The sequence below is a fragment of the Phoenix dactylifera genome, chromosome 16 (genome assembly GCF_051530095.1).
Source record: "Phoenix dactylifera cultivar Ajwa chromosome 16, Ajwa_hap1_PhDact_Kaust_v1.1, whole genome shotgun sequence".
NCBI lineage: Eukaryota > Viridiplantae > Streptophyta > Magnoliopsida > Arecales > Arecaceae > Phoenix > Phoenix dactylifera.
Window position 1 is genome coordinate 22781015 of NC_143205.1, and position 71017 is coordinate 22852031.

At 39.3% G+C, this 71017-nt stretch overlaps 6 protein-coding genes, 1 long non-coding RNA gene and 1 pseudogene across 9 annotated transcripts; 5 read left to right on the forward strand and 3 right to left on the reverse strand.

Moving 5' to 3' along the window:
• Positions 1 to 1447: 1447 nt before the first annotated feature.
• Positions 1448 to 8482, reverse strand: LOC149751175 (mediator of RNA polymerase II transcription subunit 15a-like). The gene is made up of 4 exons (XM_089927741.1): positions 8213 to 8482; positions 7441 to 7552; positions 5747 to 5858; positions 1448 to 1708 (listed from the first exon to the last, which is right to left on the reverse strand). Exons 1-4 carry the CDS (start codon positions 8470 to 8472, stop codon positions 1671 to 1673), a joined length of 522 nt encoding a protein of 173 aa, XP_089783867.1. The 5' UTR covers positions 8473 to 8482; the 3' UTR covers positions 1448 to 1670.
• A 1816-nt stretch (positions 8483 to 10298) lies between these two features.
• On the reverse strand, positions 10299 to 20557 carry LOC108511889 (mediator of RNA polymerase II transcription subunit 15a-like; annotated as a pseudogene). The gene is made up of 8 exons (XR_016398649.1): positions 20236 to 20557; positions 19454 to 19565; positions 17749 to 17860; positions 17667 to 17686; positions 14108 to 14864; positions 13094 to 13164; positions 11416 to 11490; positions 10299 to 11265 (listed from the first exon to the last, which is right to left on the reverse strand). The product of XR_016398649.1 is annotated as a mediator of RNA polymerase II transcription subunit 15a-like (transcript).
• A 7308-nt stretch (positions 20558 to 27865) lies between these two features.
• Positions 27866 to 42107, forward strand: LOC103723567 (beta-adaptin-like protein C). Its single transcript, XM_008814521.6, has 15 exons — positions 27866 to 28110; positions 29632 to 29829; positions 30923 to 31036; positions 31136 to 31386; positions 33283 to 33418; positions 36607 to 36786; positions 36881 to 36973; positions 38049 to 38260; positions 38378 to 38441; positions 38538 to 38717; positions 39261 to 39353; positions 39435 to 39838; positions 39963 to 40152; positions 40243 to 40446; positions 41608 to 42107. The coding sequence occupies exons 1-15, from the start codon at positions 28024 to 28026 to the stop codon at positions 41902 to 41904; spliced, it is 2703 nt and encodes a 900-aa protein (XP_008812743.3). The 5' UTR covers positions 27866 to 28023; the 3' UTR covers positions 41905 to 42107.
• Positions 42108 to 44247: 2140 nt separating this feature from the next.
• On the forward strand, positions 44248 to 44833 carry LOC149751176 (uncharacterized). Its single transcript, XR_016398606.1, has 3 exons — positions 44248 to 44502; positions 44601 to 44682; positions 44781 to 44833. It is a non-coding gene; the product is annotated as an uncharacterized LOC149751176 (long non-coding RNA).
• On the forward strand, positions 44830 to 46574 carry LOC120104320 (uncharacterized). The gene is made up of 3 exons (XM_088713067.2): positions 44830 to 45189; positions 45313 to 45481; positions 45590 to 46574. The coding sequence occupies exons 1-3, from the start codon at positions 44977 to 44979 to the stop codon at positions 45607 to 45609; spliced, it is 402 nt and encodes a 133-aa protein (XP_088569193.2). The 5' UTR covers positions 44830 to 44976; the 3' UTR covers positions 45610 to 46574.
• Positions 46575 to 49187: 2613 nt separating this feature from the next.
• LOC103723568 (Galactose oxidase/kelch repeat superfamily protein) lies at positions 49188 to 50731 on the forward strand. Its single transcript, XM_008814522.6, has one exon. It carries the CDS (start codon positions 49298 to 49300, stop codon positions 50492 to 50494), a length of 1197 nt encoding a protein of 398 aa, XP_008812744.1. The 5' UTR covers positions 49188 to 49297; the 3' UTR covers positions 50495 to 50731.
• A 5196-nt stretch (positions 50732 to 55927) lies between these two features.
• Positions 55928 to 58619, forward strand: LOC103723569 (chalcone synthase-like). The gene is made up of 2 exons (XM_008814523.6): positions 55928 to 56680; positions 57401 to 58619. The coding sequence occupies exons 1-2, from the start codon at positions 56503 to 56505 to the stop codon at positions 58390 to 58392; spliced, it is 1170 nt and encodes a 389-aa protein (XP_008812745.1). The 5' UTR covers positions 55928 to 56502; the 3' UTR covers positions 58393 to 58619.
• On the reverse strand, positions 57293 to 67305 carry LOC103723570 (hydroxyethylthiazole kinase family protein). Of its 2 annotated transcripts, XM_089927665.1 has the most exons (3): positions 66733 to 67304; positions 63280 to 63686; positions 61750 to 61999 (listed from the first exon to the last, which is right to left on the reverse strand). In XM_089927665.1, the coding sequence occupies exons 1-2, from the start codon at positions 67222 to 67224 to the stop codon at positions 63294 to 63296; spliced, it is 885 nt and encodes a 294-aa protein (XP_089783791.1). In that variant the 5' UTR covers positions 67225 to 67304; the 3' UTR covers positions 61750 to 61999; positions 63280 to 63293. The 2 variants fall into 2 exon arrangements, with proteins under 2 accessions (XP_008812746.3, XP_089783791.1); XM_008814524.5 differs by having other exon boundaries at positions 57293 to 63686; positions 66733 to 67305.
• Between the last annotated feature and the right edge of the window lie 3712 nt (positions 67306 to 71017).

Genomic DNA, 71017 nt, shown 5'->3' on the forward strand with positions numbered 1-71017 from the left:
CTGAAGATGGCAGTTTCGAATTTCTCAAACCAAGCTCGAGGAGCTGATCTCAATCCATACAGAGATTTACGAAGCCAACAAACAAGATCTGAACAAGGTAATTGATAACCAGGTGGAGGCTCCATATATATAGTTTCCTTGAGATCCCCATAAAGAAAAGTATTCTTAACATGCATTTGGTGTGATAGCCAAGGATGGTGAAAAGCAAGTATCAAAACCACACGTACAGTAGCCAATTTTGCAACTAGAGCCAAAGTTTCTTCGTAATCAATCCCACATTCATGCTTATACCCCTCTGCAACGAGCTTTGCTTTGTTCCTGTCAAGTGTCCCATCAGCCATTAGCTTAATTGAATACATCCCAATAATTTGTCCATTTAGGAACGGTGAACAAAGATCCCAAGTATGATTTTCGTCAATTGCTTGCAGCTCCTCATCCATAACCTTCCTCCAAGACTCTTTTTCTGCTGCTTGTTTATAGGAGGATGGAACAGATATATCATGCAAAGTAGCAAATAACACTGATGAATTGTCATATCTTTTAGGTGTGTAACATATCGTACTGGTGGCACAGAATGAAAAGTAGAGCATTGAAGGGAAAGTGTAGATTCAAGAGACTCAAGAGGTAGTAAGTTCAACTTCCATGATCTATGAGGGGGAAGGTGTAGATATAAATCCTCACTGTGCTCATTACTTTGATCAAATAATGATGAAACATTTGATACCAGGGAGTCTGAAAAATATGGTACGTATGACGCAGAAGTTGAAAATGATAGGATTGAATTCACTAATGAAGATAAGTAATAATAAGTGTTTTAAATGAACGAACATGCCTAGAGATACGAATCCTTCGTTTCTGTGGATCATAATAGATAAACCCTTTTCGGTTATTTGCATATCTTAGAAATGCCACACTTTATGAGGTGGGAGGAGAACAAAGTACAGCCAAAAACATGAAGGTGTAAATAATCAGGAGAATTGTGGTTGACTATTGATTAAGTATGCGATGGTTTTGACGGCTTCTACCAAAAAAAAATTAGGTGTCTTTGACTCAATAAGTAAAGCACGTGCTAGTTCTAAAATAGTTCAACAAGCCCAATTTGCTCCAGTATAGTATATATGTTGGGACATCGTAAATTTTTTTTAATAAACTTGACTCACAATATTCTCCCCCTAAATCTGAATGAAAGAGTTTAATGCGAACACCATATTGTTCTTTATCATGTTAATGAAGGATTTTACAATAGATGACATTTTGGAATTAGAATGAATAAAATATATTTTATATGTATCGGGTGAAGTGATCAATAAAGAAAATGAAATATTTATACCTCATATGAGATACCACAGGTGATGGACCCAAACATCACTATGTACTAAATTAAAAGGGGCAACATAAACTGTGCGACTCATAGGAAAATAAAAGTTTATGGGTTTTGGAGAGAGCATAACTTTAACAATTTGTATGAATTGATGAAATAGAAATCTTGCTCAGTGGCATAATAAACTTCACTATCAACTGCAGCTTATGAGTATGTGGGTGGCCAAGATGGCGATGTCAAAAGTCCCAGATTTTATTGGAGATAGAGACATCATTAACTGAAGAAGAAAGTAAGCTACAAGAAAATGGCATGCCATCATCAAATGTCAAGCACAATGAGTCGTCCATGTCTAAAACCCTTCCCGATCATTTGCCCAATGCGCCAATCCTGAACCAAACAACCAACATGAGAAAAATGGACTAAGCAATTATTTTCAACAAGTTGACCAAGAGAAATAAAGTTTGCAATTAATTTTGGCACATAGAAAACATTGGATAACGGGAATGAATTTTCAGAGGTACATGGAATAGTTCCAATATCTAAAATTGGTAATTTTTCTCCATTGCAGTTGTAATAGGTGCACTAGAAGAGTCATATTGAATAGAGAAAAGTTTTTAATACCAACCAGTCATATGCTTAGAAGCACCTTAATCTATAAACCATTGAGATCAGGGATATTTTATATCTGATATAATAGCAGCAGAAAGAGAATTGCAGATAGCACCTGGAAGAGCAGAAGCTACAGATTCTCGAATCATTTTCTGAATCGTTTCAGAAGTAGGAGAGGCTAAAGTACCGGGATCAATATTGGTTGGGTTGGCAGTCGATGTATGATAGGCTTTTTGCCCTTATCTTTGTTCGCTCAAAAGGCGACATTTAGAAATGATGCGACCCTTTTCCGACAACAATTACAGAAATTCCGCTTCTTGCAATGTGAGAATATGAGACCATATTCTTTACATTGATGGCACTGAATGCGGTTGAGATCTTTTTGCTTTAGCTTTGGCTTATCCTGATATCTTGATGAAAATAAAGCACCATCAAAATTTGTTGTTGCATGATCAATGATGGCCTGTGCATGAAGCGGAGTTTCTTTTCGAAGGAGATTTGAAACAACATCATCTAAGTTTGATATTATCTAATGATAAATAATATTCACACAAACTGATTCAAATTCTAAATGTAGTTTCATCAAGAGTTGCATCACTCTACTCTTTCTGTGTTCTTTCATGACATGTTCAAAGGTTGAACCTTTAATAGATCCTACTATAATTAAATATTGTTCAGACCAAAAAGCCATGAAGATAGAGTAATAGGTCTGAATATCCTTATTGCCTTGACCATATTACAGATGTCAAATTCTAGTAGAAACTCTAGCGTCTGCTTTGACTGAAAATAAATTTTCTTCAAATGCTTCTACATCTCTGAAGCTTTTTCATAAGCCTGCAAGCTCATTGCTTAAGAAGCTAAGTTATAATGCGAGCATTCTTGGTCTTCCATCTTGCCTTTTATTATGCATCCTCAGGTTCTGAACTTGTGTCATCCAAAATCCCTAATAAATTTTTGCCTTCGACAAATACATGAAATGGAAATTCCTAGAAAGGATAGTTTTTACCATCAAACTTGACAGAGATGACATCGGAATGATCCATAGGAACAAAGATAGCACTGCTGATTATGGCTTAAGTTGATCCTTGATTGCTGAGATTATAGTTGACTTTTGATTGCCGAGATCATGGCTTGATTCTATCCTTGATTCCTAGATTCCATTGACAATCAGCCCATTGCTTCTTATGGAGCTTAAATACAATAGGCGTCATGAAAGAGTTTTTATTTGAATGCACATCTATCATTTTAGATTTCATCATTTATTGTTTTATTTTTTTTTTTTAAATAAAAACTAGGATGTGAGGAAGCCCAGCCAAAATAGGGAGAGTCATGGAAGTTGATTTTTGATGGCTAAAAGACTAATGAAGCTACAAAAGCAGGGATCCTTATTGTGTCCCCAACCAAGAAAAGAATGCAGCTTTCTTTTCAACTAGGCTTTCCCTACTCCAACAACTAGGCTGAATATGAAGCCTTAATAATCGGCCTTGAAATACTGAAGGACATGGAAATCTCAACGGTCCAAATAATCATGGATCCCCAAATTATATTAAAACAGTTAAGTGGCAAATATAAATACTATAGTGAAGCATTAATAAAATATAAAATGAGACCCATCGAATTAATATGAGGCTTTGCTCGGGTAACACTAGCATTTATTCCACGATTAGAGAACTAAATTGCCAATGAACAGGCTCGATAGCATCGAGATTGAGAATACCAGAAGATGTTCTAGAGAGAATTGTTAGAGTAGAGAGAAGGATATTTCCTTTTGTGTTAGACAAATAGGATGCAATACGATTCGAAGTATGTGCATTGGAGCTAAGTCCGAGCTATTGACACTAATGACTAACCAATCGTTCAATATCTTAAAGATCCAACGGAGAAGACTGATAAGAAAGTAAAACTTTGGGCCATGAATTATGTTATAATTGGAGACGAATTATACAAAAGGCGGCCAGACGAACTCAACTAAGATACATAAGAGAAGAAGAGTCTACGCTAGATATGGGAGAGGTCCATGAAAGAATATGTAGTGCATACCAATCCGGGCCAAAGATGCATTGGTTAATAATTAGATACGGTATTTTTGGCTGAAAATGTAAGAAGATTGCATCAGATATGCCAAAGGAGGTCAAGCATGTCGGAAGCATAGGCCTATTCAGTGTTCCAGCAGCTGAAATGAGCTATATTATAAAACCATGTCAATTTAGAGGATGGACTATAGATTTAATTGACCAGATAAAGCCAGCATCCTTGGCGGGTCATGAGTTTGTAAATATAACCATTGATTACTTCAACGAATGAGTTGAAGCAGGTATGTAGAGTGATTGCTATGACCGAAAAAGAGAAGCAGCTTGTAAGGGTTTCGTTTGACCCCTCTTTGGTGGGGAAGGAGGTAAGTACGGTCAAGATGGACCTCGAAAAGCTGCATCCGACGAGGCCTTCCATGTTGGTGCCGCCAATAACACCAGATCCTAAGAAAAAGTAGGCAAATTGCTTGCGTCAAAGGAGTTTCATGAACCGACCTAGGGCCAGGATGACAAAAGGTGGAAGGTCCTGGTCCCAGGTGGTCCAGGGTGCCTGACGCTTCCACTGGGAGACATCTCGAGCAATGGTTGCGGACGTTGCTGTCTTCGAGGAGAAATTTGTGCAAGTAATGACATTCTCTGATGAAGAACTTGATCGGGGTTGCAAGCAAAGGAGATCAGCCTGCTAGGTAAGTTCCTTAGCCTCGGTCTCCCCCTTGTCTTCGCACAAAAAGAGATGAAGGCTCGATGGAGCGTGGATGAAGAGTTCCATGTTTCGCCGCTCTCCAAGGGTGTCACCCTCTTTGTTTTGCCGTCCGAGGAGATCAAAAAACGTATTTTGGCTAAGAGAGCTTGGTCTTTGGCCAAGCGATTGCATGCGTTAGAAAATTGGAGGCCGAACTTCAAACCTAGCTAGGACATAGTCTGACAGGCTAGGGTATGGATCCGACTGTTGGATCTTCCTTTCGAACTATGGGAAAAAGAGAAAATCCTAAAGATTATAGCTATTTCTAGATGAACGGACCGAATCATCCACGTGCGTGGGATTTGTGCATCTTTGTGTTTAGATTGACACCTCTAAGAGCATTTATTCCAGCGCTAAAGTTCGATTGAAGGACAACCTAATATGGCAAGAGTTTATATACGAAGAACTACCCCATATATGCTACAATTGTGGCTCTGCTGAGGGATAGGGCATTCCAACCAAGCCGTTGTTTGGACCTTGGATCCAAGCGGCAAGGGTTCCTATCAATCCACTGTTGACTCCCCCAACCTCATATGTAGGACCAAATACGAGACCTTAGGCACAGCTAAGAAAAGTTTCCAAAAAATCACCTTCAAAGACCTCTGCAAGGGCGGAGCTTGTATCCTTTGTGGGGTCAAGTTAAAATATGGTTCAAGGATTATTGTCCTACTTTGACCCATACGAGCTATTAAATGACATGCACAAAACAAGAACTAAAAAGGCCGAGAAAAATATATTAAGAAACAACAATAATGCCTATTATACAGAAGAAAGGGACCAAATAAAACTGTACCAAAAGTCAGGGAAAGAATGTACATGGTGCAACATCAAATGATATTTCACTTGTAGAAAAGGCTTAGAGCATTTATCTGCTTCACATTGACTATAAATCAAAATAAAAAGTGAAAATAAACAAAGAGCAGTATCTGCGAGTTTCTTTTAGAGGCCAGGCATACAACAATTTCTCCAATAACCAGAATGTCTAATTTAAATCTTTTATGACATTGCATTAATACGAAGCAATATATTCTATCACATCAATACCTGGGTATGTACGATTTTGGTTCAGAACGGTGGTGTTCGGCATTGGAGGAGTATGCTGAGTCTTGCACTCCATTGAAAGCATTTTCAGAGAAATTTTCCTCAGATAATCAGACTGCAATATCAGAAAGTCAGAAAAATTACTTCCCATGACAGCTGACAATTCAAATTAATGAGAATTAAAGGAAACACAGATTCGCCTTTTTTTTTTTAAGAGAATGAATAATGTACAACAAGGAGACTGATCTGTCCACATTGTGGATGAATATATTCGCTTCACCTACAGTTTGACTGGCCAGACTAGCTATCCAAATACTGACCATGGTACACCACAGTTTACATCAAGTCTTTATAACTAGCGAATTCGATTATCTAATCCTGCTATTCCTGGCCGAACAACACAACAGTGAAAGAAAATCGAAAGCATGATTTGCAATATGGAAGATCAGCAAACTGCAGACAGCTGCCAACATCAAGTAAATCAAATAGCCATGCTGAAGTCAAGGAAATATCTGCAAGGTCTGCAAGACCTGCAGGACATTGGTTTTTTTCCTTCTTTTTCTCCGCTAGTTGAGGTAACTGCTGACAAGTGACAAAGTAACAATAGTTCCTATAACCAGCCGCTCAGAATGCTAAATCGTGATAGCCAACCAACTCATTAATTTACAGGAAATCTAGCTTCCCCATATGTTTTTATTAAGATTTGACTACAATCCTAAAAATGCACCGTATAAGCATAGACCATGCATCTTCATATTTCCTGATCAATTGAATACCTTCAATCTCTTACCAACCCCTCTCCCATGTTCCCAAAGACATGCAGGAAGCCATGGAAAAGAGAAGACAAATCAACCTTTCCCCTCAGCTCTTTCCACTTACAAATAACATATAGCAACAGATTTTTTAAAATAAAGGGGGAGAATCATTTTTTTGCTATTGCACCACATCATTAGTATCAATTCACACTACTTCTCAGCTCCAAATGGCCAAATTCCACAACTCCACCATCCCAGCGATTTTGACATGACATATCTTGATGAGAATTGTACACAAACAAACATATCGATCTTTGTACAATAGTATGTCATTAGTAGTAATTCACACTACTAAATTACGAATGGCCAACAATTCGTTGTGAGGGTTCTTGCTGCTAAACATCTTCAATTCCACAAATCTCAAACATTTTAATATGAGAATTGTATTGATCTTTGTACTACACTACATCTTTAGTGTTAATTCCCACTATTTAATTCCAAATGACAAACAAATTCAATGTGAGGGTTTGCTGCTAAAAATCTTCAATTCCACCAATCTCAGCAATTCAAATATGATGGTTATCTCGATACAAATTGTAAATAAACGAACATATTCAGATAAGGGTAACTTGATTAGCTTCCTCATCAGCTAAATATGAATTCAGATGGAGCACCTTAATTCACAAATCTGCATATGCATGGACACTAAAATCATTTGATGACAAAACGGTAGCCAGTTTCAGCCGTCCATTGTGTCCCCCAGGCTGAACACAAAAGATATTTTCCAGAACGTACACTAGAGCAAGGCTGCAGTAGTAACTTTAAATTTGTAGGAACAGTCCCTAAGAAAGAATGATGGTTCATTGCTTATAGCACGAATAATCCATCTTACATCATAAAATAATCATGAGAGAAGTTTAAGATTCAAGTAAATGAATGTACCTGGCTTGTAGCTGCAGCATATATCTTCTCTTCAAATCGAACAGCAATGTTCTGAAGTTCATTTAAGCCTTCCGGCACAGAAATACGCAAGTGTCTCTTTAAAGTGTCCATTCTGCAAAAAATACAATAAATGCCATTGATAATGGAGTTGAATTTCATGAAGAAACAATTAAATAGGAAAACTTTGTGCCTGCATAGACATTGTTGATGAGGACTGGTTCATGTATAAGGAAGGTTACTCTAAGAACAAGCCCAAATCCACGAATTCTTCAAACTTATCGAGTTAAAAACATAAAGAAACGCAATTTTTTCAAAAAGCGCAGACAAATATTCCTCCCCTTCTATTTCTTACAATCTTATCACCTTTTTTTAATATAGTGACAGCGTTACCCAAGACCTCATCGATTCCCTCCCAAGCAGCTAGGTGCCCAATCCACAGTCCAAAACTCGATCATCTCCATCCATTAAGAAAACTTGGGAAGCAATTATTCGGGTTTGGTTTCTCTCCTTCCAAAATTAATCACGCATATCGAAAACATGAACCATGAAATCAAAAAGAAAAAAGAAAACAAACTATCGATTCAAAATTTCTCACTGTAACCACCAGTACATCCCATGCCCTCAAAATTTAACCAAGAAAACATCAAGATATCGAGATTTAAGAACCCATCGGTCGAATTAATGATCCATCCCTTGCGCATGTATCGGATTCATCTAAAAACCTAAAAACCTAAAAAGCAAGAGGCAAGAAAAGGGTCCGAGATCCATTCACATCTTATTGACGATCCTCTGCCGCGCATCGTACGGCAGCTGGCACCGCCAGTCGCCGGCCATGGTGTCAGCAGCGGAGGGCTCCCCCTGGGCGGGCCTCTGGCTATTCCCCTCCATCGGCGGCGATCGAAAAGCACAAAGCGCAAAAAGAAAATAAACAACCGGAGTCCTCAGCGGCGGCCATGGAGAGAGAGGATGAGACAACCCATCAACGGCTGATATCGAACACAAACCATACGGGCGAACCACGGCAGGCACCATAGAATACCGCATCGGTGTGGATTTTATTTTAACATACGTACCCTCTAAAATATATAAAATTATTATTTATATGTATATGCTCATTAAATATTTATTTTGTATGCATAATTCTTTTTAGTTTCTTTTTTATATATGCACTCATACTACTAATATTTTTAAAAAATAAATAATTTAAAATTAAAATGACTGAAATATCTTTACGGATAGATATGTAAAAAGAAAACTTTATATGAAAATACATGCAAATAACAACTTTACGAGGATATTTATGTAATTACGCATATTTAGGAGGGTATACATTTAAAAAAAATTAATAAAAAATGATCAAAATCCGGTAAAAAAATTATTAATAAAAAATAACAAAAAAAATTAAATCATATTAATATCAATTCTTATAGAATAAATCATGTTGCTTTAATAAAATTTTCGCCTCAAAAACAAATAATAACTCAACATTTATAAATCATTAAAAAATATTTTACTAATCTAAGCATCTATAATTAATTTAAATTCAATATGCCTTAATTTTTTAAAAATAATAAAAAATATATAGATGTTATAAATTCAATAATGATGATTATATCAAAAACAAATGGAGAATGACATTACCAAAATGATCATCTAATATTCCAATTTGCCCGAGTCAAGATCTTAAAAAAAAATTGACAATGTGACTCGATCTTTTTTGACTTGTCGATCCAAGTGGATTCATAAAAGATTTAGCAAATTTTATCCGAGTTTTATTTTTTTATTAAATTTTTTGAATGTATATCCTTCTAAATATGAGAAATTACATGAATACCCTCGTAAAGTTGCTATTTGCGTGAATACCCTTAATACTTTTTTTCTTTCATATCTATCCATAAGGGCATTTCAGTCATTCCAATTCTCAGTCATATATTTTTTAACGATGTTAAATAGTGTGGGTACATATGCAAAAAATAAAAAAAAATGATATACGTGTAAATAGCAATTTTACTAGAGTATTCATGCAATTTCGTATATTTAGGAGGATATATATGAAAAAAACTCTTTTTATTTTATCATATTTTTTCTAGCTTCCATCTCTAAGAGAAAATTCAAAAGTCAAATAAGAAGAAGACTCCTATTAACAGAGTCCATCAATCTCGTAACTTTAAAAAAATAAAAAAAAATTACATGTGCCAAGAAAAGAAATTACATGTGCCAAGAGAGATTGTCTATGGAGAAAGATTGTCTGCACCTTTTTTCTTCATCGTCCAGCCTCTTCGTCTATCTTCTTCCTTACAAGTTGTCTATTCCCATACGTGAGGTCTTCCTTCTCCTTCTGCTCTTTCTCCTCCTACAAATTTCTCTCTTTTTTTAAGGATCTTAGCACCTAAGAGTTCATAGAATCTAAGAAATGATATGTGTATAATTTTGGATTTTTTATATAAATACCCTCCTAAATATCAGATTTTGCATGAATACCCTTCCAAAATTGATATTTGCATGCATATCCTCGCAAAACACTTATTTTGCCATTCTATCCTTTTTTTTATTTTTGTTTTTACATATGTACCCATGCTATCTAACGACGTTAAAAAATTAACGGTTTTAAATTAAAATAACTAAAATACCCTTAATGGGTAGACATGCAATAGATCATGATCCCCATAGAGAAATAAACCACAAGCAAATCCTTCAATATTAATGCTTGTCCAATGTAAGTACAATATGCAACACATATCAAACGTACTTGAGCAAAATAATACGACACGTTGGAGAAAATCATATAAATATTGCATAGAAATAATACAAAAATAGGAGCCTTTTGTGACTACCCATTTGTACATAAAACAAGAAATGGGGGATTAAAGCCTTTGTCTCGATAGAAAGTATTTCAGACAAATTTTCCTCAGATAATCAGCCTGCAATATCATAAAGTCAGAAAACTTACTTCCATGAAAGCCGGCAACTCAAAATAATGAGAATGAAGAGGAAACAAACAGATACAAAAGCCTTTTTTAATTGCTGCAACTGCAGTAATTGCTGCTTTTGCTGTTGCTGAAGCATTTGTTGCACATGTCGCTGTTGTAATTGCTGCTTCATTTGCTGACTTTGCATCAATTGCTGTTGTTGATCCTGCTGTTGCTGCTTCAAATAGTGCTGCTGTACTGTGTTAGAACTTGGTTGCACAAGACTAGCATTAGGTTGTAATGTATTCATAGAGCTGTTTGATAGGGTATTGGCATTGGTCTGTTGAGGTGCATTGATGGTATTTGGTACAGATCCCACACCACCTTGTGGCATGGAGCCCATAGCACCCTGCTGCAATGAATTAAACGAACTGCCCTGAACTGAATCCAGATTAGCATCAGGCTGTAATGCATTTGTGAAATTCTGCTGTGTTGTTGGAACCCCAAAGTTTATTGTTGAAGGCATGGATACATGTTGCATGCCGGTCACAGCAGATGGCTGCATTGAAGTTGCTGAACCTTGCAAATTCATTTGTTGCACCTGGTTTGGGTGATTGTCATGCTGCTGCAGCTGAGAAACTAGGGATGGTTGTTGCTGCGGCATAGAGTGAGTAAGTCCACCAGGATGCTGGAATTGTTGTTATCCCTGAGATTGTGAAGGTACAACTTTCTTCTTATTTGAAGTTAGAATATTAACAATTTGTTTCTCATACAGAGGAATTCTTTCCTTCAAACCAGGTTGAATATTATTCTTTGAGATCTGTAGAAACGCTAAAGTATGCTCTAACATCATCTTAAAGTTTTTAATTTTTTCATACTGTTCTGATGGCTTTGCAGGTGGTATGAAAGCATCATGCTGCAGACATTAAAATACCAAGAGAGATACATCAGTTATCAACGATTCGAAAGGTTAGCAGAAGTTAGTTTTCAATACAAGACTTCTTCTATTAATCTTTTAAAGAAAAATCTAAACTCTGTGCAACAAATTCACAAGAGATATTAGAACCTGCTGGAACTTGAAAGCAATCCTTCGGTAAAGCTCATTGATGTTTGCAAAGTACATATCCCTCATGGATTTTATCTGTCATCAATAAAATATAATCAAAATATTAATGCTAAAGCTTCACAGGAACATTTATAGATGTAACTTGTATTCTAATTGTAGAAGCTATAGCACTATTGTACCCAATGGTTTGTCACCAGCACATAAAATTCATTAGCAAAAGAACACATGATAAGATGTATCAATTTATATCGACATTGAGAAATGCGATTTCCTTCAATGCATGTTATCAATGAAGATACAATAATGTGTGTACTGGGTCTAAGAACATGTGATGCCACTATTTTGTTATCAGAAAACAAAATCTGAACTAACAGAAAATATTAAATATGCATACAACTTTTCTGCTCATAATTTTTTTCGACCTCAGGGCTTATAGATTTCCCTCCCAACTTTTCTCCCAAACAATTATTATCTTATCATTCTCATCCTAATTTTTTCTTGCAAGTCTTTTGACTCAAAATCCTCGACAAAACCCATGCATGGCCCACCATCAACTTTTCCTTCGAGCCATCCTGTAAATTATAGTAATATGATGCATGTGCCATGCACGTGTTTGGACGAACAGGAATCCTGAAAAGAGAGTTTCGATTTTGATCCTGGCTTTGAGGTGTGACAGGCACAGAGACATGCAGCACCTTCGAGTACCAGCACTAGAATAATTTCTCATGCGACGTCCTAGTGCTTGAAATCTCGAAAGAAACAACATAAAGGACATTTTAGAAAATAAGAAATGGAGCTATATGAACTGGAGCTTCATAGACGGAGTACTCTGGAGTTTCAATTTAACGGTAGAATAGATGAGAGTACAGGAAAGTGCTACTGATGTTATGAGCTGACAAAAGAATTTCAATTTTCAAGTAATTATTCTCCAAGCATAGGGTAGAAGCTAGACTAACATTACATGAAAGAAACGAATGTCAGTGATAATAACATTCCAAGCAGGGCTACAATAATTAAAGGGCTATAAAAAGTAGTTGTTCAACAAAGCCAGGTTCTTCATGAGTTCCAATATTATAGCATACATCACAGAGCAAGGTAGTCAGAATCTTAAAAACTTCATTTCCAGAGATAAGGGCCAATATGAGAAGTTTAAGGGAATTTGTTTGGTTTACTTACTATAATTTGATATGGAGATCTCAGGTGCTTATTCAAAATCAGTATAGCTTTATGCTAGTAAAGTAATTAAACACGTAAATATTAGCCTCTCTTTCTAGCCTCTATATGAGCTGACAACATATATTACCACTTAAGAAAAAAAATAGTCTATTCAAACTGTGGATGGTTGGTGCTGATTTGGCCCTCAAATTGGAGAAATTATATCCTACACCACGTGCACCACATGGCGGCGCACCACGCCAATCACCTCATCTCGTTCCTGTGGCCCCACTCATCATGTGCTCGTCTCAGATTGCTGCCCCCCCACCTCGTCTCAGATTGTTCCTGTGGTGCACCGCCGGCGTGGTGCATGTGGTGTAGGGTATAATATCTCCTCAATTTGAGCCACTTGAATGACCGCAAAGGTATTGATCAAACTTTCAGCTACAGAATTTGGGAAAAATGTAGGTTATGTCAAAAATTACATAAAAGAGTGTGAAGACTTAAGTTGTTTTGATGTTACCTTTTGATAGATCTCCTCCTGCAAATCAGCAACACCCGCATGTCCTGTCTGAGCTGTTGAATCCACTGAATCTGCAAAAGAAAAGAGAATTCCTAAATCAAGAGGGATTAAACTGAAAATGGAAATTTGGCCTATAACTCAATCATTTGGCAAGAACATTTTCAATTTTCAAGTGGTGGGATTGAATCAGCATAGACAAATGAAGAAATTATTTACATGAACCAAAATTTCCTAAAGCTTTTCAAATTAGAATGATATTTTGTCATGTATAAGGAACAATGGAGGAACTATAAGCATTACTATACAATTACTTACAAATGAAGAACACATAACCTTCAGTCCTTGTGAAATACTTAAAGTAAGCCTGTCACTTTATCAGATCATGGATATGCTAGCCTTTTCAGATCATTACACAATTTTGTGGACAGTTTGTTCAGCATGGCATAAGTGTTGTCAGAGATTCTTTAAAATCATGAATTATTTTTAGAGAAAATGTATCTCATCAAGGAACAAGACATGATTGAAGAACAAGAGATTGAAAGAAAATGACACACATAAAATGCGCAATCCTGCATAATTGAATAGAACTGGCAGGCATGTGTCAGGAAATATGATTTCTGCAGTGCAATTAATAACCAGACATGCATCATTCCCAATCCTCGAGGATCATCGATTATGTTGGCTGGCAATTATAGGCAGTGTCGTAAATTGCAGATGAAAAAGAAATAAGAAATAATTCATCAATGAGGCCCCTAATTTTATGACTTTTTGCAGCATGAATGAAGAGCAACTAACCATACAGCATAGTTGTTGGCACTAACAAACTTAAAACCTAAGGGAGAAAGACAGTAATGATACAAATGCAGTTACAGTCAGGAGCAAACCAAACACCAGACAGCAACAAGGTTAAAGAGGCTAAAAGTCAAACAGTGGACCCACGACAAACAGACAAACAGATGGAGTAGGTAAAAAATACAAGGTAGTGAAAAAGGAGAGGAAGGGAAGACAAGCTACCAGCTCGATGAGGCTTCAGGAAAATATGGAAGTCCCGAGTTAGCTGCTGCTGAAGCGAAGGTGTTTGTTGATGAATAGAAGGCCGTACATGTTGTTGTTGTCTTGCAACTGATTGTGGATGTTGCTGAAGCAAAGATGGTACTGATTGCTGGATTGAATTCAGTTGATTCTGTTGAAGGCCAGGTTGCGCAGCTGACTGCATCGTTGTAGGCTGTGGCTGCTGAATAGTGGACTGACCTGACTGAAGACCTGATGACATTTGCATCAGAGACTGTTGAGAAGATTGCAGTTGGGTTGGCTGCAACAGAGATTGTTGCGGCTGCTGCTGTTGCAAATGCGGTTGCAAGAGTGAAGGATGCTGCAACTTCCGTTTTAGTAACCGTTGTTGAAACTGCTGGTGGTAAATAAGCTGAATCTGAAATTGCTGCTTCTGTTGAGAAATCATTTGTTGCTGGTGTTGCCTTCCCGGCATTTGTCTTTGCGCATTGGCATAAATATCTGGTGCTGCACCTTGCCCTACAGAATTACTTACAGAGTTCTGTGATATTCCAGGCATGTTCTGCAGGTTGGATGTCTGGCCGACACTGGATATGTTGGACTGACTGAGAACTGTGATAGATGATATAGCAGGAGGTAGGTTTGCAGAATTTTGTACAGAAGTTGACGTGTTATTTTGAAGGTTTTGTGGTAAAAGTGGTTGCCTCGCTGCAGGCGGATTAACCACAGGAATTGCTAATGGTTGCCCTTGATTGCCAATGTTACAAAGATACCAGGATGGTTGGTAGTTGACAGAATTTTTGAAAGCAATGAAGAATAAAAGTTTATCATGTGAGCAATTATCCTACCTTAGCAAACTTTAATTAACAAAGCTTTATGCCACACATCAGGAGTTGGATCTAGTATTAAAGTATTACTTAGCAAAGTGAGAAAGCATTTTACAACTGGCTCTCCACTTATCATCAACCTCATCGATCAATGTTATACCCTTACTCAGACCCTTCGTTTTAGCCTATGTAACCGCACCAACAGTTTAAAAAAAGGATATTGGTATGACACGCAGACATGGGTCCATAAGAAGAAATTCCTAGATACTAAAATGATCTAGTGTGTAGGCATGCACCAGCACCCCGGAGCATATGTAATACAGGATGTACCTAGTTTACGCATCTTTAGAGAAGGAAGAGACTTATCATAAAACTTAAAGAGGTTGATACTTGGTAGTTAGAAAACCTATCCTCTTGGTTGCACAACAAGCTTCAAGACATGGGCGCAAAACCACTCCCAGATCTACATTAGCATCAAGGTTCGCCGTCTCGGTATTAGACTCCGTACCGGTGCACCGCTAGCAAAATGTCGGTACGGTACGGTATAAAATTTTTTTAGCGTATCGAGTATCAGTACGCCACCCATACCGAATACCGGTACCGAACTGGTACGGTACGGTATGCCTCGTACCATCCGGTATGGGCCGATATGGCATACAATGATTAGCATGTATCCTACCTATATTGAATTCCTTGATCTGAGGAAGAATTGTCCGTGCAACGAAATAAGAATTGATTTGTCCATGTTTTGGAACTTTTGTGGTGTCATGAAAATACAAAAAGTGGATATAGTTTGCTAGGAAAAGAAATATGCACCTTCTACAACAATTCCATGCAATTTTGCATGAAAATTAACAATATTGGTGTGTTTTTGTGGAAAATGATTTTATATCAAAAAAGTAATAAATCTCAAAATATGCTAATGAAAACTCCACATCCATTTGTTTCAATATCAGATATTGTGGCAGGTAAAATTTCACATGCCCAAGCCAGTTGCTTTTTAAAACTATTAATTTAAATCAGATTTCATAAAGAAAAAATAATTTATAGCGCAATAAGAGCTGTTTTTAGTTAATTTATTAGTAATTTGGTAACAATGCTGAGTTTGTACGCATAGTTTATAACTTACTATCCTTGTTCCCTTTTGTTTATTCACTCATCATACCATTCATTCAAGTAAATCGCACTTATTATTCTTAGAAGCAATGGTAAAGTTTCTTACGATAGATGCTTTAGAAGTTGAGATTCTTTCTTTGTGACTGTTTACTTAATCTAGCATAACGCTGATTCATGTTAATTTTTATGCTAGATTTCTTTAGATAGCGTACTAATGCATGTACTCGACATGTTAATCAGTTATTTATCATGCATCCTTGGCATGGCATAGGATGCTAAGGAGATTGGTCAAAGAAAAACAAAAGCAAAGTCCAAGCATGTATATTTCCAAGAAAGAAGCATTTAAAACAATTAAAAAAGGGTAGCGGATTATAGGATATCAAAGCATGTCAATTGCAAAACTTCAAGTGTCTAACAATATTTTCAATATTAATGCTTGACATATATCATACATGCCCCCGACCAACTTAAGCAAAATAAGTAATATGTTAAACTTGTTTTGGCAAGTCCATTGAACTCCTTTGGTTGTAAGCTATCGGCAAGTCAATCCATTTATGCAGTTTAACAATACAGGAGACTCTATTTTTATTCATCTATTTTGTCATTAAGTCCGAATGAATAGTGGAAGCAAGCACCTAAATGCATAAACTCATGATATCTAACCAATAAGGTAGGCTTTTATACCTATAAAATGGGCGGCAAAAATTGACTGAAAACCAAAAGTCTACCTGACCTGCACCTGTTTAGGTAATATTTAGGACAAGGACTTTAGTTTGGGCTATGTAATAGGTCAAATTTTTTGACCCAGACTTTAAACATGTCAGATACGGATCAAAGTTTTGACTGTACTCACACAATGAGAATAAAGTTTTACTTAGATCGGGTTGAGTCTTGAACTAGGTGAAAAGATTTTGAGAACAATCGACGCTTTTTTAATATTAGTTGTAATATTCACCTCCATTTGATGCGTCAAAAGTTGCAAGTAAGGTACGCCGTCTCGATACCGGGCCCCGTACTAGTGTCATGCTATCACTGTATCGGTATGGTACGATACGAGATCGATTCGACGTATCGAGTGTCGGTATACCCTCCACACCATGTACCAGTACGGTACAGTATACTATGTACTGCCCGATTCGGTATGGTACGACATACCATGGCTGCAAGGAGTGGTCAAAAAAGTCTTAGTTAGTTTGGGTATGCATCATGTTGCATGGGTTTGGCCGGTCAAGGCGGTTAACATGTCAGTGGGTACATGGACCAAAGAATCCCCATATGATGCTGGGTCAGGTTCAATATGGTCAAGGTTTCCATAATATTGTCCTACTTTGACCCATTCGAGCTATTAAATGACATGCATAGGACAAGTACTAAAAAGGACAAGAAAAACATACTAAGAAACAACAATAGACGCCAATTATACAGAAAAAAGGGACCAAATAAAACTATACGAAAGGTAGGGAGAGAATGTACATGGTGCAACACCAAATGATATTTTACTTGTAGAAAAAGCTCAGAGCATTTATCTGCTTCACATAGTCTATAAACCAAAATAAAAAGTGAAAATAAACAAAGAGCAGTATCTGTGAGTTTCTTTTAGATGCCAAGCATACAACAATTTCTCCAATACCCAGAATGTCTAATTTAAATCTTTTACGACATTGCATTAAGACAAAGCAATGTGTCCTATCATGTCAATACCTGGGTCTGTAGGATTTTGGTTCGGAATGGTGGTGTTCGGCATTGGAGGAGTATGCTGAGTCTTTGTCTCCATCGAAAGCAATTTCACAGAAATTTTCCTCACATAATCAGACTGCAATATCAGAAAGTCAGAAAAATTACTTCCCATGAGAACTGACAATTCAAATTAATGAGAATTAGAGGAAACACAGATTAAGCTTTTTTTTTAAGGAAGAGAATGAATATGTACAACAAAAGGAGGCTGATCTGTCCACCTCGTGGATGAATATATTCGCTTCACCTACAGTTTGACTGGCCCAGACTAGCTATCCAAATACTTACCATGATACATCCACAGTTTAAATCAAGTCTTTATAACTAGCAGAATTTGATTATCTAAACCTGCTATTCCTGGCCGAACAAATACATAACAGTCAAAGAAAATCAAAAGCATGATTTGCAATATGGAAGATTTACAAACAGCAGACAGCTGCCAACATCAAGTAGATCAAATAAGCATGCTCAAGTCACAGAAATACGTGCAAGTTCAGCAAGACCTGCAGGACGTAAGTTCTTTCCTTCTTTTTCTCCACTAGTTGAGGTAACTACGGACAAGTGACAAAGTAACAATAGTTCCTATAACTGGCCGCTCAGCATGCTAAATTGTGATAGCCAACCAACTCATTAATTTACAGAAAATCTAGCTCCCCACATACATTTTTATTGAGATTTAACTACGATCCTAACAAATGCATCTTATAAGCATAGACCATGCTTTTTCATATTTCTTTGATCAATTGAACTCCTTCGATCTCTTACCAACCCCTCTCCCATGCTCCCAAAGACATGTAGGAAGCCATGTAAAAAGGAAGACAAATCAACCTTTTCCCTCAGCTCTTTCCACTTACAAATAACATATAGCGACAGATTTTTTAAAATAAAGGGGAGAATCATTTTTTGGCTATTGCACCACATCATTAGTATTAACTCACACTACTTCTCAGCTCCAAATGGCCAAATTCCGCAACGTCACCATCTCGGTGATTTTGACATGACATATCTTGATGAGAATTGTACACAAACAAACATATTATTCTTTGTACGATAGTACATCATTAGTAGTAATTCACACTACTGAATTACAAATGGCCAACAATTCATTGTGAGGGTTCTTGCTGCTAAACATCTTCAATTCCACAAATCTCAAACATTTTAATATGAGAATTTTATTGATCTTTGTACTACACTGCATCATTAGTGTTAATTCCCACTATTTAATTCCAAATGGCAAACAAATTCATTGTGAGGGTTTGCTCCTAAAAATCTTCAATTACACCAATCTCACCAATTCAAATATGACTGTTGTCTCGTTATGAATTTGTAAATAAACGAACATATTCAGATAAGGGTAACTTGATTCACTTCCTCATCAGCTAAATATGAATTCCAATGGAGCACCTTAATTCACAAATCTGCATGCGCATGGATACAAAATACATTTGATGACAAAACAGTAGCCAGTTTCAGCCGTCAATTGTGTCCCCCAGGCCGAACACAAAAGACATTTTCCAGAACGTACACTAGAGCAAGGCTGCAGTTGTAACTTTAAATTTGTAGGAACAGTCGCTAAGAAAGAATGATGGTTCATTGCTTATAGCATGAATAATCCATCTTACATCATAAAATAATCATGAGAGAAGTTTAAGATTCAAGTCAATGAATGTACCTGGCTTGTAGCTGCAGTATATATCTTCTCTTCAATTCGAACAGCAAGTTTCTGAAGTTGATTTAAGCCTTCCGGCACAGAAATAGGCCTGAGTGTCTTTAAAGTGTCCATTCTGCCAGAAATACAATAAATGCCATTGATAATGGAGTTGAATTTCATGAAGAAACAATTCATAGGAAAACTTTGTGCCTGCATAGACATTCTTGATGAAGACTGGTCCATGTATAAGGTTACTCTAAGAACAAGCTCAAACCCACGAATTCCTTCAAACCTATCAAGTTAAAAATATAAAGAAACGTAAATTTTGATATCTTTCTTAACAAGGGCGGAAAAATATTCCTCCCCCTCTATTTCTTACAATCTTATCCCCTTCTTTTAGTGACAGTGTTAAACCTAAGACCTCATCGATTGCCTCCCAAGCGGCTTGGTACCCAAGCCACAGTCCAAAACTCGACCACCTCCATCTATTACGGAAACTTCGCAAGCAACTAATGGGGTCTGGGTTCTTCTATTTCCGGAAATTAATCACGCATACCGAAAACAAGAACCACAAAATCAAAAAGAAAAAAGGGAAAGAAAACAAAGCATCGCAATGGATTCAAAATTTTCTCACTGGAACCAGCAAATCATCCCATACCCACAAAATTTGACCAAGAAAACACCAAGATATCAAGATTTAAGAACCTACCGGTCAAATTAAGGATCCATCGCTCGCGCATGTATCGGATTCATCTAAAAACCTAAAAAGCAAGAGGCAAGAAAAGGGTCCGAGATCCACCCACATCTTATTGACGATCCTCTGCCGCGCATCGTGCTGCAGCTGGCACCGCCAGTCGCCTGCCGTGGCGTCAGCGGCGGAGGGCTCCCCCTGGCCAGGCCTCCAGCTGTTCCCCTCCATCGGCGGCGATCGAAAAGCTAAAAGGGCCAACAGAAAATAAACAGCCGGAGATCCCAGCGGCGGCGGCGGAGAGAGAGGATGAGACAACCCATCGGCGGATCGACCAAAGAGGGTGCAAGAAAGAGGGGGAGAGGGTAGAGCGTTCAAATATGGGAAGATTCCCTTCGCTGGAATAAAAACAGCCTCCTCCCGGGTTTCCAACGACGCGGTCCATCTTGATGGATATAATAATAATATATAATATCGTGCTCGGTCGTGGCCCCTCCCGCCCAGACCGAGAAAATATGGGGGCGCCCGTTATAGGCGAACACATATTATATCTAATTTTATCTAATTTAAACTAACCTAATACGTCTGTTAAATTAATAAATAAATTAATAATATTATAAATAATTATATTTGTTTAATGTATGTTGATATTAATACAAAATACTTTTCTTTAATCATTAGGAAAAAATAACTATATAAAGATATTTATCCGCCATGTGTACAACCCTAGTCATATTTATTTAGGCCCTATTTGGAGAAGCTTATGGAGAGCCAAAAAGCACTTTTTGGCCGTCCAAAAGCACTTTTAGATAAAAAATGGTGTTTGGTAAAAATTTCGAAAAGCTATTTTAGCTTTTTCAAAAAATTAAAAATAATTTTTTGGCAAAAACTTCATTTTGGAGCTTTCTGAAAAAGCTGTTTTGAGCTTTATCGAAATATTGTTTTTTTTATCAAAATACCCCTATTTAAAAAATATTTTTTCCTCCCAAAACACTCCATCTCACCGCCTCTTCCTCTCCCACCCACCCTCCTCTCTCTCCCCCGCTGCCGCGCTCCATGCCTTTGCCCCCATGGTGGGGAAGTACCAAAGAAGAGGAAGAAGGGTCGGTCTCCCCCTTCCCGCGGCCGCCGCCGGCAACGATGCCCCCGTCACGAATGGGGAGGTGCCGAAAAAGAAGGAGGTCGGTCGCCATGGATGTCCTCGCCCCCACGGTGGGGAGGTGTCGAAGAAGAGGAAGAAGAAGGGGGCGCCCTATCGCTTCCTGCGGCCGCCGCCGGCCACGACCCGCCCCCCTCCCATGTCCACCACGGCTCGGCCCCTTTCCGGCGCCGTCGGCCTTGCGGAAGAAGAACACTTCGCAGGGGGCTAGTCGCGACCACCGAAATTGCCACCGGCTACGGCCCGGCCTCCTCCTAGGGCCGCCGCGGCCCGGCCCTCTTCCGGTGCCGCCGGCCACGCGGGAGGAGAAGAAAGGAGAAGGGAGGAGAGGAAGGAAGGAGAAGAAGAGAAAAAAAAAAGAAAAAGAAAAGAAAAAAAGAAGAAGAAAAGGACAGAAAAAGAAGAAAAGGAAAGAAAAAAAAGAGAAGAGAAGAAAAAAAAGAAAAAAAACGAATAAATAAATAAATAAATGCATAAATAAATATGTATATAAATGAATGAATGAATAAATAAATAAATAAGATAATAAATAAATATATTGCAATGAATAAAATAATAAATAAATAAATGCATAAATAAATATATATACAAATGAATGAATAAATAAATAAATAAATGAAAAGAAAAATGATGAGTGAGTGGCAAATAATCTGATCTTTATAATATTGATAAGTACTGTGAATTTGTCACCATTACAATTAGTTAAGTAAAGAGATAATTTCTTAAAGAGATAAATGATCATCAGAAGGGTAAAAAATTAATTTACACTAATAATTATAATATTTTATACATTTATTGTTGTATTATACTATAAAAATAATATTATATTATATTATATTATATCATAATACATTGATATGCTATGTTAAATAATTTAATATTATATTAAATTATTATTTTATAGTATACATTATTATAGTACTATATTATAATAATATTATATTACATTACAGTAATATTATACTATATCATATATTTTATATATTAATAAATGCTATATTTTAGTATCCTCTGTTGTATAATACTCTGCAATATCTTTTATGGTAATTTTGTCATACAAAAGTACTTTCTCAGTTTGTTTACCAAACACATGTTAAAATACCACAGCACTTTAGAAATATAGTTACCAAACAGCAAATAACTTTTTATAAAAACTCTACTTCAGAAAACTCTACTTTCAACAGCTCTACTTTCAAAAGCTCTACTACCAACAGCTCCCCCAAACAGGGCTTTAGCTGCGAATCTCATCACATGCACAAGATTCCAAGGCAACTAAAAGCAAAACCCATAAGTCCCTCTAAAATAAAGTAAAGACAGATATGGCTCCTAGATTGGTTGAGGGTGGATCGACGGATAAAATCCCTATTTACCTTGGTAGGTTCATTGATAGATGGGGTCTATATTTTCTATGAAATAGTTTGGTTCGCGGATGGAGGAGAAAAAAAAATCAACCAAAAAATAAAAAATATTTTATATTTAGTTGAAATTTTTTTTAAAAAATAAAAAACTAGTTTTTTTATAGAAATGAAATTTTCATATTTTATAAAAAAGAAAAAAATTCAATAGAAATACCAATCCAAGCGGCAAGGTTTCTATCAATCCACTGTTGACTCCCCCAACCTCATCTAGGACCGGACCGAACCATTTATACCCCTATAATGTTTGCAGTCTATTTCTGACGTCCAAGAGAGGAGTCCGATTTTTCATAGCCGTGCCAGGCCAAAAAGGGAAAATAGAGCCTCTTGAGATCTCGATTAAGGGTGCGAATTTATATTTGTGAATTCATTGGTAGGATCGAATTTTACCGGAGACATTAGAAGGATTTGGAAGTGAGTCTTCGTTAGCTGTATAGCTTATCACCTAAAAAAATAAAAGAAAGAACTAGGCGGTAGGAATGAGAAGACGGGACAGCCAGAGAACGTTCGCGGAAAGAGACCGCCGATGAGCGGTGGAGATTGGCAATATCATAAAGTCAGAAAACTTACTTCCATGAAAGCCAGCAACTCAAATTAATGAGAATGAAGAGAAAACAAACAGATACAAGTGCCCTTTTTCGGAAGAGAATGAATATGTACAACAAGGAGACTGATCTAGCCACCTTGTGGACGAATATATTTGCTTCACCTCCAGTTTGACTGGCCTAAACTAGCTATCCGAATATACTTACCATGATCCGTCCACAGCTTAAAACAAGTCTTTACAATTAGCTGAATTCGATTATCTATAGCTGCTATTGCTGGCAGAACAACACATGACAGTCAAAAGAAAATTAAAAGCCAGATTTGCAATGTGGAAGATTAGCCAACAGCACAGAGCTGCCAACATCAACTGGATCAAGTAGCCACGCTCAAAACAAGGAAATATGTGGAAGTTCAAAAAGATCTACAAGACATTTGTTTTCCCCTTTCTTTTTCTCCACTAGTTGGGGCAACTATTGACAAGTGATAAAGTAACAACCATGGTCGGCGGAATCGCCCCGAACCGCCCGATTCATGGCTTTCCCAGCTATACCGACAGTGAATCGGGACGGTTTCGGCAAAAAAAAAACGAGACATCGTTGCTACTAGAGGGGAAAAGGAGAAGGAAAAAAAGAAAGAGAAAAAGAGCGGGGGAGAGAGGGAGAGGGAGAGGAAGAAAGAAAGGCCAGCCGGCGGAGGCTGAGAAGCCTCTGCACAGAGAAGGCGGAGGCCGAGAAGACGTGGAGGCGGGCTCCACTCCGGTCCCCTGTGTCGAACGAAACAGGGGCCCGGAGCGGCCCTTTTTATTTTTGCGGATTTTAAGTTGAAGTCAGCATTGCCGATTGCACTTTTTTTTTTAAAATAAAAAAAAATAAAAGGAGCCCCCTTCGGGCTCCTGAAAAATAAGGGACCGGAGCGAAGCCCCGCCCTAGCATCTCTCCGGCCTCCGCCTCCTCCGCGCCCCGACCTTCACTAGTCGGCCGGGACCGGCTTCTCTCTTCCTTCCTCTCCCTCTCCCTCCCTCCTCCGCGCTCTTTCTCTTTTCTTCTCTCTCGTTCCCCCTCCCCCCGCCTCTACTATGTCGTAACTGGGTCGGCACGGCCCGGGGCCGTACCGACCCGTGCCGCTGGGCAACCGGCACAGGGCCCAGTACCGGTATATTAGACATTGGTAACAACAGTTCCTATAAGCAAAAGCTAAGCATGCTAAATAAAGATAGCCAACAAACTCATTAATTCAAAGAAAACTGAGTTTTCCCACATGTTTTTATTGAGATTTGACTAAATTCCTAACAAAGTGCACCTTACAATTGTAGACCATGCATTTCCATATTTCATTGATCAATTGAACTCCTTCAATCTCACCCCTCTCCGATGCCCCCCAGATGTGCAGGAAGCCATGGAACAGGAAGGAAGACATAACAACCTTTCCTATCAGCACTTTCCACTTAGAATTACCATATGATGACAGAAAAATAAAAGGGAAAACCATTTTCTTGCTATTATGCCACATCATTAGTATCAATTCACACTATTCATCTCCAAACAGCTAAATTCCACAACTCCATAATCTCGGTGACTTTGACATGACTTATCTTGATGAGAATCGTATACAAACAAACATATTGGCCTTTGTACCATATTCCATTATTAGTATTAGTTCACACTATTCAATTCCAAATGGCCAATAAGTCCATTGTGAGAGTTCTTGCCGCTAAACATCTTCAACCACACCAATCTCAAAAATATTGATTGGTACTACACTACATCAATAGCATTAATTCACGCTACTCAATTCCAAGTGGCAAACAAATTCATTGTGAGGGTTCTTGATGCTAAATATCTTCAATTCCACCAATCTCAATGATTCCAATATGACTGTTATCTCGATAAGAATTGTAAATGAACAAATACATGCAGACAAGGGTAACTTGATTAGCTTCCTAATCAGCTAAACATACATTGCACTTGAGCACCTTAATTCAGAACTCTGCATGTCCATGATCACTAAAATCGTTTGATGACAAAACGATAGCCAGTTTCGCCAGTCTGTTGTGTCCGCTGGTCCCAGGTTATAGAACAAACAAAAAAGATGTTTTCCAGAACACACACTTTAGCAAGCCTTCAGTTGTAATTCTAAATTTATAGGAACAGTCACTAAGAAGGAATGATGGTTAATTGCTTATAGCAGGAAGAATCCATCTTACATTATAAAAGAATCATAAGGGAAGTTAGAAATTCAGGTATGTACCGGGCTTGTAGCTGCAGTATAAATCTTTTCTTCAAATCATACAGCATCTTTTTGAAGTTCGTTTAAGCCTTGGGCCTACGGGACTCTTTCCCTACGGGATGCAGCTTATCTTGTTGAGGCGAGCCCGGTTGCTTCGTAAGTGAAATAGGGGTGAGTTTCGCTGATGAATTGGTGTTTTGAGTTGTCGTTTTGAGTGGTGGTATAAATGGGGCTCTGTAGGCCCCATTGCCTTGTTCATCATCCTGTGCTTGGTTCATGGGAACTGCAACTTTGACAATCAAAGGTTGGGATATCTCATTTGATCTAAGCAAGCCGCTTCACAGCGGCTTCTCTAAAAGCTAATCCTTTAGTTAGGGAGCTAGACCTATCCGGGTACTTCCATATACCAAGGATGTGTATCCAGTTCTTTTTTGTGAGCCTTATTCCTCTGGGCCAATCACAAGCAGAGGTACCAAAACTCAATTTGTATCCATTTTTCATGATATTATGCATGGATCAGATATATCATGGCCAATTCCTCATAAGATTCTTTCACAATGGACTCTGATAGGCAAGCGTCTCTTCAAAGCATCCCTTCTGCAAAGAATAAAATAAATGCAAATGATAATGGAGTAGAATATCATGAAGAGATTACAAATACAAAAAAGTATATACCTGCATAGATATTGTAGATGAGGACTTATTCATATATAAGGAAGGCTTCCCTTAGAACAAGCTCAAACCCATCTATTTCATAATGGAATCAGGAATTCCTTCAAATCTATCGACTTACAAACATAAAGAAATGCAATTTTTGGATATATTTCTTAACAAGCTCGGACAAGTGTTCCTCCCCTTCTTTTTCTTACAATCTTATTCCCCTTCTGTATAGTATATAGCGACAGAGTTAAACCGGAAGCCCTCATGGATTGCCTCCCAAGCAAAAGAAAGAGGCAGTTTGTTGCCCAACCCACCGCCCAAAATATCGACCATGTCCATCCATTGAGTCAAGAAAATTTGAGAAGATATGATCGGGGTTTGGGTTCTTCTATTTCCGAAATTAATCATACATGCAGAAAACAAAAACCTATACCCAAAAAATTTAAGAAAGAAAGAAAGAAAGAAAGAAAGAAAACCATTCAATAGATTCAAAATTTCTTGTTGTAACCAGCAGATCATACCATACCCAAAAAATTGCACCAAGAAAACACCACGATATCAAGATTCAAGAGCACATCGGTCGAACTAATGACCCATTTCTCCCGGGCATTCTTGCCGATATATTATTCTCAATATCTGAAGCCCGTGATACCGAGGTCACAAATCAAGCACTTTACTGTTGCGCAGGGCTCACCATCCTCCGATTCATCTTAAAAACCTAAAAATCAAGAAGCGAGAAGGGGATTCGAGATCAACTCACATCTTGTCGACGACCCATTGCCGCAAATTGTGGTGCAGCTGGCTCCGTCAGTTGCCGGCCGCGGAGATTGGAACGCCTCTGGCAAAGGCACAAGGAAAATAAACCGCAGGAGATCTCGGCCGCGGCGGCGGCGGCGGCGGAGGAGAGGGAGAGGAGAGGACACAACTAACCGGCGGCTAATATCGGCGGAACACCAAACCGAAGGCAGACTACCCTCTCCCCGGGTTCTAACGAAGCGGTCGATGCTGACGCCTTCATATATGTTAACGCCTATCATTCTCCATGGGTTCTAACATGATTTAGTTTTCTCCCTATTTATATGATAATTACTAATGACGAGAATTCTCGTATTTCTTGATATTCTAGGTGAGAATGCAATAAAGTATATAAATTTTTGCTACATATATTAATAATTTTTTAAAAAAGTTAAAAAAAAATATTACTAGATGAGTAATTAAAAGTGTAAAATATATAAAATTTTCTTCAAAATTTTAATCATGTATACATATTTGAAATTTTTTAAAATAATTTATTATTTATTAGCCATATTTGAAAGAACCATAATTTTTTTAGATTTTTTTTTGCACGAATACTCTCCTAAAAATTTAAATTTGTGTGAATACCCTCTTAAAATTTATAGTTATTTATGTACCATCATAAATTACTGTTTTTGCACAATTCAATACCCCTAATATAACGATTTTTCTAACATCATTAATAAAAACAATATTTTCTAATTATAAATAAAATAAAATTGTAATTTTTTAATAACATTAAATATATATATATATATATATATATATATATATATGCTAATACCAATTTTAAAAAAATAAACGCCACCGCAAGCTTTATTTATTAAATTTTCGGTCTTAATTTTTATTCGAGATCGTTCTCAAAAATTTTTATTCTGCAGAGGACCGACATCTGGGCCGTCCATCTGTCGTATCGATGACATGGCAAGATCCTATGGATCATTAGACTGGACTTTCTCATCCCGGCTTTTGAGCTCCCTGGTACAACACACCGGCGAACCCCATCCCATTTCCTCACCGCCCCGAGCCAAAGAAGAGGTAGAAGAAAAAGAAAAAGAGAGGAGAAAAGAAAGCGGCCGGCGTACGGAGGAAGGCGGCGACGATGAGCGGCCACGACTCCAAGTACTTCTCCACTACCAAGAAGGGAGAGATCCCCGAGCTGAAGGAGGAGCTCAATTCCCAGTACAAGGTCGATATGGTTCCCCTCCCTCTTCTTCTTCTTCGTCCCCTTTCTTCCCTCCCTTCTCTCGCCCCCCCCCCCCCCCCCCCCCCCCCCCGCGGTTGAATTGAATTAGGGTTTCTACCGTCCCGTTCCCTTATGCAACATAGATGCCTTCAGATCCATTCTTCTCTGATTGGAGTCTTTCTGGTTCTTGTCTGGCTATCGCGATCGGCGAACTTGGGCGGTGAACTCGTAGTCTTCTTTCCTATTTTCATCTAATTGGGTTTCACTCCGGGTAAATTCGATCTTAACAAACCGTGTGATATTATGATGGCATGTAGAATAAGCTTAACAAAGATTTCACCACGGGTAATTAGGAGGACTATTCTTTTCTGTTATTCTCCAAGATGATGCAGAAAATGTCAATAACACGACGTCTTCTTCAGTGTCCGAAAAAGGAAAGCTTTTTTTGTGGCGAACAGTTAGTGTTCTTGGTTGAATTCTCCGATGTGCTTCATGTTTTTTCCCCTCTAAGATGGTTGCAGAAGGCTGGAAAAAAGTGGAAAAAGAAGTTTGAAGGAAGAATGTTGTGTCTAAGTTGTATGATATCCGTATAGGATTTAAAGAATTTCTTTTTAATTTGAACAGCTGCCCAAAAGAAAAACCGCCTGAAGTCATTTAGTATTTTTCTATTGCGTGTCCTTTCCCGCCTCCGTCCTTCCCTTCCCTTTCCTCGCTGTTCAGTTTCCTGAGCTCGTTGCTGCCGTCTCCGCAGGCGCCATGCGAGTGTCGGTCTCCTTCCCATCTATATTGACCGGGAAGAGGGGGGATGGCAAAGGGGGCAAAGAAAGGATTGTTCAGTTATTGTCGTTAGATTTTTTGCATGGTATTGAATAGTATTTTAGGTTTCCCGAGGTGTTTGACTTATTAGAAAAGAGAAGGCTAACTCTTAATATAGAATTGGCTCCCAGCAAACTAATGTGCTCAGATGCGGTTGATCCATGTGCTATTTTGAGCTGGTATGCTTGTAGAATAAACCATCCCTATGCCCCTTTGTCATTCCCTTGTCTTCTATACTTGTTTATGGCTTTTAAGATTTGACATTGGCAGCATGTGAAAAGCCCATGGCGATGGAACTTCTCATATAGAACGTAGACAAAGCTGTAACTAAGCCCCTACCAGGACTTGTTGGATGCTATGCCATACATTAAACAACCTCCCCAATCTGTTCTTTGCATTATTTATCTGTGAGGTTCCCTTGTTGGATATATACTATCAGCACTATTGAACAAGCATTTATATGACAATCATGCTAACACTTGATTGTTGATTGGATAATTTTACATGGTGAAAAACAAGTAAGGAAATATTGCACCGTGCAATCTACAGAAACAGGATATGGCTATATGCTTTGTGACCTTAAGTTTTGTTAGGCTTGCTTCAGTTCAGTCCTTTTTTTTTTCATTATGTGATTTTAGTTTGATTAAGGGATGAAAATGTTTGGGTGGTTGATCATTAGAAGCTGACATTATCTAATCTCCTTTACAGGACAAAAGAAAAGATGCAGTGAAGAAAGTGATTGCTGCAATGACTGTTGGAAAAGATGTATCATCATTGTTTACAGATGTTGTCAACTGCATGCAAACAGAGAACTTGGAGCTGAAGAAACTCGTTTATTTATATCTTATAAACTATGCTAAAAGCCAACCTGATCTAGCCATACTTGCTGTGAATACTTTTGTGAAGGTAAAATATATTCTACTTGCTATGGATATAGTCACGAAGTGTTATATGCAGCAGGATATTTTAGTGGCTATGCATCACCAGTTTTTGAATGTTCGACACTGGATGTCTTTTCGATATATAATTAACTTTGAATGGTCTGACAGTGTAATTAGAAAAATACTGTGTTTGAGCATCTGTTTGAATGTTCAGAGCAATGCATTCAACATATAGCTTTGTAACTGTAGTTCCATCCTTGATGTACAAGAAGAGGAGATAATTAGTGGAATTTGGAGATACGGAAAGTTACTAAATACGAAGAATTACTCAAAAATAAAAAAAGATATGAATGTCATAAGAGGCAAATATACACAATAAATTGTGATAGTAATGCATTTGATGCATTACGTAATTCATGTTTGTAATTGAATGTCTATCTGATGAGAGGAAAGTAGTTGAGTGTTTATCAATCCATTGAGCACTGCAAACAGTTATTATGCCACTATACAAATTATCAACAAGTTTTTTTAAATAATGTCATCATTGACAAAGCTATGCCGCCATCTAATGGTATGGTTTTTCATTTGTTAACTTGATGGTGAAAACTCTTTTCTCGAGCAATGGCCTACTTTTTGTCTCCCTCTACTGTGATACCTAACACACCTTTTGACAACTATCTAGGTCTGACAAGTGGAAGATATGATGTGAGAAATGTTGGAATGCTTCACATTCTAGCTATAACTATGTTGAGATAGTGGCTCATTTGGCAGAATTTTGTTCATGGTTGCTTGATGCTGTAAATATCCTGTGAACAGATAGCCTAGTCATCACTAGCCAACTGTTTGGTCAATGCAAACCCTCTAGATTATTTTTGTTAGTGCCAGTCCTTGCTAAGTGGTGATCTTTTGCGATGCTGTAACCCTGGATAAAACAGATCAGCAATTGGTGCTTCAAGCCCTCAATTTTGCTTTTCAAGGTTGCACTTGATATATGCTCGTTATAATTGGACGTGATGGGAACTTCTTGGAAATGTGGATAATGATTCTTTGCAACAAAGTTTCCAACCTTTCTTAAATTTAATTGCAATTATATCTGAGATGCTAAATCGTCTCTGCAGGATTCACAAGATCCCAATCCGCTGATTCGTGCTTTGGCTGTGAGGACAATGGGATGCATTCGTGTTGACAAAATTACAGAATATCTATGCGATCCTCTTCAGAGATGCCTCAAGGTCCCTTTGTGATCCTTCACATATATAATTACCTGTGTCATTCTTTGTTCAGCATCACTTTTTTTTATTATGAGTTATAATTTAATTTAATTTATACAGGATGATGATCCTTATGTTCGAAAGACTGCAGCCATTTGTGTAGCTAAGCTTTATGATATAAATGCTGAGTTAGTGGAAGACAGGGGATTCCTTGAGAATCTCAAGGACTTGATATCTGATAATAATCCGATGGTGGTAGCAAATGCAGTTGCAGCGCTTGCAGAGATCCAAGACTGTAGTAGCAGACCAATCTTTGAGATCACCAGTCATACTCTTTCGAAACTCCTGACTGCATTGAATGAATGTATTGAGTAAGTTTATGCATAGAAAAGCTGGTTTCATGTATTGTCACTGTCTTGCTGAAAGTAGTTTACGGAAGCATTTGTCTGCAATCCTGTGCTATTTATTCATGGGCTTATTTGATTGCAGATTTTCTGCAATTCTTATAATGATCACTAATGCATGAATGCTGTCCCTCCTGTGAATATGTTGATTACTCATTATTAACAGTTACTCCCATGTGAAAAAAAACCAGAATTGGAATAGCTGGTTAAATTTGCCTATATAATCAATATGTTGGCATGAATCCATGCCAGTTTATTTATCCATTTTATGGCATCAGTTCTATGGTATCCATGTAAATGTACCTTCATAATCAATATTTTATGCTTGTGTAACTATTGGGCTTGTGATGTGTACATGTTTAGTCAGGAGTAAGGTGCATTAGCTAGATGGCTGCAGTCCCGTCAGTCATGGTTTGTTTCCTGTACATTTGATAAATGCATTCCCATTTTACGTTTTGTGCCTTTTTTTAGGTATCCAATTAGGCATATATCATACATGCTTGCAAAAGTGTGCATTTTATTTAAGAATATACCAAAATGCGACACATGATCTAATGTGCAAGTGTCCTGCGGTCACTTGGGTAGAGAGAGGTACTCACATGTGCTAGAACTGCACGGTACCTTTGGATATAGCTGATAATTGCACATAGAAGGATCTTCATGCAAAGTCAATATGGTAGATAGTCAGCAGCAGTTGTAGTCTTGCAGATATGTGTGTTTCAATAAATTTAACATATTTTGGAGTGATAAGTTTTATGAACTTTTGTAATTCACAAACTTGTAAGTTTTGCTACATGCTTAAACCTAGCTATTTGTGTTGGTCCATGATGATCTGATGCTGTCAGATTCTCTGACATCTGGTTTTCCTGCTAAGTTAATGAAGAATTAAAACCTTCATGTGGCAATGGGAGTATCACAGGTAAACATGTACAAAAAGCAAAAATGGTAAAGACATTGTAATATTTGTAATAATAGACTGAAAAGGGCTTTCCAGTGCATGAGGCTCCCATTACTGTGGGTCTGAGGGAGGTTGGATGTACGCAACCTTGCCCTCACATGCAGAGAGGTTAATTCCGTATTTTGAACCTGTGAAACCCATGCCACAATAGAGGAATCTTATTATTGCACATAGGTTTGCCTTCTCATTCATAATAAGATGCTACATTATTAAAACGGGAAAAGAGGAAAGATGCAAACAATTTTTTTTTTGTCTAAAGTTGAGTTTTCCAGACAATTAGTATCAACAGGTAACCTCATTGGGGAATTCGTTTGATGTTTGAAACTTGTTGATTATAAATTGTTCGATGTGCCTTATTTCTTAATTATGTTGCATGAATCTATGTTCAAAAATTGCGAATAAATGATTACATATGTGAAATATCATGACTACTTAAAAACTTGAAATACAAATTTTCCATCAGAATATAGTAAAAACTAAGAAGTCATGATTTTAACCAGAACAGAAAACTTAAAAGCACACATTTACATATAACTAGTCAGTTTCCTAAAAATAATTCTTAAATGTTTAACTCATGGTCTGATAGTTTTAATACACATGGTATTTAAAATTTCAAATCATTTTTTACAGGAACATCCATTTGAATAAGGTGTTTTCCCCTTTTTTGGGGGTACAGAATGAGGTGCTTCCCCATTGATTCCTACTATGATGTACATTTTTTGTGTTGGCTTGAGTTTTTTTCCCCTTCACCTTCTCAAAATCTATGTAATAATATTGTGAATTGTTTTTGGAAAACACCAACCATGTATAGCATTAAACCCTCTACCTTTTTCTGCTGTGAAGGTGTGTTTCTGTTCTATAGCTGCTGAAAACTAAATTATGAGGAGGATCTAATTGTTCTGCAGATGGGGTCAGGTTTTCATTTTGGATGCCATATCAAGGTACAAAGCATCTGATGCCCGTGAAGCTGAGAACATAGTGGAAAGAGTTACGCCACGTCTCCAGCATGCAAACTGTGCAGTTGTGCTTTCTGCTGTCAAAGTATGTATACTTTTCCATTTTTTCTTAGAGAATCTGTTTGTACTTTTAGTGGGAAATGTGAATAACTGATTGGTACATAAAAAACAGTTATGGCATATTTTTGGTATAGCATCATGATGAATCTTAAATGTAACAATTTTAGTTTTAATCGATTGAAGCTTAACTGGCGTGCATTTTGAATAGCATTTTGTATTGTTCTCTTTGAAAAATCATTCATATGGTTGCATTTAAATGCTTGAATAAAATGGTTATGAGAATTCACCTACAGTATATGAACATGGTGGGCTAATTTGCAACTAATGATATGTTTAATAGGATGTTATGGTAGAGTAGACAACAATTTTCAAGTTTTTGTCTATACTTGGATTCACCTAGGAGATTATAGTTTGTTGCCCAAGATAACAATCCAAGAGGAGGGATAAATTGGGTTTTCTAAATTTTTAGGAGCTTACTTAAGATAATAGATTTATGAATAATTTAGCTTATGCAAATTATATAGGTGCAGTGGAATTAAAAAGAACACAATGCAAATACACAAGAAGTATCGTGGTTCGGTGCTCTCCTAAGCATCTACGTCCACTCCCCAAGCGTTCCCTTAGGAATTCACTATAATCCCGTGGATTACAGTTGGATTGTTTTACCGGGCTCACAATCCAACCTTACAATTGGTTTTACGGGATCACCAATAACCTAACCGTTAGTTTTACGGACTCACCAACAACCTACACCGTTGGTCTTGCGGGCTCACCAACAAATCTTACAAGAAATGAAAGAGAGAGTTTAAAGCTCCTAAATGAGCAAGTAATACAATAATGCACTTAAAGAAGAGTTAAGAAAGTATTTATCGCTTTGTAGATTGCTCTTCTCTTCTTTGCCAATGTTGCTTCACTCCTCAAGGGGTTGGTAGAGCTCTTGAATACACTTGAAGACTGCTCAACTACCTTTTTTCAGAATTTGAATGAAGCACAATTGATGAAGACACTTGGACTTTCTTTTCTCTTGAATGCACTCTTGATTTTTGCAAAAGATTCTTTTTCCTGATGAATAGTGCATCTTAAATACTTCCCCAACCTCTAATAGTCATTCCGTTGCTGTTGGAATGGAGAAACTAGCCGTTTTTAGCCGTTGGAGACTCAAAATGTACTTCTGCAGAACTAGCCGTTATGCTGTCAGTCGTGCTAGGGTCGACCCAAGCAAATCTGGGGTCGACCCAAGTTACTGTTTCACAGACTGGCATCGACTCATGTTTTTCTGAGGTCGGCTCCAGCTACAGTAGGGTCGACTCAAGCTTGGCTGGGGTCGGCCCTCTCAGGGTTTTCAGAGACTTGTTTTTCTGTCATTCGGGGTTGGGGTCGACTCAACTTTTCTTAGGGTCGACTGGAGCTATAGTAGGGTCGACTCAAACTTTTCTGGGGTCGACCTTCTAAGGGATTTCAGAGACTTGATTTTCTGACTCTTCAGGCTGGGGTCGACTCATGCTTTCTTGGGGTCGATCCAAGCTTCAGTGGGGTCAACCCTCTCAGGAATTCCAGAGAGTTGCTTTTCTAGCTCTTTCAGGTGGGGTCGGCTCATCCTGTCTTGGGGTCGACTCAACCTGGGGTCGACTTATGATTTCTTGGGGTCGACCCAAGCTCTATGCCATTTGTGCCATTTTGTGCCAGAGTGTACCAAAACATGCCAGGGTCGACTCCATTACTTCTAGGGTCAACTCCAACTCTGTACCAAGTGTTCTAAGGGTGCGCCACATCGTGCCAAGTCGTGCCAAATGTATCAGGGTCGACTCCAAACTACTTGGGGTCGACTCTAACTCTGTTTTTCTGCACTTGAAGGTTACTTTAGCATATTGAAGTAATAAAAAGATATTCCAACTAAATTGATGAAGTATAGCACATTCAAATTTCATTTCTTTTTACTAACAAAAATACGAAAATACCCCTTATGAAGAAAACTTCACTCTTAGTTTGGTCAAACTGAAAATTAGATTTTCTCTCAAGTTCTTCTAGTAGAGTTATCCTTGGATGAGTTCTTGAAGGTCATATTAAATATTGTAGATGAGTGTATCATGAATGTATCAAGATTGTAGGATGTATCGAGAGTGTATCACTTCTCTTTTTCTTGAGTGTCTATTTACTTGATTGACTTTATTAATTGCATTGGTACTTCGATATGGCCTTCATGGTTTTGTAAACATCAAAATAACATTATGATTCTCATTATTGCTGCCCTTATATTAATCTACAACTTGCAAAATCACTAATAATTTCATCATTAAATCATTAGGGTTTTGGGGGTTGACAGAGGGATAATGGGACTCTATTTAGGTGGAGAGCCTGCAGAGGGATATTACAAGAGCAAGTGCATTGTTGAAAGCTCATATTTTTCCACTTATTAAATTTCATGGAGTTGTATCTTGCACATGCTCATGAGGTCACCTAGGTTTTGGAGTGATAAGGTGGGAAAGGGTCTATTATTAGATTATCCTTGATGATCACATAAATTGGGGACTTATCCATTTTTTATTTTTTTCTTGCCTATGGATTAACGTCATTGTTTCGAGGCAATGTTTCAGTGGAAGGAAGTATACATTACAGTAAGAGTTGATATGAAGAGGTGTAGATGACTTCTAAGTGGAGATGATGGAAACCTGATTTGCAGAGTTATCCGTTGTAAGTCAATTTTGTCTAAGAGGGTTTGGAGATGGCAGGTACTCAGAAAGAGAAGATTGACAAGCCATTTATTATATTAGACAAATGTGTGGGTGACTGTCATGAATATATATATATTTCTTGTGCGGTACAACAGGCAAATATGGGAATGATGAAGCTCATTTAATCTTTGATACGAGAAAATTGAATTTTCTTGAAAATAATTTATAGAGGTTGGGAAGAGAAGAAAACATTCATTGGTATGGATCGTTTTAAAAGATTGCATTGTTGTAGCAGATAGGCAAGGTCTTAACTTTCCCAAAGAATGAGAACTTTAATAGATAATTGTAAATCCATAAATCCATAAAATTTCTTTTTTGGTCCTTTTTGAAGTGAACTAGAAGAGAATGTTGGAAATGCAACATCTCACTTAATTATATAAAGGTAGAATATGGAACATCTGTTGGTTTATCTCAAGTGAAGGTTATGCTTTTTTACATGCCATTTGCATAATTTATGATGTCATGAACTTGATTTCTGCAGATGATCCTTCAGCAGATGGAACTTATTACCAGTACTGATGTGGTCCGAAATCTTTGCAAGAAAATGGCACCTCCTCTAGTAACACTTCTTTCTGCAGAACCTGAAATACAGTACGTGGCATTACGAAACATCAATCTTATTGTACAGAAACGGCCTACAATACTTGCACATGAAATTAAGGTGAAATTAGATGAATGTTCTATTGAATTCTCAATTAATTCTTCATCTAAATTATTGATACAGTATTTCATTGTTTTGAATAAATTGTTTATAGGTTTTCTTCTGCAAGTACAATGATCCAATTTATGTTAAGATGGAGAAATTGGAGATTATGATAAAGCTTGCCTCTGACCGGAACATAGACCAGGTACTAATAAAACACTTATGTGATATCCAATGAAAAAGTTTAATTAATTACATGCTTTTTTAATCATATTATGCACAAGTTTTGTCTCTTATGGTAAGAGGAATGTTGTAGATGAAACTACTATCTATATAAATTGCACCCATCTTTCGCAACTATTTGATGCCAAATTTATGGATCCTTATTCACAAAGTATTCCTATTTAGGTCCACCTTTTGCATTAGCTTCTCCTTATCACAACCTCTATCCATGTTACTTGTGTCTTCTCCTTTTTTTACGACTTTCAACACAAAATAAAATACCCTCCTTACCGGGGCCTTCTAAGATCCTCGTTGTATATGCCATATCATCTTAATCGATTTTCCATCACTTTATCCTTAATTGTAGCTCCTACAGCTCCTCTACTTGATCTATCCTTTCTAGTTTTTACCACACATCCAACTTAAAATTCTCATATCTACCATACTTCAAATTCTCGTATCTATTACACTTCACTTATTTTTTTGTAGATTCGTTATTGCCCGACACTCCAAGCCATAACATATTGTAGGCTTTATTGTTCTGTAAAATTTTTCTTAAATCTTTACGGCATGTGCTTATCATGTAATATTCTAGATGCCCCTCTCCACTTCATCTAACTCAAGTTCTATTACAATCTATTTCCTCTATATATCCTATTTCTGCTCCTAGTTTTAATCTAAGGTCTTGATTGAAGACATGCCTCTTGTAGTTGTGCCAGGTTTTTAACATTTAGTTAAAAGGTTTCTAACATTTTGTTAGAAAAATTTTTATGTGTCCTCCAATGGGCCTTTACTGAAACATGTTCCTTACAAACATGTAAGATCCTGAAAGGAACCTTTAGTTGATGACTGTTGACATATGACATAACTATATTTTGATCAAGTGTGTTATCAACACTACAAGTTTAACTAGCTTTTCATTCTTTTTTCTTTTTTTTTTCTTTTTTTTTTTTATATTCGTTTTTGAGGCTTCTGTATCTGTAGTAATATTTGTCCACTAAAGGCTTGGAAATTTTTGAACTACCTTTTTTTACATAAATTAATGATTTTCTTTTCAGGTTCTGTTGGAGTTCAAAGAGTATGCTACAGAAGTAGATGTAGATTTTGTTAGGAAAGCTGTACGTGCGATTGGCCGCTGTGCCATAAAGTTAGAGAGAGCTGCTGAGCGGTGCATCAGCGTGTTGCTTGAGCTCATAAAGATAAAAGTAAATTATGTTGTGCAGGAGGCTATCATTGTCATCAAGGACATTTTCAGGCGTTATCCAAACACGTGAGTGTGGGTTATTTAATGCTTGTTGTGGTTGCCCTGCTTTCTTTTTTAACACCGGATTGCATCGACTGATTTATAACTCCAGATCTTATTATGCATTGTAATTTCTATTTGCAGCTATGAATCCATCATTGCAACTCTCTGCGAGAGTTTAGACACATTAGATGAGCCAGAAGCTAAGGTGAAGGCTCATCCTTGAAGATTAATTGGAAAACAGTTTATGTTCTCAAATAGTGTATTTAGTATTTTAATTTCTGCCTTGATTCTCTTGCTGCAGGCATCAATGATCTGGATAATTGGGGAATATGCAGAAAGAATTGACAATGCTGATGAGCTCCTTGAGAGCTTTCTAGAAAGCTTTCCAGAAGAGCCTGCGCTTGTGCAACTGCAGTTGCTTACTGCAACAGTCAAGTTGTTTCTTAAGAAGCCAACTGAAGGCCCACAGCAGATGATTCAGGTTTCCTGTATTTATTTCTTATGTTCACATGATTTGAACTTAATTGGCATTGCTATATTGCTAATAAAAATTATATGTTGAGCTTTGTATCAACAAGGCAATATCACTATTGTGCAAGAACATGCTTCTCATTGCACTTTCCTTTCATTCCAATTTCATTGGAGCTTTGCATGCATTTTCAGGACAGATTATACTTGTCACTTAGGATGAGAAGGGAATGCTCATCTTCTCATAGATTCCGCAGCTATGTGATCTTTCAATTCTCAGAAGGCATTCTTTTATAAATTAATCATTATTATTTCTCGTACAATCCTCTCTAAGAAGTCTAGAATTCTAGACGTCCTTTCCCCCCTGTTCTTCTGGACAATGTTACTGGCAATTGACATAGAATGTTTTTTTGGTAGCAAATGTACATTTTTTGCTTATCCATGGAAAACATTCATTAATTTCTATAGACCTTTGTGTGAAGGTTAATATGTAACTACAAAAAGCTGCTTTGTTTATTATTTAACACTCTAATTTGCATGCATTCATGTGCTGTAGGCTGTTCTTAATAATGCCACTGTGGAGACTGACAATCCTGATTTGCGTGATCGTGCCTACATATATTGGCGCCTTCTTTCTACTGATCCTGAGGTATGGTAAGCCCTTTGTATTGTTGTTGATTTTCAAAGTGCCATATTATTTGGTGAGTATGATTTTTTTCCTTTTTCTCAGGCTGCTAAAGATGTTGTTTTAGCTGAGAAGCCAGTAATCAGCGATGATTCAAACCAACTTGATCCTTCACTTCTTGATGAGCTCCTTGCGAACATTGCTACCCTATCTTCTGTCTATCATAAGCCTCCAGATGCATTTGTAACCCGTGCCAAAGCTGCACCTAGACCAGATGATGATGAGTATCCTGATGGGGCCGAAACAGGGTATTCTGAGTCACCTTCTCATGCAGTTGATGGTGCACCTGCCCCCTCTAGTACAACTACTGTTCCACATACCTCTACAAGCCATCCAGTGCCAGCACCAGCATCCTCACCTGCTGCTCCTATGCCTGATTTACTTGGCGATTTGATAGGTCTGGATAATGCCATTGTACCTGCTGACCAGCCAGCAACACCACCTTCAGGGTGAGGATGGTTAACTTACATGATTTCTGTTTCTGCATTTTCCTTTCAGCAATTCCATTGCATTCTACAATATTGATTAACCTCCTGCTTGTCAATGTAGTAATTGTTTTAATTGTTGTTGCAGGCCTCCTTTGCCTGTTTTACTACCCTCGTCAACTGGTCAAGGTCTACAAATAAGTGCACAACTTATGCGGCGTGATGGCCAAATATTTTATGGTTTATTGTTTGAGAACTACTCACAGGCTGTGCTAGATGGGTTCATGATACAATTTAACAAAAATACATTTGGTCTTGCAGCTGCTGGACCTCTACAGGTGATTATGTTGCCTAGAACCCTTATACTTAAGATATTGATTGGACAAAGCTTAAAATGTATTTGAGCATTCTTTTTTTTTTTTTGTTAGGTCCCTCCATTGCAACCTGGTGCATCGGCCAGGACCCTTCTACCTATGGTTCTCTTCCAGAATGTATCACCTGGGCCTCCAACCTCACTTCTGCAGGTTGCAGTGAAAAATAATGAGCAGCCAGTCTGGTATTTCAATGATAAAATCTCATTGCATGTGTTCTTTGTGGAAGATGGTAGAATGGAGCGTACAAATTTTCTGGAGGTGAGTGATTTTAGGATTGGTGACTGTTTTTCCTTCTTAACAATTTGGATCATGCCATCCAAAATTTCATCACTGATATGGATCTAATAATTTATTCAGTGGTTTAAGATGTCAATTTTCAATCTATGTTGGTTTTGGTTCAAGTTGATATGTTCCTACTGCAGCCAGCCAACTATATCACTGTGCCAATAACCTCTCTTAGATAATGCTAATATGTACACTAGGAAATGCTTGCTACTAATTGGAACCATTTCCGGGCGCTCACACCAACCAAATTAAGTGTTAGTTTTGACTGTCATAAGTGGTATTGCCTGGTGGTATGTATGAACATAACAAACTCTGTAAGAGCTTGTTGTAAGGGTAAGTTTCAAGATGAAGATCATCATAATTCAGAGACCATTTCCCAGGAAAAGGCTCCTTGTACTCATTTTTGTATCTATCACTTACCGTTTTCTTTGCCATTGTAATGCCACCCTTAAATTAAGCCTGTTGTTTTTATGGCACACTTAGTGGAAATTATGATATTGGATGTTTTATTGCTTCCAATATTCTTGCTAGTGTAGGCACAAGCAATTGGCATATGATAGGTGATAGCTGATTGTTTTGATAATAGATGGTTTTGATAATAAATGGGATTTGTATTAACCAGAGACAGGTAAATATCTCCAATCTCACTATTTTTTTTTATAAAACATGGATCACTGTAAGGTTGGGAATGGGATCGCAATGTTGATAAGGAGAGGGTAGTTGGGTTGCACTCTTATTTTACGTGGAAGCATTCCTCATGCTTGAAATCATGCAATAATGAGGACCCAAAGATCATGACCTTTTCACGCCAAATCTCTTGAATGAGCTTTAAGAGAACTGCTGGGCTATTCAATGCATTAGAAGTTCCCCTTCAGAAGTATTTCAGAGAACTAGTAAAGTTACCACCCAAGTACTTGTTGATGTACAGACTGTTTTTTTCTTTTTTTAATAGTAAAAAGATATTGTTTTATTTGAAATGCAACTTACATGCACATCTTCTACCGCACCTACTCTATAGAAATAAGTATTTGATTATTTAGTTGCAAAAGAAAATGCCACTGATCACATTTTTAATTCTGTTCGGGAATTGGGAATCCACATTATTGTACTTACAATTACCTTGCTCGCATGTAGACATGGAAATCACTTCCTGATTCAAATGAAGTCTCCAAGGACTTGACAAACTGTGTTGTCAACAGCATTGATGCTACCATCGAACATTTAGCTGCATCCAATGTGTTCTTTCTAGCAAAGCGCAGGAATGCAAACAAAGAGATATTGTATCTGTCAGCCAGGATTCCTCGAGGTATTCCATTCTTGATAGAGCTTACGGTTGTTGTCGGTGTTCCTGGTGTAAAATGTGCAGTGAAGACGCCAAGCCCGGAACTGGCACCACTGTTCTTTGAAGCCATGGAGACTCTTCTGAAGTGACGGAGATTTTTATTACTTGTGTAAAATTTATTGTTTATTTTTGATAATTAGTGAAAAGTTGGATTGCCCTAGTGTAAGCGTGTGGGTTGTCTGCTTTTAGGCAAGTCGGTTCTGACAAATCTGTAAACATACAAATTAGGCTACCGGCGACCTTCCCAGGACCTTGAATTTGCTTCAAGAATGTAGCTATTTTTATTGTTTTACGCATGCTATTGTTACGCAGACAGCTCGCCCCTCTGGAAGCAGCTGCCTATCCTTCGTTGGTGGTGGAAAATTTTTGGCAGTGGCATGAATCGTGTTAGGAGCCCAGCAGTTCAGTTCATATAAAATCTTCTTGCCCTCTGCGTCAACCATTCAGATGCTTTATATGCATCTCAAAGTGTATTTAAATCAACCACCGGTCAACGGGGATATGGAATGCATTACCGGTGAAAGCTGGCCGCGTCCATTCTTCTTAAGCCATTTTTTCTGTAAGTTCAGCTGGGCCTGTAAACAATTTGTGATTTTCTCAATGCAGAAGGGGGAAGGAAAATTTTTCTTTTTGGGTCCCAGAAAAACAAACAAAAAAAAAATTCTCCATTGGCCAGCTTGAAAAGCTTTTAATTGTTAACTGAAAGTTAATCGAGTTGCTCTTTTTTATTAAACTATTGGCAAGATGTTCATCTATAATTCCTACCTCCAGGTGGTTTATGTGGTATTGTAAATGAAAGTTATAATAGGCAAGTGAAGAGTTACATGTAGAAATGCATGTGTATTTCATTCCACAACTTCATGCAAGTTCCTTCCTAGGGCTGGGAATAGCTGATCGGATTATTTGGTTAAGAAGCATTAGGTAATGATGAAGGGGGAGGTTGGCTTTCTTTCAACACTTGGTGGATGAGATGTCCTATTTTCTTTTCATATATCTCGTTTACCTTCCAAATTTGAACCACTAAAAGCATGAAAAGGTTGCTGATATCTTTGACTTTAGATTTGCTAGATTTTTTGAGATTTAATTATAAAAGAAGCAGGCGTTGTGCTGCCACTTCTCTCGACACTTCCAATCCATGCGACTGGAACGCTATAGGCAAATTGTTGTTTTCTCCATTATACCCCTAGAACTGGGGCATCATAGAAAAGGGAAAATGATGAGGATGGATGTTGATGTTGCTTTTTACATCCTCGCATTCGAAGCGCGATGCATAGTGCTTGCAAATTTTGTGAGGATCTGTGCAGGCGTATGTTTAGTTCCACATCGGTTATTCGTTGGGTAGATCTTGGGTACTTATACAGGATCAAAGAACCCAAATAATACCTTCCGGCTAGCCATTTTGGATGAGGTCCTGGGTTATTACAAATGGTATTGGAGCGGACCCGGTCCATAACCTATGTGGACTAGGGGACACTGCAGCACGGATCCATTGGGGCGGACCACGGGCCAATCGTGGTGTTTGTGATTAGATTTGAATAGATTCGAACCCTTAGCCTGACAAGGACGTTAGGGCTTGAACGGAGGGAGTATGTGAGGATCCGTGCGGGTGTGTGTTTAGTCTCACGTCGGTTATTCGCTGGGTAGATCTTGGGTACTTATACAGGATCAAAGAACCCAAATAATACCTTCCGGTTAGCCATTAGCCTTTGCTCGACTGTCCTTGAAATATTCCAACAGATCAATGATACAGTTCAGATTGCTTTAAGATCTATGAGGTGCGTGACCCAACAGTGGATTAGTGTGAGGAAACGTGCAACCTTTTTTTGCGCAAAAGATACAATCCCTATTCGGATAAGTCAATTGAGAGAGTCCTCATCCCCAGGGCAAATCATATATTGCACAGTATGCACAAATGTGGTTGTGTGTACCTTGTCAATCAGAACGTCTGAGTTTTATGGGCTAATTATCGAAATGAGTTCGTGATGAATAAGACTTATAGAAATTAGGCAACCTGATTGGTACAGTGTACATGGTGCATGCATCGGTGGATATAATTTTTTTATCACCACGCCTACCTTGATTCCCTCACCAAAACCCTCCACCTGTACCAAGATCCGAAACACCTGGATGCCCCAAATGCCTCCAAATTTTAAGCAATCGGAACTCCAACACATGGCTTGCCAAAAAATAATAAAGTCTCGAGCATTTTAATACCATATTTGGAGGAATGGCTGAAGTCAGCTGGCGTGTCACCCATGTGGGCTCAAAGGCGCCCACACACCCACCCAAAAGGGCTGATCGAACCAAGGAAGAAACCAGTACATGGGCCCCTTTGTATATGCCTCACATGGCCACTCATTGCGCACACATATATATATATATATATATATATATATATATATAAACCACTACTCCAAATCTCATCCTCTTACACCCCCTAACCGCATTCATATGCCCTCTTGATAGCCAACCCACTTTAGTCTTGTTCTGTGCTGTCTTCCCACCACCTTGACCTAGATAAATCCTAATTCTCAGTCGATTCCTTGATCCATAGCTTATAGAGAGAACAAGACATGAGAGACAGAGGAATTTCTGTATAGAAATCTGACAGGGTCGTGATCTTTGACCACCAAAGATTCGCACCCGCCATAACTATTGTCACCACATAACAGCTTGAGAACATGCAGGTAAGTCTCGTGATTAATTTAGTTTTTAGGATCGCTTAAACTATGACTATTTGCATGTTCGCTCACGTTACAAATTGCTCTGAATTGCTCGATGTTAGATCCCGCGATGGCCATTCAAAACGCCGCATGACCATTCAGGGGTCATTGCTACTTGTAGTGGAAGCAAGAGGAAGTCTGAAGGTAAAAGCTCGTGAAACTAATCTTCTCGTTTGGTTCGTTGAACAAAGTATAACCTTCCCGGACTTTACTGACATTGTTATATGCTATCAAATGCTTAGATGAAGTGAAACGAAGAGATTAGGTCATATCTAATCGAGGTGGTGCATAAGAGGAGGAAAACAAGAGCACATTCACAATTCTACTGAGAAGACTGTGACAGTAGAACATGCTTTTATAGCACATTGCACTTGAAGCACCTCAGAAGCCTTTGTAGGAATCAAAACCTTCTGGTACCCTGAGAGTTGCTTATTGAGGATGGGCCTCAAGGGAGATTCTACCAATGTGGGTTGCAAAGTTCTACCAATATGTGATGCTGTGTCGACCGCCTCCAATGGTGGAGATAGCAGCGATGGCTCCGACAAAGAAGTTCAGAAGGGCGAGCGAAGGAGGGCAGTTTCTCATATGAAGGAGCTGCTTAAATGGGCTGCTGCCGCCAAGTCCCATAAAAGTGGAAGCAGGGGATGGAAGGTAAAAATTTAACAAAGAAAAGAAGCTGCAATATCTTAGTTGCTTGCTCCTGTGATTTGAAGCTACTCACCTTTCCTCGTTAAACCGTAGTACTGATCTCTACTCTCCTTCTCATCTTTGAAGCTCTCGTACTTCCGAAACAGAGTTCGCCATCCTTCGGTTGAGGGCAGCTGCTCGACTTCAAATCTTTCAGGTAATTTGCGGAGTTCAGAATATGATGCAAATATGTTGGCCAGCCCAAAGTCCGAAGAGTACGTGAGGCCTGGACGTTGGATAACTACAGACTCTGACTGTGAGCTTCTTCAAATCTTTAATTTCCCCGCGTCTCCTCTCATGTAAGGTAGAAACTTATCAATGCTTTCGGTCTGAGCTTTTCTTAATTTTTTTCATCAATTGGCAGTTGTGGTGCTAGAACTCTGAAGCGAAGCTGTAGAAGTCGGATAGCTTCGATCGATCCTGCTTTGAGATCCTTGCGGCCTTGATCAAACTGATAAATTACTTGGATTTTCAATTTCTTGGGGAAGAGCAATATAATTGTGGACATGTAGTAACCCACTTGGTGATCCTGTTTACTTCCCAATGATGGAAAAATTTCATGAGTAACTAATTTTTATGCTGGGCAGCATCTTCAGAAAAACGAGGCAAATTATATCTTGTACTTCATGCACCAACATGATTGTGCATTATTCATCTAATTTTTACGAACCAATCATCGAGATGAGTATATGATAAATGGAGCCTGCAAGTATGAGACGATCTGGTTGGTATGGTGCATGACCATATGATGCATGCGGTGCAGTACATAATTTTTCAAAAGAAAGATGAGTTTATAAACTAGCATACCACTTTTGAAAGTATAGATTAGATTTTAAACCTAGTGCGCTTTGAATTTTCGAGATGCCCTGTGCCACTTAGGGCAACAACTGCACCATAACTTTCTGCAACTGATCTACCTTTCCTTTTCGGTATCTGTCATGTCTTGCACCTCTTTATCTTTAAGACATATAAATAAGTCTCATCTAGTGTATGATACCAATTTCTCTAAAGTTCCTCACTATTCACATTTCAACCCAGTCTGCTTTTTCTTCTCACGCTGCCTCTCTTTATCTCATGTTCTATCCATGCAATTCTTTTTCATTGACTGTTAACCACATGATCAGGTCTTCTTCCAAAACGGATTATTCATTAATAATTTTTCCTAAAAATTAATGTACGTGCCACTCACGTTGTAGTAAAAAACAATAAGAAGGCTGAATGAGAAGTCCAAATATTCTCGGATAACAAAGCGGTCATCGGACGGCGTTCACCAAATCCATGACCGAGACCAATTTGGCGTACCATATCTCGCAATCAAGTCATTCCAGGTCTAACTGTCTCTCACATACGCTCAAGTTGAAGTTTCAAACCGACGCCACCATCTGATTTCTTCTTTGGAAGTGCACGGCGAGTTGCCTAGCTTTCTCAATCCTCGCATCATCCTCGGTAACGCCTTCCATTTGGCTATTCCCTCGTGCTCTCCACGAAAAAAAGTCACCTTGATTTCGTCACTCACCCGCGAGAATATTTTCCTTGAACCTAGCAGTCTTCTGTTTTCTTTTACTTTGTGTAGTCTTCTTGCTAGTGATGTGGCTGGTTTCTAATCTGTTTGATCCTAATCCTAATCCCATCCAATTTAACTTAGATTTTGTGACCTTAAGACACATAAAATAGACTTGGATTGGTTTTAGCTAGACTTTGAGTTAAGTTATGCTGGTCTGCTGGTAAGTCTTGGGATCAAGCTTTGGATTTAGTCTTTGGACAACCCAATTTATATCTCGACGGGACTGTATAGATATTTTTATTGCTCTTTTATATTTTTCCTTCTTGCAAATTCTTTATAAATAGTTGCTATAAACTTTTTTTTTTTAATAAAGGCCGGGTGGCTTTGCCTCCCTCTCCATTAGGGGAAAAAAAAAAAAAACAAGATTGTATAGAAGTTGGAAGATTCTATTAATCTGCTGAAGTTTTTGGTAGATTTTTATTTTAAAATATAACATAATTGAGGTAGTCAAAAGATATCGAGGGAATCTGGCAATTCATTTGACAAAAGGAATCTAGTATTTTGAAATAATTATTGATGGTTGCTCCCGTCTCTCTCGGGACACATCACAATAGCATGGATTGTTTTCGTGGAAAGCTGGCGCAAGTGGAAGCTTAGACAATTTTTTCTTCATTATAATGGCTCCGGCATCCAATACTTTTGTAGGTAAGCAACAACAGTGACGAAATGGAAAAGCAGACGTCTCTACGAAGGAAGAACAGCACCATATATTAGAATTTTTTATTTTAATGATTTTTCTTTACATTTGTGGCAGATACTATTTGTTTCAGCTCTTGTACATCCATAAAAAAATAAGGAAACAAGTCAAAGATGCTAATTAAACATTCTTCTAACACTTTACGATCCAAAATGCCATCCAATACTCTCTAAGAGCTTATTATTTGGTTCGTGGAAAGCATTTTTTTATTAGAAAAGTAATTTTTTCATATTTTTTATAGAATTTTTTTTTTCATGAAACGTGAGAATCATATTTTCATTGAAATACAACTTTTTCTTTTTTTTAAAGAAAACTCCAACCAATTAAGAGGCATCTCATTACTTTCCCATTGACTATACTTTCCTCGCTTCTTTTTTCTCGAACTAAACGGGCCTGAAAACTCCAACCAAACAAAAAATATCTCATTACTTTTTTTTTGACCACACTTTTCCACCGCCTCTGTTTTTCTGCAAACCAAATAAGCCTTAAAATTTTTGGGGATGAAGCAAATCTAGCTTAAGTCATAATAGGTCTGATTGTCTTGTGCGCAGTCTTGTTAGACTTCCAAAAGCCATTCACCCTGTGATCTCCTTTTTGAAAGTGCGCGTCCTGCATGTATTCCTCAGTCTCCCTCTTTCAACAAAGCTATGGATACGAGTCGTTTCGGTCTCATATCTCCTTCCATCACACCTTCCATGGGGCTATTTTTTTTGAACACATTACGAACATCCAATCACTTACCAGTGAGAATATGTTCACCTAGTGCTTGTGGATCTTTCCTTTATGACCTACTGGTGCAACTCGGATGGATGACTTCATGTTATTGGTTAGAGACAAATCTAACCTAACCCAATCTCTAACCTATTCAATTTTAATGTGATGGAAGAACGTAACATAGAATTCAACCAAGTAACCAGCCCAGCACAAGCCTGACCTCACCTACTATTTCTAACCTAGATATAAGATAAATGTAGTAATACAATGTCAAGTCGGATTTGGCTTAGCCAGCATGATTTTGTTAGGGTCTAGGAGGAGTATTCTCAATTCAAGCCAAATCATATGGAGAATATCGAGACAAACAAAACCACCATGCGACATAATAAGATATGAGTTTGAACTAAGCCGATCGCCCGAGCTTTTAACTGGAGCTAAACCTAGCTTCAACACTAATCGAGTTTTAAAAGCAGGAATCTGGTATGGACGAGTGAAAAGAGCTATGCAAGTTATCAATTAAACCAAATCGGGTTAATCCAGCCCAAGTCACACCCCGGTTACGAGCTTTTTGGAATTCAATCGATCAAGGTCACAAAGCCGAGGGTCCTTCACCGGAGGTGGTGAAGCTGATGTCCTTTCCAGAAGCCAAAAAGTCGTAAAGAACGAAGGGTGGCAAATGCGCTACGTCTCCCATGAGTCAGACATATTCTACTTTCCCCAACACCCCCTTTAAAAATGAAATGCTTTTAATAATTTAGAACTAATTAATTCTCATTTGGAATTTTCTCTTCTTTCTTTTCCTTTTTTTGTAAAGCTAAAACGTTGTCTAACTGCCCAGTGTTGTCGCCTTAAATGAGCTCAATTCCTTTCGGTGCCCACGCTACCCACAGGAACCATCAGACCTCCCAGCGCGAACACTAATGGACACGTGTCGACCTGAAAATACCATTTTAAGCTTGCAAAATCTTTTTTTTTCTCCAAGAAAGACACGTCACCCCATTGATATATCCGTCCAAGCCTCTCATCTTCTCGTCCTCCCCTTCCATACCCGTGTTCCTCGTCTTCCCCACCTAACGGCCCAAACCCTTATCCTAACGATGACGACGACGGAGAATAGAACGGCGGGGTGGGCGAGCTTGAGCTGGGACTTGACGGAGTTGATACTTTCCTACCTACCCCTCCGCTCGATCGTCCGGGCCGGCGCCGTCTGCCGTCAGTGGCGTGCGGTGGTGACCGACCCCGCCTTCGCCGCCCGCGCCGCCGCGACGCGCCAGCGAAGGCCTTGGTTCTTTCTCTGCGGCCAGAACAACGTCGTCCTCCGCAAGAACCAGGCCTTTGGCTTCGACCCGGACGCCGGAGAATGGGTCGCCCTGCCCCCCTCCCCGCACCCCTCCGCCGCCGCCCACGTTGACTGCTTCTCGGGCGCCGGCGGATTCTTCTTCGCCACCACCTCCTCCACCCGCTTCTGCTACGCGCCCCTCCTCCGCGGTCCCTGGCGCGAGACGTCCCCGCTCCACTTCTCCCGCTGCAACCCCCTCGTCGGCGTCTTCGCCGGCAGCGGCCGGCCGCGGTTCATCGTTGCCGGCGGTGCGCGTTTCGTAGGGGGGCTCGTCGACATCGAGGACCGACTCGCGGTGGAGATCTACGACACGGCGTCGGATTCCTGGGAGCTGTGCCCCCCACTGCCGCCGGACTACCGGGGTGGGAACTCGTCCCAGTGGCTCTCGGGCGCGCTCCTCGATGGGCGGCTCTTCTTCGTGTTCGGGATCTACTCCTGCTCCGTGGCGGCTTTCGACCTCGGGCGGCGGGCATGGACCGGGGTCCGGACCCTCCAGCCGCCGGGGGTTCTCTTCTCCTTCCTGCTCGCCTGCGGCGACCGCCTCGTCCTCGCCGGCCTCTGCAACAGCCCCGACGGGCCGCCTTGCTTCGCGCTTTGGGCGGTGGACCCCCGGACCATGGACTTCGCGGAGATCGCCGTGATGCCGCACGACCTCCTCGCCTCCCTCTTCGACACCGACGACGACGACAACAAGTTCGCGAGCCTCAAGTGCGTCGGCCTGGACGGCCTCGTCTACGTCTTCAACGAGGACCACCACAAGGCCTACCCGGCCTGCGTCTGTGAGATCACCACCACCACCACCTCTTCCTCGGCCCCCTTGACGCAGAATCTGACGTGCAGGTGGAGCAAGGTTCCGCCTTTGCCGGGGACTGTGAACCGCTTCCACAAGGTGATAGCTTTCTGCTCCCCTGTTGTGCTGCGTGCTGTGCTGGCCCCCGGTGGAGGAGTTCACTAGCTTCTTCTCATCATCACTCTTCTCTAGGTCGGGGTTGATGAGTTTGTGCTTCTTCTACTTCTTCTTCTTTCTTTTTATTTTTTTCCTGCCTTTTATTTATTTTACTGTTTAATGCTGGATTTTAACTATCTAGATGAGTGTTATGAGTCGATAATGTGCTTCTATTTGTTCTGAAAGAAGATAGGTTGTAATTATATGACAATTTACAAATGAATAATTTTGGTAATTCCCTTGGAAGACGGCTATCCATCATCATCTTCTTCTCTCTTTATGTGGGGCAAAGAAAAGCTATCGATCAGAACAGAATCCATTTAAGATTTGGAGGAAATAAAAATAAATGGTGTAAGGGGTGTGGCCTTCTGAGCCTTTGTGGGATTATTAATTGAAAACTTGGGGCGTCACATTGGCATTTGGTGGCTCTTAATTGCTTCTTTTATAAGTTCGTCCTTCAAAGGCGGTGGGCTCTTCTTTTGGTTAATGAGTCCCCGGAGTTCTTCTTGTCGTTCCTTGGATCCTATTCTCGTGCCATGCTTTGGGCGTAGTGAGTGGATCGAGACATGGAGATACTCTGGCCTACCTGCAGATCTTTGCTGCCCAACAACCGAGCTGGTATCGTGCTGACGCCTGTGGTTTCTTGGTCCTCAGCCCACCGTGATGATGCCATATCTGAAAGATGAGAAAGCTTATTTACAGCAATGTTGTCCTTTGTGCTGCCATAATTAATTATCTGGCAATCAAGCTTTTTTTTCAGCAATATTGTTCTTCTAAGAATAAACAGTAATACTGCATCTTCTAAAAGAGGATTTTGGATTACGGTATCGTCGCAACTAAGCTGGGAGTTGGTAACTTGTAATGGGTCAAGGGGATTTTGGAGCTGACTGAAGCTAACTCCCACTATACCATAATTATTTTATTAGGTGATGGGTGATGATGGGGTCGTTGAAACCTTAGACTGGATAAGGATTCATAAATGTCAAACTATGAAATGCAAGTGTATATAGATTCATAAAACAAGAAAAGCAAATCGGTGGTGGATTTGAATGCCTGATAGCTAACTGCCGGTTAATTAATTATCCTGTTATTCATGGATTGAAAAAGGTGAAAGATATGGAGGGGGAAGATAGAGCTCTTGTCGCTATATATATATATTTTATCTCCATCCATGAAACGTCACTAGAGTAAGCGATTTTTTGGAACGTTGACTAGAAAAATATAACATGCCACGTGGATTGCCCCAAAACATGTGGATACCTCACCGGAGCGCAGCGGCAGCAACCCTCAAAGCTTCATGTAAATGAGGGAGTGCATATAAGGAGTCGAGTCTTATTTTTTTATGCAGCATCCAGTTATGACGAGGCAGTTGCATTCTACATGCCAGATATATGGTTGGCAAATTTATTTTTGGCATTGAAGAAGCATGGATCGGAGTTGATGGGAAAAGAATTGGATATCTTGATCTCGGATTAGGCCGATCTACTTGACTTTGGTATTAACCAAGGTGAATAACTTCGGTAAAAACCAAGGTGCTACTCTGCTTGTCCTAATAAAGACCGGCAGTTATGGTAACACTATAATCAATACACGATCGGCGTAATTATTGCCGCATGTTGTTTATACAGGATGGTTTCTACGTTGTTACCGTGGAGCAGACCGTTATCTCGCAATTAAAGCACGTCGTGCCAAATCAGGTAACAGATCAGTAGTTTACCTTATATAAAAAGGTGGCTCGGGGATCCTTAGATACGCTCAGTTTTGGAGACTAATCTCTACAAATTTTTTTCTTCCACGTTGTTACTCTATTATTCTGACTTAACCATTAGAGGGTCCTTCGTCAGAAATTTTTCAGCAAGTAGACTGCTTGTAGGTTAGTCTCGATGGCAACTAGATCTTTCTCACCTCGGTCTCATCCGACCTCATTTAGCTCGGTTCTCACCGACCTTAAGGCGAGCCAGGCACGATCCCAACTTGGTTCAGAATTTAGTGGCAACAGAAATATATCTAATTTAGTATAATATATATAAAGGGCCCTCCAAAAGATATATTAGGAAAGAAAGATTGGTAGAAAATTAGATATCTATGCGCAAGCTCAAATAAAAAATATTACATGCGTTGGAAGCATGATGGAGACATGCAGGAGAAGCCAAAGAAGCTGCACCGACTGTAAGCTGACGGCAGGATATTTTAAGAACTATTGATTGCTAAGCTTATGCTAAATGATTCACAACGATTTCAACATTGCGTGACATTGAAAATTGATGAAATAGGTATCTCTCTCTCATCTCATTCTGGAGGGGCGACGGCGATTTCAACATGCAAGGTAAGTTCTAGAGGCCCGATGTATCATTAATTCTGGAGGGAGACTCAGGAGAGGTGGTTCAGAAGATTCTTCAGGAAAGGTCGGGGGTCACCGACTATTCAATTTTAGAGAAAGTCCGGTGCTTACTGTACGAGTGTGATGTCTTTCAGGCTATGCATGTATTTCGAAAGATGAACAGAGCTCGTCTCTTTTACTGCTCATCACTCTAAAGAGTTTCTCTGGACCCCAGGTGTACTTATTCCTCCACTATTTTGGAGCGTTTTGGCTTTTGATTATGTAGACAATGCTCATCCAAGATTAGTGTGGCCTGCCGGTGTATCAGAAAATAAAAAAAATTGATGAGATATCATTTGTTTCTGATAATAACATGATTATGCATACAATTAAGAGATTCCTTGTCATTCAGCATAGGGACTTGGAACCCGATGACTTGTCGACGCTCCACGGGATTTCAGCCCTTCCAAGTGGTCCGCTGTAGAGGTGGAACGCCGGAGACGCGGTCCCTTCCGTACGCATAACAAGAGAAACTTTGATGGCCATGATGAAAATTATTTTTTGATTTTTGATTCTTTCAGCACCAAATTAGTCGGATATAGATAGCGATATGATCTCATATGATGAAAATCCTTGCCTAATTTTTTTGGCCAATCGTGCAACCAAATTTGGCACCTATGACCAGCTATATAATCTCATATAATGAAAATCATTCCTTCATTTCGCCAACAATATACATATTTGTAAAGAATTTTTTTATATGAATCATATCAGTCATTTGATGTGGGGATATTAATCCCATGTATACAAGCATATCATCATAGCTAATAAAAATAAAGCCTTTTAGCTACAGATCTATTTCATAACATGATATCAAAGCCGCCCATTTTTTATTGGGCATTCAGCCCCACGGTTTTCTTCCCCATCGTCGTCTCGATGGCGGTGCATCAGGGGCTGTCTTTTCTTTTTCCAACAGGAGCCTTTTAACTACCACTTTCTTCTTCTCTTTTTCAGCATTTCAAAGCCCGATTAGTATCCCTCCTGGCCGTAGGGGTTTTCTTTGGAGACATCAAAGATCTAGTTCTTGATCACCATTAAAAGGAGTTTCCTAATTTTCTACCGCTTCCAAGGTTCATTAAAATTTTTTATTGTTTTTATGCAATAATACATCTCTTACTTGGTTAGCCTTTATTTATCACCATTATGGCTGCACCCATTACTAACTCTTCCGCCATTACTTCAAATCGCTCCACCTCCATCCCTCTCATTGACCCAGGTGCTATCTTTATTTTCAAATATTTGATTGATGATAATTATTACAGTTGGTTAGGTGCCATGAAAATGGCTTTCAATACGAAAAATAAATTGGGTCCATAGTTGGGTCCCTTTTACGGTATCCCGCCACATCTTCCATATATTCGTTATAGGACCATGTCAATAATCTATTTGTTTTATGGATTTTAAATGTGCTCTTTATATATATATTAGATAATGTTCTTTATTATTGAGCAACCTATGAAATTTGGAAAGATTTAGAAGAATGAATTTCTGGAAGCAATAGGCCAAGAATTGTTAAATTAATGTGTGATATCGCAACAGCTGAACAAGGCAACTCATTTGTTGTCATTTATTATGAGAAGCTTAAATCTCTGTGGGACAAGCTTACCAACTTGTCAAAATTTGATTTTCGCACACATGTTGCTTTCTAATCTGTGTCCCAATTTAAGCTTCGTCAATAATTGATGCAATTTTTAATGGAACTCAACGAATGATACTCTTCTCTTTGTAGTCAAATCTTGCTTTTGGATCCGCTCCCTTCGATGCATAAGATGTATAGCCTTATTTTATAAGAAGAATGATACCGCTCTCTTCATCCAACTTCCAAAACCCTTATAGAAACCACGACCTTGAGATTAGGGATGCATCATGTGCATTATACAGCATAAGCTAAAACTCCATCCTTGATAGGGTATACTTTATGTGAGATGGTAGCTAGGTTCTTATCAGCGCATCCTATAGATAGAAAAAAAATTTGGCAATCCTACTTAACAATTTAGCACCTTATATCGATCTCTATCTTTAAGGGCATGTTCGGTACATGAACATAATTGGAATCGGTATCGGAATGAAAATCAAAATGGCCACATCCTTAACACGTTTGATTTGTGATGGGAATTGGAGTCGGAATCTGATTTGAATACTATAGAAGAGTAGAGATTGGATTTTAAAGGATTGGAGCATTCTCATTCCTCTAAGAATCGAAATGGAATAGAACAACCAAAATAGGAGCCACTCATTCACATTTCCATTTCAGAGTCCAACTTTTTTCCAGCTAAACATACCTATGGATAATAAGTTGAGAAGATGCTAGGAGACCACCAAGCATTTTATTGCAATGCAGATTTGAAGTTTTTTTTTCTATTGTGAAAAGAAGGGATACTACTCCACTGCCTCTAGAGTTTTGCACTTATGGCTTTAAAATGCATATTAATTTTGAGAGGGATCAACGGATATCCTCGGCAAGCAAATATCACATATATCTCATAACGGATGTTATATTCGAAGAGATGCGGGCAAATATACGGTAGGTCTACTTTGGACGTAAATTATCAAAGTAATTATTATTCTACAGCATCCCAATGATGAGCAGATATAAGTTCCACGAAGAGGCTACTATCAGTCCAGAAACTACAATACTATAGAAATTTCAATGAGAAAACTATGTTAAGTAAAAGGGCAATGTTAGACTAGTAGAAATATTAAGAGATAGTGCTTATATAATCAAGATTAGCATCTCTGTAAAAGGGCAATACTAGAGTAATAGAAATTTTAAAAGGGCAATGATAGACTATGTAATCCCATTCTTGTAAGTCCTGGTGTTTGCTCGGCTAAATAATTCAACTTCCCGTAACCAAAACAAATATATTTCTGTAAATAATTTGCGATGTTCTCCCTTATTCTCGAAAAAAATAATGTCAGTTGTCATCAATATTCCATCAAATGAGGTTGATCAGGGCAATAATGCTCGATAGTTTTCATTGGCATCAAATTGGCGTGTGGGCCAGGCCAAGACAAAACAGCCCAAATAAATGCCCAACCGTGCTCATGTGCTGTGCTGCAGGACCCGTCTTTGTTTTTTTCTCTCTTTTTTTCCATCACGGATCTAAGTGCTTTATTTTTATTTTTTTTACTAAAACGGATGCGCCATACATACCTAATATAAATACATTCAAAAATATAAAAAAATAATAAATTTTGGAGTGCACCAAATAATCCTTTTCTTTTCAAGCTATAGAATTTTTCTAGAATGATTAGCTATCTAATCTGTTATTTTATATATAAATATATGCTTTGTCTGCACAGTTATTTGATCTCTGATTATAGTTCGGATGTTCTTGAACAACGGGTGGCACGGTGCTTTACTTATTTGCCAGTAGATCTGAGCTCAGCAAACATTTGTTGGTAAAAGAATCAAGTCCAAGCGATCTTTTTGCTGTTTATTAGCTTGATTGTACTTTTTTTCTTTTTTTAATCTTGCCCGTGATATTATAAACGGGCATGTTGTACGTCCACATTGATTGGGGACAAGGTAGCACTGGCAGCTGCCACCAACCCAACCCAGCTCCATAAATCTCCCTATTCCCTGCGAGACTCCGAGCCATTCGTCTTCCACCTTCCACCGCTACTGCGAGAAAGAATGGTGAGCCTTGATTCCATCCGTAAGGCGCAGAGGGCCAGCGGCACTGCCGCCATTCTGGCCATCGGCACGGCGACGCCGCCGAATGCCGTGGATCAGGGCACGTACCCGGACTACTATTTCCGCATCACCAACTGCGAGCACATGCGTGAGCTCAAGGAAAAGTTCAAGCGCATGTGTAAGAACATCTCATCTTTTCTGTTTTTCCTTCTCCAGTGATGTGCGAAAGAATGGCGTTTTGTTTTCAAGTGTTCCATCTCCGGGAGAATGACCACATTGGCTTGGTCACAAAATCCAGATGGTAGCAGGACCATCAGCCACGGGGGAAATATTTGCCCCATATTGCTTAACATTTTATTGGTTTTCGTTCGAGACATGTAGGCATGTACTATAATTTTTTTTTTTTAAAGGCATGTACTGTAATTCAAAATTGTTGTATGATGGTATTTTCTTTGCTGGTTCTCAAAATTTGCACCCGATACAGCATTTTTTTTTGCCATATAGTGCAGCGAATTTATCAGTTTTCTTGAGATAATCGAAAGTATGTACTAGAAAAAAATTATTATTTTAAATAAAAGTAGCATATAGATGGATAAAGTTCATGCGAGAGTACTGCAATGGCTGGCTTGGTCAAATCTATGCTTCAGAATCCAAGATAGCTTGACCCCTCTAGATTCCCACAAAGCTAAATCTGTTCCAACTATAAAAACGTTGAATTATCGAATATTGGAAGCTTGGAAGCTAGGTAATGCCTGTAGTTTCTCAAAAGAACAATACTGCATGGAGAGTGTTTTTTTTTTTTTTCTCTCTCTCCTCTTTTACTGTAAAATAAAACAAGAGGAAGAAAAAAATCTGATATCCCGTTCTTCTTCATCGAATGGCATTTAAATGGACGCAGGTGATAAGTCCATGATCAAAAAGCGGCACATGTACCTCACAGAAGAGATCCTGAAGCAGCACCCCAACATCTGTGACCACAAGGCTCCCTCCCTGGACGACCGGCAGGCCATGGTGGTGACCGAGGTCCCCAAGCTTGGCCGCGACGCCGCCGTCCGAGCCATCAAGGAGTGGGGCCAGCCCAAGTCCAGGATCACCCACCTCATCTTCTGCACCACCTCCGGCGTCGACATGCCCGGCGCTGACTACCAGCTCACCAAGCTCCTCGGCCTCCGCCCCTCCGTCGGCCGCTTCATGCTCTACCAGCAGGGCTGCTTCGCCGGCGGCACCGTCCTCCGCCTCGCCAAGGCCCTCGCGGAGAACCACCGCGGCGCCCGCGTCCTCGTCGTCTGCTCCGAGATCACTGCCGTCACCTTCCGAGGGCCCTCCGAGGACCACCTCGACAGCCTCGTCGGCCAGGCGCTCTTCGCCGACGGCGCCGCCGCGCTCATCGTCGGCGCCGATCCCGATACCACAGTCGAAAGGCCGATATTCGAGATCGTGTCGGCGTCGCAGACCATCCTGCCGGACAGCGACGGCGCCATCGACGGGCATTTGACGGAGGCCGGGCTGACGTTCCATCTGCTGAAGGACGTGCCGGGACTCATCTCCAAGAACATCGAGCATAGCTTGGTCGGGGCGTTCCAGCCGTTGGGGATATCGGACTGGAATTCGTTGTTCTGGATAGCCCATCCTGGCGGGCCGGCCATTTTGGACCAGGTGGAGTCCAAGCTGGGCCTGGAGCCAACCAAGCTCAGCTCGACGCGGCACGTGCTCAGAGAGTTCGGGAACATGTCGAGCGCGTGCGTGCTGTTCATACTGGACGAGATGCGGCGGCGGTCGGCGGAGGAGGGGCTGGGGACGACCGGCGAGGGGCTGGAGTGGGGGGTGCTCTTTGGGTTTGGGCCGGGACTCACGGTGGAGACGGTGGTGCTCCATGGCGTGCCTATCTGAGATGGGCCATGCAGCTCTTGCATGCGTTAAGCTGCATGCAGTTACTAGGTACTAGGTACGGGAGTGGGAGGCAATGGTGTTATCTGTGTGTTGTGAATGTTTGTTGTGAGCCGAATTCATCTTCTCGATGATTTCGGGTGTATGTATCATGTAATCTGTTAAAGAGGAATTCATTGCCTCGATGAATTCTTCGCTTAACTAAAGGATCCTATGTAGGGATTCAAGTAGCCCTCCAACTTCTCTTCAATAATTTTTTAAGAAACTATAAATAGGAGAAGGATCCAACATAATTACAGCTTTGATCTTTAGGATTTTTTTTTTTTTTTTTGGTACATCGGCAGCTCATACTATTCTCGCGTGAGCATTGCCATCAAAGTTAAGAGACAAAATATTCCACAAAGATGGAGAAACAGATACAAAACGGGTCTAAAAACTCTCTCCAAAATGGTGAGCATCAAAAGAGGCGATCCAAATAGCAGCTTGATTTGCTTTTTGGAACGCATGCACAATCTAGTAGGCATCTCACTCCTTCAGTAGCCTCTAGATGTTATCTAGAAAGAGGTGATCAGACACCTTCGGCCTCTCCTGTAGAATTAGCTCAATCACCTTTATTGAGTTACCCTCCTGGATGATGCGCCCTGCCTCCAGAACTCATCTCACATAGAAAACTCCCTCTCATGCGGCTTTGAGTCCCGCTCCAGAAACTGAAGTCTCGAAGGTGCACCGCCCTTCCGCCGCTATCAACATGGACTCATGTTCCTAATCACAAAGGCAACACCAGTACAACCTCTGCTAGCTGGCAGACTGCCATCAAAGTTAATCTTTAGGTAGCCAGGAGATGGGGGCTCCTGTTTGCCGGGACAGAACGAAGAAAACGAACGGAGAGAACAGAGCTTAGGATCTAAGGACCCAGATGTCCCTAACCAGCCTAGATTAAACAGTCATAGTAGCCTCAGTGACTTCAATAGCCTGATGGATATCTCTACCCACCAAAATCCTCAGGGGGGACCCTCGTGTCCTCGAAGACTCTTTCATTCTTATCTAGCCAAATATGATAAGCCAGATAAGCACCAACAACACCCCACCTTGCAAAAGTTGGAGCATGTATGGCAGACCTCATATGCCGAAGTAACTCCTATGCAGACTCAGTGGATCTCGACAAGTGGAAGGATGCCTCTCTCCATATCTGAATGGCCTGAGGGCAATGTAGTAGAACGTAGCTGACTGTCTCCTCTACCTCCGAGCAGTTCACACATGATGAAGAGAACCTCATCCCCCTCCTCGCCAAAACATCCCTAGTCAGTAGGCATTTCCAGGCCACCTTTTAGATGAATAGAGCAACCCGAGATAGACCCGCATCCTCCAAATCCAACCACGGTCCAAATGCCTCGAGCTCTCACCACCTATCGCCGCTTTCACATCAGCTGAGCGCACCCTAACCCTCTCGGTTGCTGCCTAAATCAACCTATCCGTCGTGCCCTCGTGAGGGAGCGGGATAGCAAGGATCCTCTCAGCCATCTAAGTCCTGAAGACCTCTCTGATTAGCCCCTCATCTCACATGCCTTCACTAGAGATAATGAGATCACTGACTGAAAGCCTCACCGGATCAATCATCGTCGGTAGCCGACTCAACGGGTGCTCTGTCACCCATCTGTCCTCCAGGACATCAACAGACTGACTATCCCCAACCGCCCATCTGATCTAAGCCAGCACCATCGGCACATGTGAGCAGATCTCCCTCTACTATAGTACGAAAAAAAACTTTATTCCATTGTATACACCCCACCTTCCTTTAGTTTTTTTTTTTTTTAAAAAAAAAACAGAGAACTCCAAACTTCACTAGAGTGGATGCGCATTAAGTTGTGTCCGCATTATCAAACTTGCCGCATTACCATCTTAAGTAATTTTTTATGATGGACACCAAACATACCGGTAGTACCAGACAACATATAAATTTATCTCAAAAAAAAAAAAAACCGGCACTTAAAATAATTGTATCGTACCAAAAAATTGATGCCGGACATATGATACCTAAAATAATTATTTTTGAACATTTTGTTGATCATAAAAAAAAGAGAATATTTTAGATTGATTTATGTTTAGTTGAATATATATTTTTTTAAAAATATATAAAAGATCAGTTATATATTTAAGTAAATAAAACATTCATATGAAAAAATTCTTAACTGACAGGGTTGTGATAAGATGATCATGCCTGTCCAGGAGCAAGGAGAGACACGAAGAATCACCGAGGCTAGAAATCCGAAAAGAAGCTGATTAGATTAAGAATATTAATAGCATGCGCAGATTAAAATTAATCTAAAAATCGCCCATCATTGCACGGACCGCCACGATTTGGCCCGTGCCGCAACATATGGACAGCCGGTGAGACAGTGATTGATATGGACCCCACATGCAAACATAAGCAGTGTATCTTGCTTGACAAAAAAAAAAAAAAAAAGACAGCTGTGCTGCCCGGGCCCGTCCAGGTCACTCTGGCAGGATTCCCGACAACGCATGCAGAAAACGTCCAAACTGCAAGATACGCTGGATCTCTCAATCTGATTAAAACAATAAGTTATTATTGTTTTCATTTGAGAATATCTCTTTAGTTTCCCTTGTTAATAACAGTTTAATAAATATAAATTATTTATTTTTAAGGATGGGATTTGAAAAATAGGATTTTAAACCCGAATAAATTAAAGATTTGATTAATTTTTTAAAAAAATTATTCACCAAAATATCTTTTTCTGAAAAACTGATTTCTGAAAATATAATATCTAAAAAATATTTTTTACATATTTAGTTGACCAAAAAAAATTATTATATTATAAATGGCTTATGTTTCATCGAATATTTATTTTTTAAAAAGTTGTACAAAATATTTATTATATTTTTAATAAAAAAATTTATTCATCAATTTTGATGGTTAATGAATATTTTTTAAAAAATCTAATTTTTAATTAATAAAAGATAACTTTGCTATGCTCCTTGCCCATTTTTCTTTTACATAAAGTATAAATTTATTTTTATAAAATACTACTTTTTTAAAAAAAACTCCAATGAAATATTTTTTATTATTATTAATTATATTTTTTTACTGAACAAAACGAGTCCTGGCAGTCTACATTAGGAGTCTCCAAGGAAAAACCAGTTACCAGATTTTTATAAAATTTTATTTACTTTGTTGCTAAAGAGCCTAAGTAGGTAATTATAAAATTCTACGAATTAATTCTCATTAGTTTATTAGGGATTAGGCTTTCGGATCTCATCCCCCCCCCCCCCCCCCCCCCCCACACACACACACAAAAAAAAAAAACTCGTAAATTAAATTGTGCCTGTAAACTGGATATATTCTTTGTACCCCTCCCCCCAAAAAAAACCTGGATATATTCCTTTACTGTTTAGTGATTTAACATAATTACATCACGACTCTCGACTGTTAGATTCCGACAGATTCTGACCTCATGTCATACCTGGCTCTTCGAGGTTTCACCAGTAAAAACCTTTTATTTTTACATGGTATACCTTATCCGTTGCCCTCCTTTCTCTTCCTTTCATGTGCTTTTGTGTCATTCTCACCTACCTGCACCCTGTAAATCTACAACTGTACAAAAGCAGTTTTACGATGGTTAAAAGAAATGATCACAACAGCAATCCACTATTAATTTACGATGGATTCGTCGTATTTCCATCCCACCCACCGTCTCCAATATCATCATGGGAGAGGGGACCAAATCTCCACCGCGATATTTTCAAAGGCCGTCGGCCGGCCGGCCGGCCCCTCCTTTGTCTTACATCCGGTGAAAGGAAATTCAGCTGCCATCACATTTTAAATTGGCTCGTGACAACACTACAATTGTATCATTCTGGTGGGCCAGACATCTCGGTCATCTAATGCCCCAATAAGAGACTAAATATTCCGAGCCATAAAGTGGTGGGCCAGACATATTTTCAAATTAAAAGCTACTACGGTTTTCTTCCGACAACTCCAATTTTTCTCAGCAGAAAATTGGAGTTAGAGCCTGTGTCAACCGCTGATTGGGCCGAGTGGCACAATATGGACCAAGCTCGAATGGAGAAGAGTTGGCAGAAAATTGGGAAGGTGAATGATCATGATGCAGCGCTCAGTGAAGCCTACAGCGAATGCAGCTTCAATCAAAACATTAAAACGTTTTAAAACAGAGCACAGATCCAATACAATAGGATTTTTGTACTGCAAAGTTCTATGTCACGGTAGATAGCTGATGGGCAGCTTTCATTTATTTATGAAGATATGTACTTTTTTTTTTTAGTACAAGATATATGCAATGCATTGGAAGTTAAAAAGAGAGCCACAATTCTTCAAGATGGCACTGCACTCTACGGTGCAAATATCGCACAGCAGATGATTCAATTTGCATGACTTCAGTTTGATGCTAGTCCATTGTTAAAGGATACATCAATACAACGAGTTATTCTATAATAGCATTTCTTCCCTTTCCTATAAAGCCAACAACTTAGAGAACATCTTTCCAACTTATATTATTATATTTACCTGTAGACATCAATTTCTGATAAAGTATATCTGGGTGCAGCTCCAAGATTCTGTGTTCAATTTTCATGAATGCACTGTGCTATTATTAGGTAATTAGCAGCCAGATAACTCAATCAAGTCATGACTTGATAAAAGAAGACCAATATATTGGCCAGTTCTTAATGGAAAAGGAAGAAAAAAAAGTTATCATGTCCTGACTAATTTTATGGTAGCACTTCTCCAGTTTATATAGAAATAATGAAAAAACAAAAAAGAGAAGCTCAGTAAAATTCACCTCGTCTTGTATTGGCTGTACTATGGAAATCATTCGAATTTATCATTGTATAGATATGAAGAAGGCATAAACATACCTGTTGTCGAGAGCCTATGCTACGGAGGAAATGTTGACCCGGGAAGCTACAGTGTGCTCATCAAGTCCATGAAGTGAGTCAATCATATGCATCCGCAGTGAGGCCGGTCCCTTTGCCATATCCATCCCCAGCTCAGCTGCCAAGCCAAAGATGGAGAGAGCACATGCAGTGGCTTCCAGAGCATTTGGTGGATCAATTGCAACAAAGGCAGCGATAAGTGCTGTGACGGCACACCCTGTTGCCGTGATCCTCTGCATCATGGCCACCCCGTTGCGTGCACCCACCACCTGCCGTCCATCCGTGATGACATCCACAGCTCCAGATACTGCAACTATGGCGCCACTGGCTTGTGCCAATGACTTGGCAGCTCCCACAGCATCCATTGGTTCATGGGAGCTGTCCACACCCTGCTCATGATTTTTGCGTAAATGCATGATAAACAGAATAAGTACTAGGAGAGCAGGGCATATGATTCAAATACATGAAAAGCATCATAGTTGAAGAGAATTTCGAAAGAGTCCTACAAGATATTCCCCAAAAACAGAATCCTACAAAATTTCAACTCAATAAATTTTATTTTTATGCTTCATCAATTTCTATGAGCTGTGTGTTATGTTGATCAAATGATAGAGAATTCTGCTATCAATTGTACCCTCAGCCATTGTTTGGTATGGGGGACTTTTCTTCTCTCTTGTTTCTCTTTTTTTTTTTTTCAAAGAGTTGCTTTATTACAGCATCCTGTTTTCTTCCTTCTCTTTGACATCGGTTGCTTTGCAAACACATTACTCTAGCTTTCCCGCAACCTTGTTTTCCTACTAAAGAGTCTTTGAAAACAAAAGAAGATACAATTTAAGATCAAAAGTAATCTCCATGCCCATTTACAAGTCGAATAAAACATTCTTTCTCTTCATATATATGAATGTTTCATTTTCTTTCCTCATCAAATAGTTTTCAAGTTGGAATATAAAAATAATTGGTGCAGAGCATATATCATCTCTTACGAACATCCACAATATGAATTAGATACCAGTGTATTCTAATATTTAACACAAACTCTTCCAAATGATCCGGTGTTTAAAGGCGCCACTCATTGTCAGTGACTCCACCAGTACCAATCACACACAAGTCTCTTCTCTATGTGTGACAGTGATTTAGCCCAAATTGCCAATGAATCAAAACCCGGCCCTGATTGAACTCAGATTGAGTGTCTCTCTCCTCTATATATCAATTAGTTGACCTAGCCCGAGTCTAATTTTCTTTTAATTGATACATTCAATCTAACCCAAGAACCTTAATTTGATCAGGTGGAAACCTAGGTCCAGCTAGTGTGGATGCGCGATCACAACCAATTCCTTTACATATAGATAACCATGAACCTAACCTCTTGGTAAAATTCATATTTTGATCCAAAGGATGGTCGAGACCCCTAGACATTAGACTAGTGTCGGTGGTTTGGACATAGACTGGACCATACCTTAAGCCACTTCAAGTTATATGATGCTTTATCGAAGTTTAATACAACATTTGATTATTTTAGATTTTAGACGATCTTCCTGATTGGTGAATTTCAAGAGATTTTATAGCGAAAATTGTAAGTTACCTCTACCCCTAGTATTCAATCATGATCTGATTTGCATTGTTTGAAAATTAATCTATTGCTATTATGTTTTACTGGAATTAAGTATCATATGCACGTTGCAAGAAATTAATTTGTATATTATTGGATTAAGTATGATATGAATTACTTGGGCATGTATCATATTTTATTGCATCGATAAATGTGTTGATAACATTATGTTCTGATTTTGCCACTCTCGAGTCTGACTATGATAACACGGAATTAGGATCTAGTTTCCTTTCGAGCCTTCAGTAGGGCAATTATTGGCACATAACGGCCAACGGCGTGTTGTAGTCAAGAGCAAGTTTTCTTTTGAGCCTAGCCAGTCGGAGTTGATCGTTGGCACATGCTGATGGAAGCATGTATCTCCGTGTGATTTTAGAGTTAGTTTCCTTCCGGACCTCCAGTGGGGCGATCACTAATGCATGACTGATAGACGACATGTTGTAGTTAGAATCTACGACATGTTGTAGTTAGAATCTACGACATGTTGTAGTTAGAATCTACGACATGTTGTAGTAAGAATCTAGTCTCTTTTAGGGCATGCCATGAGCCGATTGTGGCCATAGTCATGAGGACTAGGAGAGTGAGAATGGATGGTCCATCCTTGGTTGTTTTGGAAATTTTATTTTGACCAAATAGATTATATCTTTTGAATCTATGCTGATAGATATGTTATGTTCATGTATTCTTCGGCATGTTGTTATTTATGGAAAATCATGCTTTTTTTTTTGGCACAATATACTTGATCTTACAAGATGTTTTGGTAACTTACTGGATTGTGAAGCTCATTACCTCTCTTCTTCTTTTTTTAGATGCAGCCATGTAGACGGGCATGAGATGAAGCAGTGAGGAGCCTAGGGTCTAGAAAATATTTGATTAGCTTTTCTTGAAGTAATTTGATGTATTCTTATTATTAGAGATTGTCAACTATTGAATATATGCTTTGAATTATTTTTTTTTTCTACCATTGCCTGAGTTTGGAATGCCATGCATGTGTATGAATCAAAAGACAGGCCTTGCATGATCTCTAGGGCATCGCTCTAGGGTTCATGCGGCCATGTCACGTGGTCGACCCAGGTAACGGGTTTGAGGGCATGACATTCTTCATCAACATCCTCCATTCACTTTATTCTAGTTGTTGATGCCTTTTAGTTTCTTGTCTCCATCATCCTATTATTCTTCCTCCCAAAGCAGGTCCATCCATTCTCTTTCTCGACCAATAAACATCCTTTGCCATTCATTTAACATGACGATTTGCCAATAATGATCAAAATTGTTTTAGCTAATGGGAAGAACATGTCACAAGACATAGACTTCCTTGTGAAGTTCTTCGAAGGAACTAAACTCTACGAGAAAAACATAACTTAGCATAAACAGTAGAACACTGGCAAGGAAGAACTCCTTGCCAGTGCTCTTCGAAGGAACTAAACTCTACGACAAAAAACTCCTACATAACCTGAAGAACGAAGGGAAAAAAAAAGAAAAAGATGAAGACTAATTGGAAGGGCTCAAGCTCTCCTTCTCAAAATACAAAATAGAGTTTAGCTTTCAAGTATGCTCATATCAGCAACAATTTAGTGCAATACCACAAACTAAAAATCAACTCATTCAAATTCTCCAAAGTCAATAGAATTTCTAGTAGAATTCAGTAGCGCTTTTGAGGTTACTCCCAATTCAATAGTAAAGAGACGTCTTCTATATTATTATAAAAAAATTTATTCGCTCAATAATTCGTAGAAATCAAATGACTAATGATCAAGAAAATGGATTTATGTGAAGCAGAGAACATGATATAAGAAAAGTGGGGAAGTCTTTTTTTCTTTTTTAAATACCTTGGAGTCGCGAATCCGGCACGCGGAAGAAAGCCCTAGAATCTCCGAGGGGTTGCCTCGGATGACGGCGGGGCGGAGGCCCACGAGGCTGAGGCAGGCCTCCAATCGGAAGTCCGAGGCGGAGACAGCGACAGGGTCGAGGACCCAGGGGCGGCCAGCCCGGGCGGCGGCGGCGGCGGCCGCCCTCATAGATGGGAGCCACCCGTCGGAGAGCGTACCAACGTTGATCAAGATAGCGTCGGCACGGGGGGTGAAGTCGTCGATCTCCGATAGGGAGTGGATCATCGCCGGCGACGCCCCAGCGGCCAGGAGGGCGTTGGCCACGAGGTCCATGGACACGAAGTTGGTGATGCACTGGACCAGCGGAGCACGCCGCCGCACCGCCTCCAGAAGCTCCCACGCCCTCCGTCCCCATCGCACCACCGCCTTGGGTGGGCCCCGCCCCTCGCCGCAGCGCTTCGCCGCCTCCGTCATCGCCGCCGCTTCGTCCATGCTCTCGAGTCGCGTCCTCCTAACGCTCGTCTCGTCACCGCAGGATGTCACGCGCTAGAAGGGGCCGCTTGCTGTCTTTGGGCCGGACTGAGCCCTCGTAACTAAGGCCCGGAACATATCCCCACAGGCCGACATTATCTGGACCGTGACAAATCTTTGTGGATGGATGGCCTTCAACCTAGGTTTATGTTGGTCAGATGTGAGTATTATCTATTTAACAAATCTTTCACAATCTAACAAACCAAAGATGTAGAGAGAGAGAAAGACATATATACACCCATACATACATATATATACATACAAATGTACATACATACATACATACATACATACATATGTATGTATGTATATAAAGTGGAAGGTATGGCATTATTAGTAGAAAACAAAGAACCGATGGTTTTTGAAGTCTCACCACACTAACAGAGTGGGTGGATACTTGTTTTTTATTGAGTATTGGGATAACCAATTACAGAATATATCCCGAGATTTACTACACAAGACACGGTCAAGGTAAAACAAGAAAAAACAAGAGTTGTTATCTGAGGGTGGTTAGGACTCGTGAGTTTAAGTTTTTTGAAACACAATCTGTGCTGACTTGGTCTTCTATTCTGATTTGATCCTCTCTGTTAACATCCCCCTTCAAATTGTGCGTGGGAACTAGGCACAATTTGTGTCGTAATTCCTCTAAGTTAGCACGAGTCTGCGGTTTAGTGAATACATCGGCTAACTGTAAATGAGTTGGAATGTGATGTGTAACAAGCAATCCCAGTGCGACTCTTTCTCGTACATAATGGTAGTCAAGTTCGATATGTTTGCTGCGGGCATGGAACACCGGATTTACTGTCATAAACAAAGAACTTAAGTTATCACAGTATAACACGGGTGCTTGTGACAGAGGAATATGTAAATCTCTGAATAGGAACGTAAGCCATGTGAGTTCTGCTGTTGCATGCGCCATTGCACGATATTCGGCTTCAGAACTTGAGCGAGACACAGTAGGTTGTTTCTTTGCACACCATGAAATGATATTGCTTCCCAAGAACGTACAGTACCCGGTTGTTGAACGACGAGTGACTGGACACCCTGCCCAACTAGCATCTGAAAATGCATATAATTCCAAACAACTCAATGCTTGTATGTGAATGCCGAGATGCACTGTACCCTTTATATATCTGAGAATGCGTCGAATCATAGTGAAGTGAGAATTAGTTGGTTCCTGCATGAACTGGGAAACATAGTTAACAGAGAAAGATAAATCTGGACGTGTCAAAGTTAAATATTGCAGAGCTTCCACTATGGACCGATAATGATGGGGATCCTTATAAGGAGAGGACTGCGGGTCAGGCTTTGATTTTTGACACATTGGCGTAGCAATTGGTTTTGCTTCATGCATAAAGTCACGCTCCAGAATGTCCACAGCATATTTACTTTGGTGAAGAATAATGCCATCCGAAACTGCAGAGACTTGAATACCGAGGAAATAATGCAGGGGACCTAAATCTTTCATTGCGAACTCCTTATGTAAGGTGGTTGTAAATGTTTCAATAAGAGAAGAGGAAGATCCCGTTAGTATTATGTCATCCACATAAAGTAATAACACTAAGACCCCTGCAGCCGAAGAGTGGACAAATAAACTTGAATCTGCTGTACTACATATGAAACCAAGAAGAAAAGAGCTGAAGCGATTAAACCATGCTCGAGGCGCTTGCTTCAATCCATAGATAGCTTTGTTTAACAAGCAAACATGATCAGGATTTTGAGGGTCTTGAAATCTCGGAGGTTGTTCCATAAAAACTTCTTCAGTGAGGAAACCATGAAGGAAGGCATTTTTAACGTCTAATTGACGTATACTCCAACCTTTGACAGTAGCTATAGTCAGAACTAACCTGATAGTGCCGGGTTTAACAACTGAAGAATATGTCTCTGAAAAATCAATCCCATCCATTTGAAGATAACCTTTGGCTACTAGACGTGCCTTGAGCCGGCTAACCGAACCATCAGCATTTAACTTGACTTTAAATACCTAACGTGACCCAACTACGTTCATGGATGATTTCCTAGGAACAAGTTGCCAAGTGTTGTTTTGAGACAAGGCTTCCAGCTCTTCAATCATCGCTTCTTTCCAACCTGGTTGTGAAAGAGCACTTTTGACATTGCGGGGCTCTTTAGGAAAATCTGCATAGGTATGGAGCAGGGCATATTTAGGATTTGGTTTTTTAATACCTGCCCGAGCACGAGTAAGCATCGGATGAGAGGGTATTGAATTATCAGGAAGGGACTCTGTATTTGACTCAGGAGAAATATTAGGAACCAAATCTTGAGCTGGTGATTGATCTTGTGAGGAAGCTGGAAGCAAGTCAGCATGTGAGAAATTCTCCAGAGATAAAGCAGAGTCCGTAGCTGATGAGGAGTCTGCTAGATTGTCATGCAATTTGTTCAATAAAGGCATATCAGTAACAGGAGGATCAGCTGAATATTGTGCCATATTGGATGGGGTAGAGTTTGTAGTTGAGTCAAACTGTGTCTCAGGTGAATTAAACCATTCTTGAAAAATTGTTACTACAGGTTCGGGTGTCCCTTTTTTCTGTATGTCAGTGGCTTTGAAAGGTAGAACAGATTCATCAAAAACTACATGTCTTGAGATATATACACGTCCAGTGGGAGGATAAAGACACCTGTAACCCTTGTGCCTATCACTATACCCCATAAAGACACAAGATAATGATTTTGGATCAAATTTGGACAACTTAGTATCCCATATATATGGATAACATCGTGACCCAAATATACGCAATGATGAATAATCTGGTGAACACCCATGTAATCGAAAGAAAGGACTATCCCACTGGAGTGTAGAAGAAGGATTCCTATTAAATAAAAACACTGCAGTTGTGAAAGCCTCCACCCAATACTGTTTTGGCACGTTGGCATGAAAAAGCATTGTGATTCCTAACTCACGTATGACACGATGTCTTCTCTCCACTATCCCATTTTGCTCAGGAGTGTAGGGACAAGAAACTTGGTGAATAATTCCAGAATTTTGCAAGTGACTTTTAAACCGATGATTAATAAATTCTCCCCCGCCATCGGTTTGAATTATTTTAATACATCGATTAAATTGTCTAGAGATATATTTTTCAAACAGTAAATACTGATCAAAAAAGTCAGACTTCAATTTCAAAGGAACGAACCAAGTAAATTTTGTATAATCATCAACAATAGCTGCATAATATCTGAAAGAATGCACCGAAGTAATTGGGGCAGGTCCCCATAAATCGACATGAATTTTTTCAAATGCAACAGTAGTCTTAGTTGATGAAGGTAGAAAAGGAAGTCTAGAACTTTTTCCTAATTGACAACTCTCACAAATACTTGCCGTGTTATTGCCAAGAACCTTAATGAAACCCAACTGGCGAAGTTTGTCAACCACAGCAGCCTGAGGATGACCAAGTCGCCGATGCCATGTCTCTGCAGAAGCCACCCGAAATCTGGTAGAGAAGAGAGCCACTGGAGATGTACGGATTGAGTACAAGTTACCCCGTTTTATTCCCCTCATCAACACCTGTTGTGTCACCCGATCCTTTATCATAAAGTCACGATTAGAGAATTCACAATTGACTGGATAGTCAGAAGTAAGTTGACCAATAGATAATAGACTCCTCTCTAAATCAGGAACTAAAAGAACATCATGTAAAATAATCTGAGAGGAACCAGAACCAATAGTAGTGTCGCCGATATGTGTGATGCGTAACAAGTCACCATTACCAATCAAAACATGATCAACACCATCATA

Bases quoted from the DNA above. Each gene is read 5' to 3' on its own strand.
- LOC103723569 (XM_008814523.6), top strand. From the start codon at position 56,503: ATGGTGAGCCTTGATTCCATCCGTAAGGCGCAGAGGGCCAGCGGCACT. The intron at 56,681-57,400 runs GTAAGAACATCT...AAATGGACGCAG, and splicing joins GGAAAAGTTCAAGCGCATGT to GTGATAAGTCCATGATCAAA.
- LOC120104320 (XM_088713067.2), top strand. From the start codon at position 44,977: ATGGGCCTCAAGGGAGATTCTACCAATGTGGGTTGCAAAGTTCTACCA. The intron at 45,190-45,312 runs GTAAAAATTTAA...TCATCTTTGAAG, and splicing joins GTGGAAGCAGGGGATGGAAG to CTCTCGTACTTCCGAAACAG. The intron at 45,482-45,589 runs GTGAGCTTCTTC...ATCAATTGGCAG, and splicing joins GATAACTACAGACTCTGACT to TTGTGGTGCTAGAACTCTGA.
- LOC103723568 (XM_008814522.6), top strand. From the start codon at position 49,298: ATGACGACGACGGAGAATAGAACGGCGGGGTGGGCGAGCTTGAGCTGG.
- LOC103723567 (XM_008814521.6), top strand. From the start codon at position 28,024: ATGAGCGGCCACGACTCCAAGTACTTCTCCACTACCAAGAAGGGAGAG. The intron at 38,261-38,377 runs GTGAGTGTGGGT...TTCTATTTGCAG, and splicing joins TTCAGGCGTTATCCAAACAC to CTATGAATCCATCATTGCAA. The intron at 38,718-39,260 runs GTTTCCTGTATT...CATGTGCTGTAG, and splicing joins GCCCACAGCAGATGATTCAG to GCTGTTCTTAATAATGCCAC.
- LOC149751175 (XM_089927741.1), bottom strand. From the start codon at position 8,472: ATGGTGCCTGCCGTGGTTCGCCCGTATGGTTTGTGTTCGATATCAGCC. The intron at 5,859-7,440 runs GTACATTCATTT...CTGATATTGCAG, and splicing joins ATGCTGCAGCTACAAGCCAG to TCTGATTATCTGAGGAAAAT. The intron at 1,709-5,746 runs GTATTGATGTGA...TGTTTGGTTCAG, and splicing joins CCAAAATCGTACATACCCAG to GATTGGCGCATTGGGCAAAT.
- LOC103723570 (XM_008814524.5), bottom strand. From the start codon at position 67,224: ATGGACGAAGCGGCGGCGATGACGGAGGCGGCGAAGCGCTGCGGCGAG. The intron at 63,687-66,732 runs GTATTTAAAAAA...AATCATGAGCAG, and splicing joins GCCGGATTCGCGACTCCAAG to GGTGTGGACAGCTCCCATGA.